Here is a 60,658-nt window from a genome sequence, read left to right on the forward strand (position 1 = left end):
CCCCTCTGCTCTCTGCTGGGCCGTTGCTTGTAGTTCTCTGCCAGAGTGACATCCGTCTGTCAAGCTCCGTTTCCCCACCGGTCCTGGATTCCCTTGTCTATTCTGTCTCCCCCTCCACTCTGCACTCCCCCCATGTGCTCTGGTTCTCCCTAACCCGCTGTCCCTGCCACAGCCCCACCACTGGCTCTCATTGGTTCCGTCCCCGCCTCATCTCCCGACCCCACAGGACAAACGTGAGTCACCCTCCTCTCCCTTTAGTTTAATTATTTCCCCGCCACGGCCGACTGGTCCGTCGCCTTTAGTTGAGTTTCATTTCCCTGTTCGGTTTGTTTCCTGTGCCTCCCATATAGAGAGCCTTCTGTTTAGTTAACACATTAAATCCTTTTGTTCAGTACCTGCCTGCCTGTTGGGCCTGCTTTTTGGGTTCTTAACACCACGCCTTGTAACACTACCATTCAAAAGTTTGCAGTCATCCAGGCAATTTCATGTTTTCAATGAAAAGTCACACTTTTATTCATGTGCTAACATAACTGCACAAGGGTTTTCTAATCATCAATTAGCCTTTAAACACCATTAGCTAACACAATGTAGCATTAGAACACAGGAGTGATGGTTGCTGAAATGTTCCTGTGTACCCCTATGGAAATATTCCGTTAAAAATCAGCTGTTTCCAGCTAGAATAGTCATTTACCACCACCAGAGTGAGAATGTGTGAGCGAATGAATAATGGATTCATAGCGCTTTGGGTGTCTTGAAAAGCGCTGTATAAATGTAGCCATTATTATTATTATTTACCACATTAACAATGTCTGGACTGTATTTCTGATTCATTTAACGTTCTCTTCATTGAAAAAAAGTGTTTTTCTTTCATAAATAAGGACATTTCTAAGTGACTCCAGACTTTCGAATGGCGGTGTATCTGAATGATCTTATGTTGCTCTAGCCTGGACATGAATGTATCATGCTAACTGGACAGCTGTTACCTGTGTAATCATGGAAGTAAATGTATGTAAATCTTCCATTTACTGCATTTTTTTTTAATTTTTTTTATTGCAAAACACTGGTTGGATTGCAGAGAGTCCACAGCTCTCTACCAGCTGGTTTCCTGATAGCTGTAAAATTGATGTTATTTGTATTTAAAGTGCAGCTTAAATACACAGCAGGCAGAAATTGCAGGACCATGTCAAACCTACCAGTTGGTAGTACACACGTGGACAAAATTGTTGGTACCCCTCAGTTAAAGAAGGAAAAACCCACAATTCTCACTGAAATCACTTGAAACTCACAAAAGTAACAATAAATAAAAATTTATTGAAAATTAAATAATCAAAATCAGCCATCACTTTTGAATTGTTGATTAACATAATTATTTAAAAAAACAAACTAATGAAATAGGGCTGGACAAAAATGATGGTACCCATAACTTAATATTTTGTTGCACAACCTTTTGAGGCAATCACTGCAATTAAACGATTTCTGTATTTGTCAATGAGCGTTCTGCAGCTGTCAACAGGTATTTTGGCCCACTCCTCATGAGCAAACAGCTCCAGTTGTCTCAGGTTTAATGGGTGTCTTCTCCAAATGGCATGTTTCAGCTCCTTCCACATATGTTCAATGGGATTCAGATCTGGGCTCATAGAAGGCCACTTTAGAATAGTCCAACGCTTTTCTCTCAGCCATTCTTGGGTGTTTTTGGCTGTGTGTTTTGGATCGTTGTCCTGTTGGAAGACCCATGACCTGCGACTGAGACCAAGCTTTCTGACACTAGGCAGCACATTTCTCTCCAGAATGCCTTGATAGTCTTCAGATTTCATCGTACCTTGCACACTTTCAAGACACCCTGTGCCAGATGCAGCAAAGCAGCCCCAAAACATTACTGAGCCTCCTCCATGTTTCACCGTAGGGACAGTGTTCTTTTTTTTGTATGCTTGGTTTTTGAGTCTATGAACATAGAGTTGATGTGCCTTACCAAAAAGCTCCAGTTTGGTCTCATCTGTCCAAAGGACATTCTCCCAGAAGCTTTGTGGCTTGTCAACATGCATTTTTGCAAATTCCAGTCTGGCTTTTTTATGAGTTTTTTTCAGCAGTGGTGTCCTCCTTGGTCGTCTCCCATGAAGTCCACTTTGGCTCAAACAACGACGAATGGTGCGATCTGACACTGTTGTACCTTGGCCTTGGAGTTCACCTTTAATTTCTTTGGAGGTTGCTCTGGGCTCTTTGGATACAATTCCAACGATCCGTCTCTTCAATTTGTCATCAATTTTCCTCTTGCGGCCACGTCCAGGGAGGTTGGCTACTGTCCCGTGGGTCTTGAACTTCTGAATAATATGAGCCACTGTTGTCACAGGAACTTCAAGCTGTTTAGAGATGGTCTTATAGCCTTTACCTTTAAGATGTTTGTCTATAATTTTTTTTTCGGATGTCCTGGGACAATTCTCTCCTTCGCTTTCTGTTGTCCATGTTCAGTGTGGTACACACCTTTTCACCAAACAGCAGGGTGACTACTTGTCTCCCTTTAAATAGGCAGACTGACTGATTATGAGTTTGGAAACACCTGTGATGTCAATTAAATGACACACCTGAGTTAATCATGTCACTCTGGTCAAATAGTTTTCAATCTTTTATAGAGGTACCATCATTTTTGTCCAGGCCTGTTTCATTAGTTTGTTTTTTTAAATAATTATGTTAATCAACAATTCAAAAGTAATGGCTGTTTTTGATTATTTAATTTTCAATAAATTTTTATTTATTGTTACTTTTGTGAGTTTCAAGTGATTTCAGTGAGAATTGTGGATTTTTCCTTCTTTAACTGAGGGGTACCAACAATTTTGTCCACGTGTGTATAACAAGTGTTTCTAAAGACTTGAACCAAGCAAAGGAGAAACAAGCTCTACAAATGTTACTGATTTAAATACACCTTTACAGCAAAAAACATCAATTATTTAGTTAGCTGCTCCCTTGTGTTTTTCTGTCCTGCTTTGAAACCTTTGTCTTTTTGCAGTTGATCTGCGTTAACACACTGCATCAGGCTTATGTATGGCATGCTTGACTATTTTGTGTTTTTATGCTTTGTGCAATAACCTTTCCTCTCTAAAATGAAGTGAATGTGCACCACACTGACAGCCTGCAGGTGTTTGTAATGTCAGAGCTTACAGTCATTATTCTCCCCGCATGCAATCACATTTTTTTGGGGACCGAGAGTGTCCCTTAAAGAGATGTCCTTCGGCTGCATTTTCCACAGTTTTACTGCAACAGTGTGTTCTCTGTTAGATAAACTCGTTCCCACTGGGTTTTCTGCTGAATTAACACGGTTTGATCTCCTACAGAGGAGTCCTTTAAACCAGCAGTCCTGAGACTAGAGGTAATGGGAGTCACCGTATATCCTATAATGTCTTTGACTTTTAAATTATGCAAAATGAGCCTTGGCTAGTGCTCCTGTGGGGAAGAAACCAGTCAGAGTCGCGAATCTGAGCTGTAGTGAACTCGTAACACTTTGTTGTTGCAGTTGTGAATAAAACATGGAACCACAGTTGCTGAATTAATCCAACATTGACCCAGAATCTGAAAGTACAAAAGTTTAAGCTGCAGACTTTATTATTAGCTCTTCAGCAACGGGCTTTAATTAATCACCAGCATGCGTCATAGATTCTTGGGACCAAGTGGACAGAACTGTTGGATTTTCTCTAGCTAAGGAAAGCAGCTTCTCTTCTAATAAACAATAGAATACAGGGCTGTAATCGTACAATAAACTGGCTGTGTGTGTAAATTACACACTCTGGTGTAATTCTGAAAGCCACATATGATAGTCACACATTTTTTTCATTGCTTTGTGTCCATACACTACCGTTCAAAAGTTTGGGATCACCCAGACAATTTCATGTTTTCCATGAAGACTCACACTTTTATTCATGTGCTAACGTAACTGCCCAAGGGTTTTTCCAATCATCAATTAGGCTTTCAACACCATTAGCTAACACAATGTAGCATTAGCACACAGGAGTGATGGTTGCTGGAAATGTTCCTCTGTACTCCTATTTAAATGTTTAATTTAATAATCAGCCATTTCCAGCTAAAATAGTCATTTACCACATTATCTTCATTGAAAAAAAAATGCTTTTCTTTAAAAAATAAGGACATTTCTAAGTGACCCCAAACTTTTGAATGGTAGCATACATTATGACATAGTTAAAGTTACATACAGATAAGGACACTTATCACTTACACTTGGACTTGTCGTTGAAATAAGAACAGTAAAAACATGTTTTGGTGAAAGTCCATGAGGTGAAATAAAGAAAAAGAAACATAGCTTCTTCCCGCAACATATTTTCTCTGCACCTTTTATGCCATGTACGGTTATTCACAATGCAAAGAAATACATTAAATAGCATGATTGTAATGCATATTTCATGCTGTTCGACTTCACTACATGGATTCAAGCTAAATCAATCAATGTTTATATTAACAATAAAATAAACTCTGTAGTTTAGCTTGTACATTTAATTGTCCTTTGCAAAAGAGCAAATAGAAATTGTAATTCTTGTTACTGAACTTACACAGTGACACCTATCATAATCAGAGAGATTTTAATTAAGGACTCTTGATTTGATCGGCTACTTATCACACTTCTCTAAATCAACAAAACAATAAGAAAAATAAATTGACACAATCTATCGTCACAATTAGTATGCTGTGTGCAAAACAATTAGCATGCTTAAGTCAAATGTCTTCCGGTTTCAGTTCATTTGATCCAGATCAAAGGAAAGAAGAGCAAATGTGTGAATACAGTAAACAGATAAGAGCTTGCAGCTAAGCAATACAGCCTGAAAAACCAAAAAAGAACAGTATCTACAGAGATGATAACATTATGAACAAATATGGTCTGATGGCCTCCTTGTTCTCCAGTTCCAAATGAGAAAGAACTAGAAATTTCCTGGTATGTCTGTTCAGTGTGACTTCCATCAGTCTCTTTATGGCTTGATTCCCCCATTGACTGTCTAAAATCATTAGAAAATCAAACACATTACTAAATAGAGCCGTAGGACGTGAGCAAAAACACATGAGACTGACATGCAGGCAGAAAAAAGAAAAGAAAAAATAAAACAAAACGGTTATTTAACTGGTTTTCCTATCCATAGGCCTCCTGCAAAATGGAGGACAGTGTCACATTACTTCAGTGTGTATACCTGAATGCTTTGAAGTTTCTGTCCAATTACATTAACAGCATGTCAGCTCAGTGTAGGTTATGCGTGTTTATGGCATGTAAACTGCTGCTGCAACAGCAATTTCCTTTACACCAGCAACAAATTACATTAACTCTCTGTCAAGCAAAATAGCTCTCTGTGTTTGAGCCATGCAGGTTGTTCTGCTTTCGATATCTGATGGGAAGTTTCTGATGCCTTCTCAACAGAGTGGAGGCAATTACAATATAGCTCTCAGTATTGATTATTGAATGCCGTGATGTTTGGATGAACAGACCCTTCAATACAGAGCATCTTTCCGACCGTGAGTTGAACTGTTGAAAATCAATTATTGTAAATGACCTCAGTGGTCAGTGAGGCTGCCATCATTCTGCCTTTGCACCAGAAGACTGCTGGTCTTGTAAAAGTGTCAGGAGTCTAATCAGTGAAAAAGAAATGAGCCAATTTTGTCAAACAGGTGCATTAAGTGCATAATGAACAAGAAGTTAACACCGCACGGGCTGATTGCTTTGACATTAGGGTTCAGGTTAATTGCTTTGACGTCGGAGCAGCAAATTGTGAGAAAAAACGATGTTTACCAGCTACTGCTTTCCCCACAACGTGCTAGAATGGCATTTGGCTTTCATGGACTATGAAAAGCTGCATACGTATCACATCTGTATTAATAGATTAGATTCATTTCTCAGTGTTTTTATTCTATTACAGCATACAAATGAAACTTTAAAAACATGATGACTCAAGAGACTGGAGGAAATCTTTAAGATGTTTGCCTGTGTGGCTTCCTTCATCTGTTTTCTCAGTTCTCACTTATCCAGGTCAAACTTACTGAGGACTCCATTCAAAATCAAATATTAGTGTAAGTTTGCAGACCTCCCACAATGCATCTGTCAAACCAGTAGGTTTGGAAATACGACAATGTGTAGACATCTAGATTTAACCTGTCTTACTGTTTGGGCCTATTTTAGACTCAGAAACTCTGTTTGTATCTGTGACATGAGTCCTGTGTTAAAAACTTGTCTCATCGTTGATTCATTTTGATAAATATTGATTAAACTGCTTGTGTCGAGCTCGACTTGGACATATATTACACTAGAACAAACTGGAGATTAATTATAGGCTGAAAGTCATTCGAGAACACACAAGCTTGTATCTGTTGTAACTAATTAACTTTGTCTAACAAATGATGGACGCTGCTGTTTGACCCGACAGTGGAAAATTCACAGAAGATTAGACTGAAGATTACTTTTAGCCAAAAGAACAACAAATCTTCATATCAGTTATATTTGCTGATTATTGATATCACAGCTAATTATTCAATGACATGTTATTGTCAAAAAAATCAACCAAAAATGCCAAACGTACATACAAATGTACATACACATTTCTAAACAATCAGTCCAAGTGGTCTTCTTTGTTAAATGTGCATTAATGGTGTGTAGCTCTGGAATTACCCCTGTAGTCGCCACTGTCTGAGGCCCCTGTACGTCTTTATTTTGCATTCCTGCGCTCAAATCAAGTGTTCATGGGGCTCCTAAAGAGGATGCAGCGGAGGGTAAACATTCTTTTCAGGGCTATAACTCATGAACACATCCTCCAGTGCGTTGTTCCAAACATTTCTTGCAGACAGACACAGTTCACCTCGTGCTTTTCACTTCATCACTTGCGCTGTAATCGTACGCGCACACACATACATGCAGACAGATAAACACACATGTCTCACAATGCCGTCTTCACTGCCTGTTTGCACAGTTTGGATGAACATGGACTGTTTGGAAACTGTAAACATCTGAGGTCAAATCACAGAGGCAGGAAAAGGAGGCAGAAGTATAGGAAGGATGGGTGGGTGGGTAATGAGAAGCAAGAATGAACCAGTGGGAATGGCAGAGTGGTATGTATAGAAGTACAACAGGAAGTGGGGTGATTGAGGTGTGGTGCTGCTCCTGAGCCTCAACTAGACATTTTATCTCCATTTGATCTTTTCACTGGACTTACAGGCTAAGATTTTACAACTCCACTCCTAAAACCTAATTCAGGCCTGATAAGTTCACAACATAGTGTCTATCGCTGCATTTTGTAATTTATCCAGAGCTTCTGAGTCGGTGAGTTGTGAGTTCGGGTTGACTAAACACGGCTCAGCTTTGTGCTGTCTGGAATCACCCTGATGCAGTTCTGTAGGCTTCATTGGACCAGCTATGTTTGTACTTGAGGGTCAGCGGGTCTTTTTGAAGTTCGTTTCAGTTGTCCTTTTTGCAACAGATATCTGATGGGTTTTTTTGTAAGAAAAGCATACCCATTATTATGCAAGTGCTGCAGTAAGTAAAAGCGAATCGTGCACAAGATGATGAAACTGAAGCAGCGAGATGGAATTCAAACATCATTATCATCTTTATTAGAAAAGTTTATTTTGTGACATTTCGAAATATCAAAAAGGCCTTTGTAGCAACTTCCAGTCGGACCAAAATGATGGCCCGTCACCCCCAGTTGTTTGCCGTCAGACTAATTAGAAGGGCCTTAATAAGCTTTGACTGAGATGACTTTCAGATGATGAGAGGCCTTATTCACTACTGGCAGTAATTACAACTGGACAATATAAATTACGATTCTTCATGCGATTCCTCAGACCAAATTCGGAGGAGGTTTGGGCAAAGGGGTGTCCACAGTCTTTTTAGTGAGCCCTGTGTTACACTGAAGGACTATGTACTCGACTGTTGTCCTCGGTATAAGCAGAAACACATAATCACCCATACGGTGTGCAGCAACAGCAGGCAACCACAACGACAAAAGCCTGTATAGTCATGTTACTCGTAAGTCAAGCATCCATTTTCTAGACAGTTTGTCCCTCCATAGGACCAACACATCGAGACAGACGCTCATTCTCACTTATGACTAATTTAGGATCACCATCTGACATGAGCTTGTCTGGAGTGGCTTGGTAGTTAGCACTTTTGCCTTGCAGCCAGAAGATCCCTGGTTTGCATCCCGGCCTTCCTGGGATCTTTCTGCATGGAGTTTGCATGTTCTCCCTGTGCATGCATGTGCTTCCTTCCACAGTCCAAAAATATGCTGAGGTTAATTGACTGTTCTAAATTGCCTGTAGGTGTGAATGTGAGTGTGATTGTTTGTCTGTATATGCAGCCCTGGGATTGACTGGTGTCCAGAGTGTCCTCTGCCTTCCCCCTCAGTCAGCCTTGATAGACTTCAGCCCCCCGTGACTCTGATGAGGATTAAGCGGCATATAGATAATGGATGGATGGAAGTCTTTGGAGAACATGCAAATTCCACACAGAAAGACCCCAAAACTTTCACGCTGTGAGGCAGCAGAACTAATCACTTCTCCACTGTGCCACCCCATATGTCAAACACATGACATATGGCCTCCCTGTAATATGCCGAAGAAGAGGCCAATGCCATATTGCCCGGATTGCTTCTTCTTTTAATTTCCGGCAGACTAGGTATGGGAGGTCCATAGCTGCCTCCAGGCAAGAGTTTAGATCTACTTTTCTGAAATCCACAAGTTCACAAAAGAGATATAAATGTGAAATTGTCTGGAAATTTAACAAAGAAGCACCTGCTGTCTTTTTGAGAGCCCCATTAAAATACAAAACATTATTTCAAATGGAACCACTGTTCAGGGTGAGCTCATTACTTCATTTTGCATTTCCAGATGATGATTACAGGTTTCAGCTGAAGATGTGACATCAGCTTTTGTACAATGATTTATTTAACCTTCATCTTGCTGAAAGTGTGTCTTATTGTTAAAAATCCACCACAACACACATTGTAATGTGGTTATATCACTTACACAATTTTTTCCGTGAAAATTCCCCTGAGCCCGTTTGTAATCTGTCCTCAACATATAACGAACAACATCTGCAAAAGCCCGTAGCAGCTGGTGATGTATTGGCTAATGAATGCACTAAATGATCGTTCTGTTTCAAAGACTGAAGGAGTACACACAAGAGTGCTGCTTGATGTGGAAAAACACTGCTTTCTCCGTTAGCCTTTTCTCACACTGATGATGCACAGTGTGAGAAAGCAGCTGTTGTCACACATTCGCTCCCTGAATCATCACATCCTGGATTCTGCACCCTGACTATTTATGATATGACGCTTCCACTGTGTGCTGTCAGTTAGTATCTATTATCGATCACCATTCCATCTGTATCGCATGGTTTGACAAACAAGATTCACAAAAACATTTATCAGTATGAGTCAGGCACAGAAAAGGAAAAACAACCTTTTGATTCCAGGCAAACAAAGAAGTTAGCAAATGAACCGGAGGAATTGCACCACCGGTGTAATTTCACAATTCACAAAAGATGATAATGAGGTGGGTGTGAAGAGGAAGACATTTTTATCTCTTTGTGGTGATTATTCATGCATAGCTTAGTGTTTGGGGGTGAGATTCGACCCAGGAGAGGTGGGAATGTCACGTTCATTTAGAGAAACTGGTCCAGAATTTGACACCTTACCATCCCTGTCAGTGGTAAAAGTCAAACGATGGATCATGATGCATGCATCCGAGGTTGCTGTTCTTCATAAATCAACTAAATATCATCCATCCATCCATTATCTATATGTTGCTTAATCCTCATCAGGGTCGTGGGTGGGGTCTGGAGCCTATCCCAGCTGACTTAGGGTGAAGGCAGAGCAACAATCACACTTGCATTCACACTTATGGACAATTTAGAGTCACCAAGTGACCTCAGCATGTTTTTGGACTGTAGGATGAAGCCGGAGAACCCACAGAAAACCCACAGATGCACAGGGAGAACATGCAACCTCCATGCAGAAAGACCCCGGGAAGGTCGGGACACGAACCAAGGATCTTCTAACTGCAAGGTGAAAGTGTTAACTGCCAAGCCACTGTGCAGCCCAACTAAATATCATATTTCAGAAAATAAAAAGTGATTTAGCTCAGGAAGAGGAAGTATAGATAAGGTGGGAAAGTGGCCTGTTAGAGTCTCTCTGAGACCATGCGACCATCTCAGGTAAGGTAGTGACTCTGTCTTTGTCTTTTTTTTGTTTTTTCTTGTTAGATAGCATTAGAAATTAGCAGCTAGCAATTGGTACTTGCATCTTAGATGAAGTCTGCTTGTACCGTCTCTGTCTGTGGTGAGTTTCGTTGAAGAAGTGAAGTATTGTAGCAATTAGTGGTTAGCATTAGTATGTTGCACTAGCAAGTTTGGTGAGCTGGCTTGTGTAGTTTCTTTGCCAGTGGTATGTTTGCTTTGGACATGGTTGTGGTCTTGCAGCTAGCATTAGCATTTAGATGGGTTTGGAGAGTTTATAAGTATAGCTTCTTTGTCACTTTTTAGCAGTTGGCACTAGGTATTCAGCATCTTGCATTAGCTAACTGGTAGCATAGGCAGTGGTCACTACCTAGAGCATCTCCTTAAAGGGCCTGGGTCAGTTGAATGTGGCAGCGCTGTTTGGATTGTGTAGGAGCAGTGTGAACTGGAAGTAGGGGGGAAGAATCTGGGACACCAGAGTTCACCGCCTAGCCTCCTGGAGATGTTGTGGGACTAAAGGCGAAACACTCTTGAAGGGAGGTTTCCACCTGATGACCCCTAGAGATGTGCTAGGAATCACTGCACACTGGTGTGTATAGTGATGGGTCAGGGATCCTAGGTCCTTCATTGAGTGTGTATCCTTTTTGTTTGGAGCACAAGTGTCTTGTGTTTAATCTAACAGATTCAGTGCACAGACACTATATGTTCTAATTTCTTTGAAGTGAAATGAAGCCGTTAACCTCAAGGAAACTACCCTACTTCTTGAACGTGCCCTTCGCATAATGTACAAATAAAGAAAAGGACTGTTGGAATTAATTAAAATGATAGTGAGAATATTTATCATACAGGAGATTCTGATCAGCTGCAGATTGTGATAAATCTTTTTCATACTGGAGGAATGTAACCCAGATAGGAATCACAGCATATTCTGTCTCCATAGATTCAGAGTTTTGAAGAAGCCCCTCAGTGACAGTGAATCTTTTCAAGGTGGGAGCTAAAGGAAAATGTTTTGAATTACCAGACAGATGTGTGCAAGTGTTGGAAACGGATGAAAAAAATCTTGATGTTCTTCACAATGGATTCCTCGTGACAGATCCTAAGATGTGCAAATGGGTACAAATGGCTGTTAAGAGAAATAAGATTGTAATTTTCTTTTATCTACGTCAAGCTCAGTGGAGCAAAAAAGCTTGTGACAATTCAGTGCAGCTGTTAGAGGATGAACCAGGAGATTAGTTCCAATCACAGAAATGGATCATTCACATAAAAATCTGCGGTAACAACAATGAAAAACAGAAGAGCAGCAGCAAAGCCGTTTTAACAAGCACATAAAGTGTGTATTCTGCTTTCACCAGTGCCAAGGAAATTGACAGTTTTTTGCCACTTTTCATTGTAAGAAGCTGTTACGAAGATGACTTGTCCACCGAGAGGTCTGACACAGACCAGCAGAGCAGCATTCCTGAACCACATGCAGTCGACACGGATTGCTGTGTAACAATTTCCTTTTTTAGTGGTGTAGATCTCCGCTTATTCAGTGTGAAATAGCACCTCTTCCTCAGAAATACTGCTGTTTTTAGAGGCTGCTGGGTCACATGTGGAGAATATTTTTGCTGAACATCAGATAAACTCAGCTTTTACCGGCTATCATTGCACTTCCTTCACTGGTAGACAGTCAAAGATTGATAAGATGTGAAGGTGTAATAACACAGATTCAACACTGTTCTGGTTTATATTTTTTCATTTACCATATTTAACATAAAAACATGCCTGACAAATGCATTGTAAGCTGGCTGCACTTTAAAGAAGAGACTAACAGAGACAAGCCAGTGTCACCTATTGTCTTATTTAGCACTGTAGAATTAAAGGGAAACTTCGGTTTTTTTCAACCTGGGGTCTGTTTCCATATGTAATTTCATACATGTGAGTGATGGAGAAATGAATTTTCGACATAGCTCCAGTATTTAGCCAGGCAGGCAGCTTAGCAGCTCAGCTAGCAGCTCAGCTAGCGAAAAGTACAGGGCAGCTGGCCCCCCCGCGTCAAAGTCCGCCCTAACGTGCTTTTGCCCCACACTGACCGGCTCAGATAGTCTCAATGAGTGTCCCACAACATACTAGAGATGAGAAGTGAACGAAAACCAGTGTTTTGGCGCGAGCTCTCGCGCGATTTCGGAACGAGATTTGCGTTCTAGCATCCTGAGATTTGGATACAGACCACAGCAAAGAGCAATCGCCAGGTAATGTGGAGGTTTTCGTTCACTTCTCATCTCTAGTATGTTGTGGGACACTCGTTGAGACTATCTGACCCGGTCAGTGTGGGGCAAAAACCACGTTAGGGCGGACTTTGACGCGGGGGGGCCTCTTGCCCCATACTTTTCGCTAGCTGAGCAGTTAGCTGAGCTGCTAAGCTGCCTGCCTGGCTAAATACTGGAGCTATGTCGAAAATTCATTTCTCCATCACTCACGTGTATGAAATTACATATGGAAACAGACCCCAGGTTGAAAAAAAACAATGTTCCCCTTTAAACAATTGTGAAATTCAGCTGTAATGAATAAACAACAGCCAGTCGTATGTGCTTTAGAGCATTTAATATTGTAGCTCTATGTGCCAGAATCTACTAAGCTGAAGAAGTAGAATGTGAAAGGATCTGAAAATTCTTCACAAAAAGAAACAAGGGGTGATTAAATGTATTTTAAACCATCAGTGCCTTTGTCAGAACATCCTCCTGCTGGTTTTTCAATTCAGTCAATCTCCAAAAAAGACAGATATTTACTGCGCCATCAGTCATTGCTGTTTTCTTGTATCCTCTCTCTATCTCAGTGTTTAATTAGCTTCACTTGCCATTTTCTTACATTTGATTGCTGATTGTATAAACAACCTCCTGTCATTAAAATTAACTTGTTTTATGGCACTCATCCAGGTTGTTGTCTCCTGACTAGATCCTTGCTTGCATTGTATCTACTCTCAGATGTACATCGCTTTAGATAAAAGCGTCTGATAAATGAAACAGTAGAAATTGTAGAAGATCCTGATAACAAGACTGAAAAAATAGAGCTTCGTTGATGCCAGATTGACATAAAGTTGGCCACAGAAACAACACATCATTGGCTAATCATTAACTTGATTTTTTCCATACAGGCAAGTTTTCTCTCGGACCAAGAGTGGTGACTGTGACGTGTTACTGCACCTAAAATACACACAGATAAAAGATAGATGTCGTCTTTGTGAACGATAGAGATTAAAAGAAATAACTAATACTGTCAGCTCGAGTATTTGTTCTTAACTCTGAGGACAAGGAGTATCTGGAAGCTAAATTCTCTTGCTAAGCATTCCAAAGCTAGATTTGGCAGGCCGTGTGGTAGTAATGTTTGAAGGATGAAGCGAGAGAATGAATATTCAAGAGGTGTAGATTCTAATTGGATTGACTCATGTGGCGGCCATTTTGCCAGTTCAGATCATTTAGTTATTCTCAGAAGAGCCATAAAAGGAAAGCTATCTCACTGTGGAACTTGGAACAATTAGTTACCTTCAAGTTTTGTTTCTTTCAGTTACTTTATTACCGTTGACTCATGCTCATATGGCCCGCTGTTTACACATTCAATCGCATTTATTCTCTTGCTGGATTTGCAATGAAGAGATAGTAATTGCACCACTAACATAATTTTGAAAAAAATTGCTTCTCACAGTATCTTCAGATGCTCACCTGGTACTGAACTCCCCTTGTGCACCAATATCAACACTGCTACAGTATGAATTTGTAGTGGTTTATTAAACATCCTTTATAGCATAACAGAGAAACAACACACATTGGCACTTCATCAGAGGTCAAACTGATGCCAGAATCCACAACATTTCTTAGTTTTAATGATTTCTTTGGTGATGAGTGGACATCGCACTGCATTTTATTGGTCTGACAGGTGATCTGAAAACACAAAATAAAAAAAGTGAGCTGTTGTTCAGTGGCTGAAGGGGATCTATGAGGTGCAGTGATGACATCTAGAGAGCAGTGGTAAGGATTATGTGTACAGTGTCAATCATGCTTTATGGTCTGTTGAATCTCTGTAAGGCAGTAGTAGTTATTAGTTGGATTCTTCTTGTCTCATTTTCTCTGCTGATATGGTGTGCATTTCTGCTTTTCGGCTTACAAAAGTGCATGTAAAGTGTTTTATATACCAGCTGGGCAGGAGTCAATATGAAAATTATTTTAGATTTAGGAGAAGTTATGACATAGAAAACTATAACTGCAAAATCTAAATGTTATTTTAAGATGTAGTCAACCTAACTGCCAGAAACATGAACGCAATTTACTTTTACACGGTTGAATCTGTACTAAATAGTATAAAATTAAGAACAGACACGATCAGCCACAACACTAAAGGGAATAACGTTGATGTTTTAATGCACTGCTTTGCTGGGAAAACTTGGTTGCTCTGTTATGTACCACCCACCGAAGCACTGTTGCAGATGAAGCACAATACACCCATCACATCACTAAAAATCCTCAGGAACAGCTTGAGAAACACTGCATAAAGTGCCCAAGGTTTTGGCTTGGCTTCCAAAATCCCCACATCCCAGTGTAATCGAGTTTTTGTGAAATGCGCCTGAACTAACCCGTCCACAGAGGTCCCACCCAACACAACCTACAGAACCCAAAGAGTCTCCAGCCAACGTCCCAATACCAGACACCGCAGAGTTAATTCCCCAATAGATTAGTGCTGTTTTGTCAGCATGAAGAAGAACTACACAACGTTGTCACTCCGCCAACAATTGGCATACGTCTGTCTATCTGTCTGTTAGCAACATTACTCAAAAGTAAACTATTCTGGAATTCAAGCTAATGTTTCGTAGAAAAAGTTTCAACCTACTGCAACCGTTCCATTTTACTTGACTATTTACGGACATTACAACTGGCACTGTCATGAAATGAAGCCACATTTTGGACCAGTTCTTCCTCTGACTCCTTTTAGATGCAAGTTTCCAGCAGCACAGTGTTCAGAGTTTGAGAAAATGTTTTAGCATCAGTTAGAGAAAATAAACCGCTTCGGAGGCAGATGATTCGGACAAGTGAAATTTAGAACTTTAGAACCAGTTCTCAACTCGACTCCCATCCCTATTTAGTTATGACATGATTGATTACTCTGCCACAATCCTTGGTGGAGTAATCGATCATGTTGGTTTGTCTGCTTGTCTGTCTGTTAGCAACATTATTCAAAAATGGATGGATTTAGATGAAATTTTCAGGGAAGGTCAGAAATAACACAAGGACCAACTGATTAGATTTTGGCAGTGATGCAGCTGATAGTCCGGATCCATGGATTTGTTAAAGATTTCCATATCATTGTGAGGTAGCAACACGGCGTCACTGTAACTATGACAACATGTGAACACTACATCAGCTGCCTGCTGATGATCACATGATTGTAATCCTACTACAAATTGACCACTCTGGACTTATCAGACTTATCCATTGGAAATGATACAAGGAACAACTCGTTAAATTGTGGGGGTGTTTCCAAGTCCCATCAATTCTCGCTGCCCGCTACATATTTAGGTCTTGTGATTTTGTGTCCCTACATAACGTACACATGCCTAACACACACTTTTACTTAGTGCAAGGTCATTTTTTTTATTAAAGATTTAATCTATCTGAAATGATACAATGGCTGAGCGGACTTGGTAGAGTACTGCGCCCTCTGGGTACTTTTCTTGTTCGGGTGGTTTAATGTTGTGGCTGATCAGTGTAAATAAAGATGTTGAAAAGTTGTGGATTGTCACAATTACCTGTGCTGTTTCTGATGACTACCACAAAAAAACCCACTGTTGCTTATTTGTTTTTTCTTTTGTCAACCAAAAAAAAGCAACATATTACAGCCACATTTCACCAAAAGCAGGTCATGCCACTTGTAAACACTCATGATACTGTGAAGACAGCTGCAGTAAAGTGACATTAAACACATACATCAGTACTGACCAGTGCAGAGCAATGGAAAACCTGTTGGCTTAAGAATAATTAATAATTATAAGAAACATGATATAGAATTGTAAAATTACGATCATCAATGACAAAGAGTTACGACAATTCCTCATCTGAAATTACTACTATACTTGTGATTTGCCAGCAATAAGAGTCATATAGTTATTAAAGGACAAAATAGTTTTTTCACCCTGAGTCTTTTAGAAAAAGAGCAGAGAAAGAAGCATTTCCTGCAAAGTAAAAGTGTAGTGAGTCAATTTTAGTGTATTATAGTGACAGAATGAGGGAAAAAACAGAAAAAGAGAAACAAGGCTCAGGCTGAAATGAACTACTTATCCTTTAGACACAACAAACAATATAGCTTACACTTTACAGAGAGAGGCACACATTGTGCTATACATTCAAACAAACATATTTATATAGAGAAAGATGAACATGGCTTGTTCACCACATACAAATAGTTAAACCAACTTTAATAAAACGAATAGGAAATAGCTAAATAATGCATAACACTGACATGCACAACATGTATTTCTTCACATTCTTAAGTAAATACTTTCATGAGGTCTCCTGACATTCAAAACTGTTGGTAGGAACAATAAAGACCATTACCTTATGGTTTTATGGCTGGAATTTATGTATTTCATGTTATTATTCCATATAGACTACCATTCAAAAGAAAAAAAATCATGTTTTCTATGAAAACTCACACTTTTTTTCATGTGCTAACATATATGCACAAGGGTTTTCTAATTATCAATAAGTCTTTCAATGCGACTAGCTAACACAGTGTACCATTAGAACACAGGTTGTTGTTGGGAATGGGGCTTGGTATCCCATGTATATTACATTAAAAATCAGCCATTTCCAGCTAGAATAGTCTTTTACCACATTAACAACATCTAGACTTCATTTATTGTTATCTTCATTGAACAAAGCTGCTTTTCTTTCAAAAATAATGACATTTCTAAGTGAAAACAAACTTTTAAATGGTACTGTGTCTGTGTATATATATATATATATATATATATACACAGTTGTAGGAATGTATTTTCTTTATAATGTGACAAACTGCAATATGTCAATTACCAAGGAATATAGATGTGAAACTATACATCTGAAACAATCTATAAATGTTTAAACAGAATAGCCTTTACTGTGACTATGCAAGTGCTCAAGACTTTTACATTTTTAAAATTTAATTTAAAACAGACAAAACTATTGCAACAACACCTATCAACACATACAGTAAAGTTTTTCTCAGCCGTACTCATGTTTTTGTCTGTGTCTGCTGTGTACTGAGTCAGCATGGTTCCACTAATCAATCTGGCATTGTCTAGTGTGCTGCTTGGTGTAAACCTAACACTTAAGGTGCACACAAGCAGGGATGCAACACACGAAAAACATTCTCGAAACCCCAACAGCTGCCAAAACCGATGTGTTCTCTGATTACACATCGTAGAAAGGCATTTAAAGCAGCTAATGGACTTTCACCGTTCAACTTTCTCTGTTTTTTTTCCCTCTGCTTAGTTGAAAACATAAAAATGCAAGCGGCACTGACACACTAGCTCCTAGGTGGCCAGTTTGCCTGCAGTGAGCTCATTCCCAGCCTGTTTATTGACAGGCTGAGAATGTATACTGGATTTCACCTCTGGCTTGGCTTTCAGTCAGTCACCAGGAAATGTTTGTTGCAACAGTTACATAACCCAAAGTCAAACTAAGAGCCACATATGGACCCAAACAGAGTTCAATCAGCAGCTATTCCATTGGTGATGCTGTAGTCGCTAGTCTGTGGCTGCAGGGGGAAATGAATGATACACAGCACATCCTCTGTGGCACATAAAGTTCACAGTTAGAACAGATGGAAATGCAAACTAGACCATAGTTCCATAATAGAAATTTAGTTAGACCACAACAAACACACTGGCAGTGTTTAAATGCTCAATCACAGCTAAATGTTTCACTGAAGTAAGAACAGCTTCTTACAGTGTTTCATTAATGTAGAGAGACATTGATGGGACGCGAGTTTAAACTTCTCTACATGCTGAAGTAACCCCGTCTGCCTTTATACAGTGCCTTTATGTCTAAGCTAAGCGAACACCATGTGCACTGCTGTATGTACAGTGTATTATGCATGTGTATACACCTTTAAACATGTGAATACTCTGCTGCATGCATGTCTGGAACTCTTCAGGAGAATTCCTCAGGCTGAGCGTTTGGAGCGCTTCCATTTTGCATTTTCACACCGTTACCATCGCAGCCAGTGATCTCTGTGTGGCGAGACGTCATGTAGCTTCTCTTCCTTGTGGGCAGGGAGTGCTTCGTACCAGGGCCACCTCCAGCTACGCCATCGCCTTCAGTGGGGTCGTAGACCACCACCACGGTGGTATCCATGCGTGACAGCGTGTATGTGCTGCTCTGGCGTGTCTGCTGATGCCGCATGGAGCGTAGCTCCTGCTCGTCGTTGCTGGACACCTTGATGAACGGGCACCAGCGAAATGCTCGTTTGAATCCAGCTCGAAACCTGGTTTCATGTCAGAAGGGAAAAAGAAAAAGTTGTCAAACACTGGTCAAGCTGAAGAACATATGAGACATGAAAAAATAAATCTGCTTTCTGGGTATTTCTCAGTTGACAGGCCATTAATGTTTTAATATTATATTTTTGATGAATGTTGCACAATTTCTTTTAAGCAATGTATTCAGAGTGGCCTTTTAATGTGGGCAGTCTAAGGCACACCTGTGCACTAATCATGGTGTCTAATCAGCATCTTGATATGGCACACCTGTGAGGTGGGATGGATTATCTCAGCAAAGGAGAAGTGCTCACTATCACAGATTTAGACAGATTTGTGAACAATATTTGAGAGAAATGGTGATATGTAGAAAAAGTTTTAGATCTTTGAGTTCATCTCATAAAAAATGGGAGCAAAAACAAAAGTGTTGCGTTTATATTTTTGTTGAGTGTAAATGAAATGAGAGAATACTTGTGCAGCCTGCGTTTTATTACAGCATCAGTCCCCTCAGTAACAGATTTGTTGCTCAGTTGGGAAGCAGTGGCATTTGTGTTTAAAGTTCCTGACACACAACAATTCGGGAATTCAAGCTTATGTTTCACAGAAAGAGGTTTCAACCTGCTGCAGGCGTTTCCACCGTTACTTAACTAATTGTGCAGACAATACAGCTGGCACTGTCATGAAATAAAGCCACACTTTGGACCGGTTCTTTCACTTCTGACCACTTTTAGATGCAATTTTCCAGCAGCACAAAGTGTTCAGAGTTTGAGAAAATGTTCTAGCATCAGTTGAAGAAAATAAACAGCTTCGGAGGAAGATGATTCTGATGAATGAGACTGTCCCTATTCAGCTATGACACATGATTGTTATTGTTGTTACTCACCTGCTGTTGAGGCAGCAGTAGATGATGGGGTTGTACATGGTGGAGCTCATCGCCAGCCACATTACTGACAGGTACACCTGCTGGATGTACTTCCACTTGCTCAGAAGCACGTTGAGACCCGTCACAATGAAGTAGACGTGATACGGCAGCCAGCAGAGGGCAAAGGTCATCACCACAATGATCATCATCTTCACCACCTGCAGGAGAAGGAGCAAGCAACAGCAAGAAGAATTCTGTCACTGTGAAGACGCATGCATGGACAGATGTGTGTAAAGCAGAGGAGATACCATGTGAAAGAAAACCAATCTGACACTTCGGTGCCACCGTTTCTGAATATTTGGTGAGGAGAATGGTTCAAGAAGATCCAGTCAGCTTCTTTGTAACACCTGGCACTACAGGGAACAGACTGATGCATTTCTGCAATACTAGAATGGAAAGCAGGCCCGTGTGTTCCAATTTCACTTATCAGTTGGCAAGTTTCTGATAAAAGTCAGTGTGTGGACTTCATCCCATGAGTACACTTTTCAGAGAACTTTAACTGAAACACCACTGTAACTTCGAGTTGAACCTGTGTATATTTCAGAGATGACATGTCAGGTAAATTAATCTGCTGAAATAAATAAATCAGGAGAATCCTTAGAATTACATTTGCAAGAATAACTTTAGACAATCAGTGTGGATTCACTTTGAAAGCGGCATTTTCATGATGATGTCTCATTTAATGATCTAAACCGACCAATAACATCAGAGAAATAAAGTGTTACTTTTAACATGTTACCAGATAACAGCCCTTTTTTAAATTTAAATGAAAAAATAATATGTTTTCTGTCTTTAGTTTGTTTTCATTAACATATCTATGCTTTTGGTATAATGTTTATTGTATCATTGTATTGTATGTAAATACCTGAAAATGTGGTATACATGATGGAAGATACCACCATATATATATATATTATAGTGTCCATATTTTTAAATGTTATTTATTTTGCTTCTATAACTTTCCTAACTTAGTTATTTCACTTGTATATTCTGTTCTTAGGATGACTTTCTAAATATGAGTAATAGCGTGTTTTTAAATTTCTAGGAATCTATATTAATATTGAAAGTCCTAGTTAAATAAACCATCCATCCATTATCTATACACCGCTTACGACTCACTAGGGTCATGGGGGGCCTATCGGGGAGTCTATCCTAGCTGACTTAGGGTGAAGGCAGGGGACACCCTGGACAGGTCGCCAGTCTGTCACAGGGCTACATATACAGACAAACAATCACTCACATTTACACCTACGGACAATTTCGAATCACCAATTAACCTCAGCATGTTTTTGGACTGCGGGAGGAAGCTGGAGTCCCTGGAGAATATCTATGTATGCACTGGGAGAACTTGCAAACTCCACACAGAAAGATACCGGGAAGGCCGGGACATGAACCAAGGATCTTCTAGCTGCAAGGGGAAAGTTTAAATAAACCAGTTTCTTTTAAAAAGTCCAAATGTTTCAAGTAATTTCAATTAAAAATATTTGAGTATAAACCTCTAAATCTTTTCTGAACTTTTGAAAAAAAATTGTCCATTCATGTTTTATTTGTCTACTAGCGTCTTTTTCTTATTGGAATCAATCTCCATTGGATTGCCTCTGGTTGGGAACTGGTTGGAACAAAATCCACAAAACTGGAGGCTGGAGAGGCAGAGACACTAGCAGAGACAAAACAGACATCATGGAGTCCCTCCTGAAATCTAAACAGAGGCCCTGGTACCCTTTGTTTTAAGCACTTGTTGCAAAGAAGTTTATGGTCTCACACAAGTCACGCTGTAAACGGCACAAGGTGGCTGCTAAACAGTGGGTGAAGTATTAAGCCAGTATTTTCATTTGAGGGTAGCGTGACCATTAAACGACAACTCTGACACTCTCAAGGTGATATGATCCAACCTAAAAGTAAACTGAGAGACTGGAGAAGTTCTTGTGCTTCCAGTGTAAATGTTTGCATTGCATGTGACTTGTTCTGTTGACAAAGAATCCTAAAACAGTGTGTTAGAGATTTAAGGGAAGACGCTTAAAGGGAAGGCCTAATGTTTAATGATGGCGGAAAATACATTTATGTTGTTTAGATTTTTTGATGAACGTTTTTTAATAGCAGCTGATGATAACCACCTTGGGTATGAATGTTTCCCTTTACAGCACAAGCAGCAGCTACCTGAGAAAGACTCAAACTCTTGTGCCAAAATTTACATCTTAAAGTCTAGATTCTTTTCACAGCCGACAGTGTGCTAGTCTGTCTCTCAGTAGCACATTTTCTCCTACAAAAAGTGAGAAATAATATATACAACTGAGTTTTAAAGGCACTCAGGAATTCACCAAAGCAGATGGTGATTGCAGTATTCACGGAGTGTTAGTCTGACATTAAAAAAATAAATGACATTCCATTTGTCGAGACTATTTTCAGCGGCGTATTCATGGACATTTGGTGTTTGAGCAAGGACTTATGACAGCAGGGTGGCGCACGTGTGACGGACTCAAAATAAATTACAGTGCCCATATTCTTAGTAATGAAAACACATCTCATGCTGCTTAACAGTGTCCCCAAATATGATATTAATAGTTCACGGATATGTCTGCAGCAGAGAGGAAAAAGCTATCAAGCACTGGCTGCACAGGCAACAAACAGTATATTAGTAGGATTAATTCATGTGACAGAGCAAAGTGCTGGAAATCTTATTGCGCTTTTTGGTTTCTTGTTAATGCACTCTTTTAAAAGCCTAAGCTGTCCCATTATTATGAAAAATGTCTAGTTTCTCAATAGACTAAATATGTAAATAAACTTGAGGAAGAGAGACACACTTGGTAAGTGCCCTTAGGTCTAGTTTAAACAATCCAAATTTGGGCTGTCCAAGACCTCAGTTCTATCCATTGCAACATTTTACATGTCCACACATGTCAAGTCTGGTTTATATAGCATTTAAAGTATGCATTTGTTTCACTATATTCTTTAAGATGTGGATCATTTCAGAATTGGAGGCCATTTTACATCCCACTCATCAAATTTCAAATATTCCACGTACAAAATAATAAAGCATGCAGTTGTTGCGGAAATGTACTTGTCCTGAGAAAAAAATGTAAAAAAGGAGAATGAAAAAGAAAAAAACTAGGAGAAAAGAATGTTTGAAAATGTTTTTTAAATACCAAATAAGTCTGGAGTCCCCCCTAAAATTTGACTTTTCTCTTGTCCCACCCCCCCCCCCAATGACCAAATTGAATCTCAAATAAAACAGAATGAAATTTAAAATTCATTTTTTGGTATTATTTTTGCACTGATGTCTACTGTAATTGTGGGACCATTTTTTAATTGACATAATATTTTAAATGATAATTAATATCCACAACAACCCTGTTAGCAGACCCTTTTTTAGCTGGCAGAAGAAAAAGAAAACAGTGAATCACATGATACGCTGGAATTAACATCATCAAACAGTTTTCCAAAAGAATGTGTACAGCAAAGCTATGTCCTCTCTTCTATTTTTCATGTTTTCATAACATCGTCTCACTATACTCATGCAACCCTGTTATGCATATAATCAGGATAATTCTTTAGACTTTTTTCTTGACTTTTTTTTCCATCAATAAGTCTGTCCTCTTGGTCAGCAGTAACAGCTAGCTAAATATCTAGCTTCTACTGCTGACAAAAAGCTAACATTAACATGGATTAGCAACCCTGTTACTGTGATTAGAGTAGGGCTAGTAAACAACAAATTAAACATGGAATAAAAATGGTACCATTGATGTGAAAGCTGAACCAATCAAGCCTTTTATAGTTTACCTATTATTGACAAATATGTAGCAGAAATTTGTAAAAGAGAAGGTCTATTTTACAAAAAATTTGAAGTCCAAATGTCCTCCAATTCTGGAATGAACAGCCTATAATTCAGAACTTTTGTGGAATCATTCCATCCCTCTCTCAGTCTGTTGGTACTCTAAACCTTCCCAAACTTTTCAGTCCCCAAATGACTCATGACCTCCACCTAGTAGCCAGAGGTGGATGAAGCATACAAATGTTTCGTGCAACTGTGTCCTCGCAGTGAAAGGCCAATCCAAACACAGGCAGAACACACACATACACACACACACACACACACACACACACACACACACACACACACACACACACACACACACACACACACACACACACACACACACACACACACTCAGGCACGCATGCACAAACCCACAAAACAGCCCAGCAACCATAATATTATTTTATAGCAATATACGGTAGTAGCAGAATACATCTGTCAAAGTAATCTCAAGGATCAACTTTAGTACTGACAGTTATTTTATTAAAAAAAACTTTTGTAACCATCATGGCCAAAATATGCTACGGTGTTTTTGAATATGAGCATGTATCATTCTGTAAGTGGTGACAGTAGCATACAGTCTGTGGCGGCCAATATTTTATGAGTAATGTAAAAGACAGACTCAAAGCTCTTCTCTACACAGAAACAAATCATTGAAAAGATATCCTCCAGAAGTCCATTTTATATGGTTAGTGGTACTAAGGAGAAAATAGGAGAAGACAAAAGTGTTAAAGACCGAGTTGAAATGCATATGGTAACACAACAAGCTGATCTTAACCTGAATTTTTCAGTCAAACTAAGAGTATCGTGTAGGGAGATGTAAAACTGAGCACCCATAGGAGCTCATCATGCTTTGGAATATTCATGTCTTCAATAAAAATCTCACAGGTCGTCAGTAGAAAGAGGCAAAGCTAGAAGTAATGCATATCAAGAATTGCTAAAAACCCTGGGGCAGTATTTTAAGCATTCTCTGGGATATTTAGGAGTCCAAACAGATAAAAACAAGAGTTTGCAGCTTAGTGAAGCGTATTTGTTGTACTCATGTTTCCAAAGACAGCTGCAGTCTGACATCAGCGGTGTATTTCACATTTGGTAATAAACAACTCAGTAATCAAGTTATCACTCAACACAAATCCTATTTGTACAAACACAACTGCTGTTGTGGGAGTAAATAAAAAGCTGAGAGTCATCAGCACTGGCATGGAAATTAATATTGTGTTTATAAATATTTCACAGGCAGAGAATTAAATATTTGGTTAAGGCCACACATTTCTGACAGCAGAATAGCAGCCTGGAACATGTGGAAGACAAACTTCTAAGAACAAATCCAATTAAGACCAAATCTGTGACACCAAGAAAGCAGCGGGATAATATCAGTGGTTTATCTTAAATTTGATGCCACCCCAAAGAGTGACCAAGTTGTAACTCAGAGCAAATGGCATCAGGATTAGTAGGGGTAAACAGCAGTTTTTAGTGGGACAGAAAGCTGTGAAACATCAGGACAGGCATACTGATGCTGTGTTTAGGTCATAGATGTGTGACAGCTTATGAACTGGTGGAAGACAAACTTCTAGCAGAAAGATAAGAACTAATCCAATTAAGAGCTCTATCTGTGGCACCGAGTCATTATTCAAGATGGCCAATTAAAATAGCAGAGATGACAGAAATGAAAACAGAGTTCAAATCCAGAAATAGAACAGCAGCCAGTCAGCTTCCACAATAATCAATGGTCTCTGTGACAGCAGCTGATTTGGTGCTATGAACAAAGAAACCCAGATCAGAATCTTCCAAAAACACAGTTGCTGTTTAAGAAGTAAATACAATCATTTTTCAAAAGTCTTTCTAATGAACAGAAGCTTTTCAGAAAGCCCAGAATGAAAAGTAATGGAGGAACGACTATTTATATGTGGCTTCAACACGATAAGCTAACACTGTTTCCATGAAAACGTACATTTTTATTCATGTGCTAATATAGATGCACAAAGGTTTTCTAATCATCAATGATCCTTTCAGCAGCATTAGCTAACACAATGTAGCATTAGAACACAGGAGTGATGGTTGCTGGAAATGTTCCTCTGTACCCCTGTGGAGATATTCCATTAAAAGATCAGCCGTTTCCAGCTAGAATAATCATTTACCACATTAACAAGCACTAGACTGTATTTCTGATTTTAAAAAAAGCCTTTTTTTTCAAAAATAAGGATATATATACACACACACACACACACACACACACACATATATATATATATATATACATATATATATATATATATATATATATATATATATATATATATATATATATATATATATATATATATATATATATAAAACAACTAAGAATCTTTGTGAAGATCTTTGTGAAGTTACACAATCAGACTTGGTAAAGCCTGATAGTAAAGTGCTGGTAAAGTGTAATCACAGATCTGGATCTTTGTGTTGTATATCTTTAGAGATTAAAGCCTAATCCTCTTAAACTCCTCTTTATGAATCAATTAAATAACTCTTTAGACATTTTGAACTAATGGTTTGCCCTAGAAGTCTTGAAACATGGCTGTTTGAGCTGTAATAAAGTCACAGAAATACAATTATTCTGTTGGGTTACTATGGCATCCATACAAATACGCCTGTCAAAGCACCTATAGATGTATAATTCCATTTTTACGGGCTTACGAAGGACGCTACTATGTATTTATATTTAGCAGCTGAAGCACACACATTTTACTCCTGCTGTTAAACTTCAATAATGAATGTCACAGAAATCCGATACTGATGATTACAAAACTCTTTCTCATATTCAAAGCTCGAATTATTACGGCACAAGAAAGAGTATTTCTGAAGTAGACGTCAGCCAGAGCTTTCTAGATCATCCAGGTCATCTGGTGCTGGCCTTTTAAAAATATCAAGGGTCAACTCTAAAACTATAGAAGTACCTTTATATTTTTACGCTCCTGTGAACTGCATGCCAGAGGATCTGAAATGTGTTCTGTCAGTTCCTTTGCTGCTAAACAAAAAAACCGTTGTACTGGCTATGACAAAAGCCCATCATGTCTGTACTAATATCTTTTGTTTCATTGTGTATCTTAACATGCTCTTAGTACATTCTGAGCAAATAAAATTCACAATAGGGTTATGAAGGTTCATCCTCCTTATTTTTAGTTGCACTGAAGAATTGGAGGCCACGTAGAGTACAGGCCTTAGAGAATTCTGTTTTACTGAGGTCAAATATAATTTACTATGTGTCAAACGAGTACACCTTGAGAAGTTCATTATCTTGTGAACAAAGAAAGGTACACGGTAAAAACAAAGTCCTTGTGAGACTTTTTTATATTATTTTTTTGGCCTTTCTTCAGCTTTTTTTATTGATAGGCACAGTGAAGGAGAGACAGGAAATGAGGGAAGACATGCAGCAAAGGGCCACAAGCAGGAATCGAACCCGGGCCGCTGCGTAGGGACCAGCCTCTGTACACTGGTCACCCGCTTAACCCCTTGAGCTATACGGACACCCAGTTGTGAGACTTTTTTAATGTGTGGTTCCAAATATTGCCTGTGACTTGTTTCAGTGTCTAAAATTTGGTTCCCCAATTTAAACATTAAAATATTTTTTACGTCCATGCCCTGTAAAATGACATATTGATGTGACGATGCTGAAAAAGGCCGGAACTGGTTGAAAAGTGACATGAAACTTGTATGTTTTCTTGACCCATCTATCCACCCCAACCTCCTCCATTGTTGTGATACATTCTCCCTGTCAAAGACACTATGACTGCTTGAATATTGCGTAACTTTGTTGTGTTGTTTCAGAGAACATGCTAACAAAGGCAAAGCTCTTTTTCGTCTTCAGAGGACAGTCTCAGAGAGTTAGAGCCTTTATCAGTCAAAGAAATGATTGCAATATATGACACATCTGTGATTAAAAATGATGTAAATGCCCATTTTTCAGATGATCTCAAACTGTGTTTTTTCAAATATTTCTGCCTTCCTCCTGCACGGACTGCCTTGTTTACCCACAGACAGTAATTGCTTTGCATAATGAATTTCTCACAGTTTTTATGTGTTCCTGATACAAGATCATACACACCATTTTGCTCTAACATTCAACATTTTCCTTTTGTGTTCTTGTGAAACAAAAGGAAAGAAAAGCCCTGGCACAGCACATAAAAAATTCAGCAAAACAAAGAGCAGCTTTCTTTGTGTTTTTGTAATTTCCTGTACAGTGCTAGGTTTTAAGGTTATTTGTATGCGTATTAAGGGTAGAAACAATGATTTCCTCCCAGGACTGAGATCACTTTGTAGGCTGCAGAAAGACAGAGAGCATTAATTATAAACTCGCAATTTATTAATTTCTTAATGACACCCCTGTGGGACATGAAAGGAGAGATAAATTACTGCAATAAAGTCATAGCCAAAGGCTTTGACCAGTTTTCCTCGAGAAAGTATCTACATTCTTTCCAATTAGTGAGGTGAGACAAAATGTGCTTTGCAAGGAAAATAGAATGAAAGAAAGAAAGAAAGACAGAAATACATCAATCAGCTGCAAAGTTAAAGGGGACCTTCTGAAGTTCACCGGTTTTGAGCTCGCGCCAAAACACCGGTTTCGCGGGCTGACGCTTTGTCTCGTGCGCTGGTTCTGTGATTATTTGTCTGCTTTCAGCTTCTCACTCTTCTCTCCCTTAAATGTAGCGCTGTGTGCACCGGTTGCTGGGTTGGAGAGTGGTCGGAGAAGGCGTGGCTGGGTGGTCACGTGGCCAGGTTGCACTGTTGGTCTAGGCGGGTGTTTTAAAACATATACACACATGTCCGGTAACATGGTGGCGAGGTAAAGTGAACATTAATACAATAATGCAGGGTTCCAGTGGGAACCTGCTTTTCTATGGGTGGGGGTGTGACGGCCCCATCCTGCTGCCAGTGTGGTGGTACTAATACTGTATGTGCTTTGTCTTTAAGGAGCTGACAGCAGGAGGCGACCGAGGACGGTTTGGGGTCCTGTTTGACTTCTGGTTCTCGGGGATAAAAGCTGGCTTCCGCTGTTGAGCTGCGGTTCGCTTTGGCACGCGCATTGGGACGCGCACCGGAGCTGACTAGTGGAAGAGAGTTGGGCTGTCTGGCTGCCTCGGGGCTCTCTCTCTCCTTACATTGACTCTGTGGTTGTTGGGGGTGCAGCCCATGTGGCTGGGCTGTCGTTGCCATCTGCTTGCTTTTACTTATAAATAAACTCTCTGATTTTGGGCTTTAAAATGTTCTCCCTGGTTGTTTCACTGCATCGTTTACGGCCTTTGGAGCCGGGGTCGTAACAATTTCCAACAGATGAAATCGTTAATAATACCGAATTGCACAGGGCTGCACTCACTTCTGTGGCATACTGTACATTAAAATATTGTAGGTTCACAATAGATAGGAAGAGTATTTAAAGGTGATACTAGCATCTTTATGAACCAGTAAGAATGCAGACATTTTAATGCTAAAGCAAACATGTCACAAACTCTTCAATTCAAAATCTCCACTACTGCAGTTTTTCACATTTAAATTAAAATGAAGAGTGGAAAACGAATGAAAGGGGATGAGGTAGACGTATTGATTTGGCAATAATTTGCTTTTAAAAAGAACAAAGTAATGCAGCTAACACAGTAAAGAGCTTTTTAAAGCGTTATTTCAGTTAGACACTGTAACCGAATAAAGACAGTCTAGGAGCTCACCCCATCGCTGAAATAATGTCCCTTCATTACTCCAGTAAATGATTACACATCCGTTCTCTTCAAATCAGAGATCCGCCACCGATACGAAATACATGAAAAGGACAAACCTCTGCAAGTTGTGTTTCTGAATAAAAGTGACTGATTGAGCAATAGAGAAACACATTCAGTAGATGCAAAACAGGAAACGGAGAAATAAAGAGAACAAATCAGAAGAGAACGGCTGGAGAGTCTTTAAATGACTAAGAAAGCCATTTCCATGATTCCCTCAGTACAACGCTGTTCACAAAACCTGGATGCAAGCATGACTACCAATGCACTTTGATGGAAGCTTAATATCACTTGGGTTACATTTCATATAAGTTAATTGTTTTAACCTAATTTTTTTATTTAAAATCTGAACCAAATTCTGATTATGTGCAATTTCAGAACATTCCACCTACTGCACTGCTAAAAAAAAAAAAAAAAACATTGCACATTTAATAGTATTTTAGTATTTAGTGTATTTTTTGCAACTAATTTTCTTTGAAGTGAGCAGTTACACATAATTGCAAGAAATAAAGGGAAATTCAAGATACCAGGTGGTCTGAATAAAGTAGAAATATTTTATTCAGGCATGAATTACACCTGCAATAAGTGTTTCAATAGGAGCTTTTGTGAAGGTGTAGAAGAAAAAAGTTTTACGCACAGACTGGTGAGAAGAGTGGGGAAAGCTGCAGAACATAAACCCTGAAGACAGCAGCTCATCGCGTATTCGAGTGTGGATGGTTAATGACCCTGTGATTTTTCACTATGGAACAAGCTTAGCTATTCTTCTCTCTCTGGACAGATAGATTTATTGACACCTGTCCTCCTGGGATTAGAACAATCCTATTATTGCTGCATGTTAGTGTGACACTCACATACACTGTGGCTTAACGCTGGATATAGTACATCATTTCAGGGTGGGGGAAAAAAACAGATTTTGTAAAGGTAATCCATCCAGATCTTTACATTCACACACACACACATGCAGTGCTTCAGACTGCAGACAGACAGAAGATGGATGATCGATGGTGCTCACAACACAGTCTGAAGAGAAATTGTCTTTAAAAGAGACATGGCAATTTTATGACAGGTCACTTGTGCTGCTTCTCTGACTGACATTTCGAACCCGGAGCCCCAGGCATGAGCTTAAAATAGAGCACCTGTGGCGTGGAGATTGCGGCAGGATTAACTCTAAACAATGGACTGGCGAATCTGTCTTTCAATATAGATGATGAGGAATGAAACAAAGAGGCAGGATTCTATTACATTGCATTACCTCACACACCTGTGACGACTGCACAGGAAATCTGTCATTAAGGTCAAACACTAGAAAAATCCTTCGGACTGATCTTCAGAAATAATGACTCTCTTCATGGCTTATTATTGTACGAATCTGTGTCTTTCTTTCATTAATCCTATTCATTCATTTCTTTATATCTGCTCTGCCATCAACTAAAATGAACTACCCCATCATTCTGTTTGAGTGAGTTACAGGTGTGTTGAAAGGACGGTTGTTTCTGTTTAATTAAAAGGCTACCATTTACACCAGCATGTTATCACAATTAATTGCTATAGTATGCTGTACGAGGTTAAGTTTAGACTGATCAATGAAAATAACAAGCCTAGAGCAGCTAATATTTCTCTCTAAGCATCGACGCTTCTTTGAATGATCACTTCAGAAAAATCATTTTCTACCAACCCAATACAATAGCACCGTTAGCAGTATGTCTTAAGGTACAAGCTGGTGTGTCCGGTCCATTCTCTATACACCGCTTAATCCTCGTTAGGGTCGTGGGGAGCTGAAGCCTACACCAGCTGACTTAGGGTGAAGGCAGGGGACACCCTGGACAGGTCACCAGTCTATCACAGGGCTACACATAGAGACAAACAATCACACTCACATTCACACCTACGGACAGTTTAGAGTGGCCTATTAACCTCAGCATGTTTTTAGACTGTGAGAGGAAGCCAGAGTACCCACACATGCACAGGGAGAATATACAAACTCCATGCAGAAAGATCCTGGGAAGGTAGAGATTTGAACCAGGGAACTTGTAGCTGCAAAACGAAAATACTAACCACCAAGCCACTGCACAGCCCTATGGAAAACACATAAACTCATATTTCTTTAAGAAATATCTTGCTGACTGTGGTAAAGCACTGCCATTTCTTCAACCATGAGGATGACATTTCAGAATTTTGATTGAAATAAAACAACTACTGGGTAGATAGTCACTACATTTATCAGACACATGCATGTCCCTGTCAGGATGAATTGTTTTTACTTAATCTAGTGTCATCATCCAGTTAAATTTGTACACAGGCACATACTAGCATGCCAATACAATAAATTAAGATAGCAAACTTTTAAACATGGATATTTGTGTTAATCACAAAGCATCACTGTGCCCCAAACCCACCAGAGTGTGAAAACAGAAGGGTTCAAAGGCTCAAAATTTTAACTTCTATCCAACTAAAGGCAGCATTCTTCTGTTAACTATTCACAAAAACAAAAAAAGCAATGCAGTGGTGAGCATGCAAGTTTACTTTTTACCTCTCTGTGGAGTCCAAGACATAAACAAAAATGACTTCACGTGTTCACATTGTTGGAGAAAGTTATGCTCCTATTTATACAGTGTTTGCAAATGAGCAGGCCATTTGTCCGCTTCAGAGAGCTGGCATACACAGTAATGAGGAAGAAGTGGTTGAGGCGATGCTACGTGATTTGTTTGCTTCCAGAGTCTGCACTGTTGGTGCTGGTAAAGTGCAGACAATAGTGTTGCTACTGAGTTTTCCAAATGAATTTTTTTTTATGTTTGTTTGTGGTCTTGAATCAAACTATATTTAGTGTATTTCCTTTTAGAATCTAAAAACCTTTTGAGTGACTGTGGCAACTGAGATCCTTTAATGCACTTTCATACAATCACATAGTTATTTACGCTTGGTGATTGGCCCAGCTACTTTTGTTTTAATACTGCATATTATTATTGGACAGTTTGTAACATATACTAAAATGCAGACTGTGGCCCCTGTATGCCACTGCAATTTTTTTGTTTTAATTTTTGGCAACTGTGAAAAATTAATCAGTGTCCAATATGCAGTGAACTGGCATGGTAGTGGTCATTGGCCCTACGCTTGAAAAAAAAAAAAGCAAATGCAGGATGTATACTGACACACAGTATTTATAATTCCTTAGAATTTACATTATGTAATAAACTGGGACAGATCTGGTGAGCTTTAGTATTGTCCATTAATACCATAAGCGGTTATTGGCAATTGAATGTCTATTTCATGTTCAGTGTTTTTTTAAAGTGGCCTTTAAATATACAGTTTGATTGGTGTCCTTCTATGGACATTTGTATTCTCCTTTGATAAACAAGACACATGCTCGTAATAAACGACAAAACAGACAAAACTGGGCTATTCACAACAACAGTAATCACTGAAACACTGAGTAATTAAAAAGTATAAGTCGGGGGATGAATACGAGAAAAATTCCAAGTCACTGAATATTACTTAGAGCAAAGATATACCCTTCATTAGAATGGGAGGAATGTGGCACATTCCTAAAGCAGGTTGTTGTCAAAAACTGAGTGTGACCAGGCCAGAAAGAGACGACTAAGAGAGGCCACCAAGACACCTATGACTCCCTAAAGGTGTTGCAAGATTCAGTGGCTGAGATGGGAGACAGTTCATATAACAATTGTTGTCTAATTTCATTAGTCAAAGCTTTATGACAGAGTGGCAAAGAGAAAGTCACTGTTGAAAAAACTTCATATTAAATATCGGAAAAACTTTTCAGATACTGAAGTCAAGTGGAAGAAAGTTCTTTGGTCTTTGGAGCTTTTTGGCTATCAGACCAGACACTATATTTAGTGGACTCCAAATACTGCACGCCATCTGAAACACACTGTCGCCACCATCCTGAAGCATGGTGGTGGCAGCATCATGACTTGGGAATGCTTTTTGGAAGCAGGACGTGGAAGGCCTACAGAGGAAGAGGGTAAAACGAAAGCATTAAAATAAAAATGAATCCTGGGGGACAACCTGATGCAATCTGCTGTGACGCTGTGACTTGAGAGCAGATTTGTCCTGAAACAAACAACCAAAGGAATACAGAATACTGTTTACAGGCAATCCACCAAGCCAGTTTTTGGTGTTTTCCTTGAGACTCAGTTCAAAAGTTTGGGGTCACCCAGACAATTTCATGTTTTCCATGAAAACACTTTTTTTCATGTGCTAACATAATTGCACAAGAGTTTTCTAATCATCAATGAGCCTTTCAACACCATTAGCTAACACAATGTAGCATTAGAACACAGGAGTGATGGTTGCTGGAAATGTTCCTCTGTACCCCCAGCCCGATCTCACGAGGATTCGTGAAACTGTCACGTAAGTTTTAGTTTCGGTTTCGTGCGCACCAACACGATTTCGTCATGTTTTTCGTGCCGCTCACCACGAAATGCGCACCAATGTATTTTAAACGGCGGACTTTTCGTGCCACTCAGAACGTATTTCAAAAGAATGTGTATATTATATTTTTAATGTAAAACCGCGGCAAATCCAACGCTATATTTTGCATGACATCGTCCCTAAACATAACCCTAACCATAATCCTAACCATAACCATAACCATAACCTAACCATAAGCCGGTGGTACACTTACCAATTTGCATAGGAATTTCAAGAATGTCCGGCGGCCGGCGGCCGCAAACGCGATCACACAAGCAGTAAACGCCGATGGACAGCTTAGATCGTCATGAATCCGCCGGTATAAACCACTTTCAGATGTGATTACCACAGCGAAAAACATTTCGTGGTGAGCGGCACGAAAAACATGACGAAATCGTGTTGGTGCGCACGAAACCGAAACTAAAACTTACGTGACAGTTTCACGAATCCCCGTGAGACCGGGTTGGTACCCCTATGGAGATATTCATTAAAAATCAGCTGTTTCCATCTAGAATAGTCATTTACCACATTAACAATGGCTAGACTGTATTTCCGATTAAATTAATGTCGTCTTCATAAAAAAAATTGCTTTTCTTTCAAAAATAAGGACATTTATGAGTGACCCCAAACTTTTGAACAGCAGTATGTACTTTGATATCTATATGTTTTGCCATTAGTCTAGAGAGTAAGAGCACTAGATTTTGAGCCAGCTAGGTCTCTGATGTTTGTCTGTGCTGCCTGAGGCTGTTCTCCCCTTTCTGTAACCTTTTCTGACCAGAACCTGTGAGTTCTAAACTCTCAACCTGCATGACATTTATCCGCTCAGCAGATTGTACTGTACCATGTAAAGCCGTGATGAAGACAAGACAGAGACTGGAAGATGAACATGCACTACAACAACATCAAGCAGGCACTAAACTTTAAGATATCTCTGGACTATAACACTGAGTGCAAATGGGTAAAACTTGAATATTCCTATGTACAAACAACAGCACATGAACACACTCAAGTCATACAGATATTCCTTCTCAATTAGTGATCTGCACAATTATTCACGAAGGACTCCCCACAGAGCCATTTTCTGTAAAGGAGACTCAGAACTACTGAAAACCATGGAGGCTAATAGTGATTCTGTATTATTGTCATCAGTTCTGAAGGTGATTGAGAGCAATTGCTAGAATCCACGAGGAAATCATACCGTAGGATGACAACATTAGAAGCACAGTCATGTTTTCCATTTAAGAAATGTAGAAGAATGGATGCCATGTTAGCGCAAAGTTAAATCTAAATCTTTCTGTCTTAGTGTTCGTTCGGTGCTCCCTATGGGTCGCACACTAGTTTCACAAAGAAATATAGAGCACATTAGTTTGCATTATCTTGTGAACCAGAGCGGTGAAGTGAGTTAATGAGTAACACATCCTATCCATTAACAACAAGACCTTTAGAAAACTGCGTACATTTTCAAATGAAAGTACAGAAATGTAAGCTGATGTGATTTGCATTTACCAGAAAGCAGCCAGGCCAGATAGCTGACCTCTGTGGACAGTTAGTGTCTAATGGTAACTGTATTACAGGCTCTGTTAGCAAAAATGTCACTGCAAGTTTTAATGAATGGCAGTATTGAAGGCATGGCTGCATTTCTTAATAATTTATAAACTGCCAATCATAAGTTGAATGTGCAGCATGTAAATTGGTTGAAAGTACGGCTTGCAGGTTGTTGGTGAAGAAGTTGTCGAGATAAATCGAATATTACTGTGGAGTCCTGTTTTCTTTAGGCTATGCAGAGTACTGTGCAAACATTTTAAGTGATAAAAAGAAAGTGAAGCCGCTTTCAAAATCAATTTGTTTCACACAAAGTTTCATAGAAAAAATAAATCAAATCGATATTTTGTCTAACCACCCTTTACCTTACAAACAGCAACTGCAGGATTTCTTGTTCTTCTTGTCACTGACCAAATGTTTTTAAGACTCCAACTGTATGTTTGCACTCGTCATGTTGCAGAGTGTGTTTGTGACTCTTATGCCATTATAAATAAGAAGTACTTTACATGTTATGACAGGAGAAATGCTGGGTGTCTGCCTGCATTAATTTCAGTGTGCGGAAAGAACAAATTGGTGTGATATTGATTTGTTGTATATTTATTATAAAGAAAAAAACAATAACCAATAGGCTGACAGGACATATTTTCATTCAGCAGGATGTTGCAGACCACATGTTAAATGAAGCTAGTTAAAAGGAAAACAGAGGAGTCTAAAGGGAGAACAAGAAGCTTTTGCCACACACGGTGGTAGCATCCAGTTTGAACAATTAATAGACCTTTTAATAACAATTTGAAAAGATAATTAGCATCTTGTTTAACCATCCTGTTAGATTAGTTTCTCAGGAACAGCAATGATCTCCCTGGGGCATTTACAATTATCCAAAAATGTCAGAAACCAAGAAATCCCAATAAACATTGGTTTATATCTCCTTAATAATGCAGTTACTAACCATTCCAATCAATATTTAATACAACGGTGTTCTTTAACTCTCACAGATCGTTGTTCAATAGGGATAAGTCACTTGTTTTCCATAAAAATAAGGCATGTTAAAACTTGTTTAATTTACAATTATATACAAATAAAATACAATAGTTTTGCATGACATTGAATTTTCAAAAATTTTATTTCAGATTTTGATTTTTTTTTTCTTTTTATGGAGTTGCTAAATTAACACAAGACACTTCTTCTGTTCAGGATAGGTTTGCAAATATGTGAAATAACCATTTTCATTTTATATGTTGGTTACACTTATTAAGCCAAGCAGACGAAGTTCCATACCGAAAAAATACTTCTACTATTGTATTTGTTTTTTTTTGTTTGTTTTTTTACTATTAAATGGGTCGTTTTGAACCACTACATAACAGAACAAAACATAATGAGTGGTAGAAATGAAGGTATACTTGAGCTTATCTGTTAAGGCTGCAAGAAAAAAAAAATTCACAACACTAAAATGTAAAGAATCTATCTGTTAAACACACAGTTCAGTACTATGATTGATAAAGAGAGTCGAGATGGAGTGTAACATCCAGTGGAGTTAAATGAGTCTGAGCCAAGAATTGTATTGCTTCATTTGCCAATAATGCAGCAGAAAGGGTTGTGATTTGTTTACCTTCATCTCCATTATTCCTTTTATGACCTAAAAGCCTGCTGCAAGATGTGTGTTCTCATATTTGGTCATTATTCATGGTAGCAGAAAACATTCCCATTGTAAACACGTGTCTTGGATGAGACACTGAGTCCTGTGGATAAAGGTTTCAGACACTTCTACCAAAGTGTGGACAAACTCATATCGCCTCCGGACACTGTTGGCGTTCACAGCTTGTACCTGTCCGGATGCATGGACAAGCACTTGATGGACAATAATTGACAATTACAAAAGGTTGTGTTGAATGAAATTAGGGTTTTCCTCCCTGCAATGTTCACAGTGCTGCACACACATACTCAAAGCAAAAGCCATGATTCTTCTTCGCTGCAATATGTAGGAGCTGATCCTCACACTTTCGGATGTAACATTCATCAGTGCCGTTAAACTTTCCTTAACCTGCAGTATTTTATTAATTGTCGAGCTTAGTCTGCACTTTTGTTCTTTTACGTTTCACCAGTGGGCATTAGATGTAATGCCGCTATCTTTAATTTATTTGTAATGTATTAAATAGCGCTCTGTTCTTGGTGTTGTGAAGAAGAATTATGGTCTGTAAAGTGTAAAGCCTTACTGCGGCTGCTGCATGTCTACCTAATCATTCTGGAAGGAAGCAATATTAGTTCCAGTGATTAAACACACCAGGAAAGCTTTACGTGGAGTTAATTTGGTTCATTTAAATATAAAACGTATAAAGAGGCTTTAACGGTTGCTTAATTTCACTCCCGAAAAACATTACCTTGTTACATCCATTTTATCACCACCAAAGATGTTGTTTTTTCTCCACTGAACAACACATTATCATGAAATACAGAGTGCACAAACAGGCCAAGAAACTTACTTAGAACCTTCATTGCCCCAATTGGCCCATAAAGGTTTTGAGCCACAGTAATTAAATTAGCAGATGCAAAGGCTGAACTCCTGAAAGTGCATGTACAACAACAGGGAGCTGGGAAACTGTTTTACCTTGGCGGATGGTTTAGAGCCAACTATTCTGAACTCTCTTTCCTCTTAATGATGAATATGTGTCAAAATGGCATGTTGCCTCGAATGGCCCTTTTCCCTATTCAGCTTTAGGTTATAAAACAGAAGCAGGATAATAATCACCTGGAGCCACAGGCGTCTCAGTGACAGAAAATTACATATCATTCCCAGCTGTCTGCCTTTTAGCGCTAAACAATCACCATGTTCACAGTTCTAAATTCGATCACCTCAGGCCCTGTCTCAGTTCTTCAGTGGCTGGTGCACTATTTACCCCCTCAAGTATGCATACCTTCCTTTTAGCCCGGAGCTGTCCGTGATAGTTATCAGATGAGTCTCCTGGGATCTCACCTCCCCACAGCGTCACCCCCACGATGGTGTAAGTGATGCCCATCACCACCAAGGGCAGCAGGTAGATCAGAACGGTAACTATGATATGATACCTAAGAAGAAAGTGGGAAAGTGGAGTGAATACATAATGAAGTATTTTTATAACATTTTAAACACAGTATTAACCTGCTAGGCCTTGTGTAAGCTTGGTTCTTGTTGCAAATGATGAACAACTGAGGATCCGAATTGCAAATGTGAAGTTGACAACCAAAATGCCTTCAAATGTGCCCCTTTGATCACTTGCAATGTTGCTACGATTCAGTTTCACTAAGGAAACCCTTCAGCAGTAAGACAAAGAATGACAGCTGTGACAAAATCCATTCATATTTGAATTTTTTTCAGGTAGCACTATGAAGAGGTTTTGACATTACTGGGGCTCAGAATGTTTCAAAAACATTCTTGTTTTCTGGAGAAATTGACACTTCCGTTTTTCCACTTATGAGTGCACCTGCTGCAGCCTTCCAACAGTGATATGCAGTAAAAAATATTTGAAAACATACTATAAACTAGTGAGTGTAACATACCATTTTCAATGCAATTAGCCACTTTGGGTTTTTTTGCTAAAATTTAAATAAGAAGCTCTTTACCACTCTCATGCCTGAATGGGGGCTGCACAGTGAGGTAGTGGTTAGCACTTTCGCCTTGCAGCAAGAAGATCCCCGGTTCAAATCCCAGGGTGGGCCTTGGGATCTTTCTGCATGGAGTTTGCATGTTCTCCCTGTGCATGCGTGGGTTTTCTCCAGGTACCCCGGCTTCCTCCCACAGTCCAAAAATATGCTGAGGTTAATTGGTTACTCTAAATTGTCCGTAGGTGTGAATGCGAGAGTGATTGTGTGTCTGTATATGTAGCCCTGCGACAGACTGGCGACCTGTCCAGGGTGTCCCCTGCCTTCGCCCGAGTCAGCTGGGATAGGCTCCAGCACCCCCTGCGACCCTAGTGAGGATAAAGCGGTGTATAGAGGATGGATGGATGGATGTCTGAATAGTAAATGTAAAATTACAGCCTGCTAGCTTAGCTTAGCATTAAGGCTGAAAACGAGGAGAACCCACTTGTGTGACTATTATTTTTTTCAACTGTATAACTCTGCTCAGCTCAGTTTAAAAAAAAGCCTGATGCTTAAATTGAAAGAATTTATAGTTATTCCGTCAAGGAGCATGGAGGTTATGTGACGATCAGCATATGTTTGTCCTTCCGTCTGTTTTTCTGTTTTCAACATAACTCAAAAACGGATTTGGATGAAATTTTCAGGGAAGATGAGAAATGCCACAAGGACCAAGTGATTAGATTTTGGCAGTGATGCGGCTTATAGTCTGGACCCATGGACTTGTTAAGGATTTCTGTATCATTGCGAGGTAGCATCACGGTGTCACTGTAACCATGACAACAACTGAACACTACGTCAGCTGCCTGTTGACGATCACATGATTGTGATCCTACTGCAAATCGACTGGTGCGGACTAATTGGGACCTATCCTTCCAAAATGATACAAGGAACAATTGATTAAATTGTGGGGGTGTTTCCGAGGCCCATCAATTCCTGCATATGTAGGCCACGCAATTCAGTATCTGTACATAACGTACACATACATAACACATGCCTGTGCTCAGCGTTAGGTAATTTTGTTTGTGGGTGCATCTATATTAAATGGCCACATTCTATGTTGCTGTGATTTCTGCCATGAAATTTTTCCAGATTTTAGCCATCAGAAATGATACGACTGTGCTCTCTGAATGCTTTTCTTGTTTATACTACATTCATCACATTAATGTATATTGAGCCAAACAGTGTAAATGACCTACACTTGAACTCAGACAAGTCCATGACAACGGATAGAGTCTTGCTTTGTATCCTTGTTCTGTGGAACATAATGCTCTGACTGTAGCTCATTTTTATTCTGCAATGGGGGGGAAAACATTCTGACTTGTTCTGTATTGCTTTAAACCAGTAACAGTCATCTTGGGTGGGGCTAAGTGAAGGGTGTGGTCCAAAATAGTGATGGGCAAAATTGCTTTGCATGCACTCTGTGATTAAAATCAATAACCCACCAAAAACAACAACAAAAAATAACAGGAATGTTTAATTGAATGATTCAAATCCTCGACCAAACTTGAAATTGTTGGTACCCATAGTGAAGAAAACACAGATAGTTCAAAGAGAGGACAAAGCGGGCTGAAATGAGCGGCCAAGGGATCCTACATCATACATCCGGTGAGTCAGACTACAGCAACTATGACTCAGGTGAAAAACACTAATCCATTAACTCTGTTATCTGAAGTTTGGTGAAAACAAGTCAACACTTCTCACATGAACGTGTCTTTTGCCTTGCGAGGCCAGGCCACATAGCAGATGGTCCTGCTGGGGTGAGCTTTGATGGTGGAGTAGTAGCAGAGAGGGAAGGCCAGAACCACAGCCAGACTCCAGATACATATGATGACACCCGTGGTGACCTTCGCTGACAGACGAGGCTTCAGAGGGTGGATGATGGCCATATACCTACAGGACAGAGGGTGGGAGGTTAGACATCGCACATTTAATTACCCATTGATTCACTGATTTGATCTTGAGATTCTCTTGAAATACACCATAGATTTCACAAGCTAGACGTGGCCTTTTATTTGTCAATTTCCCTGTTCAGTGTTCACACTCCTGATCTGTTCCATTTAAAGGATTTTCAGTGGCCTTAAGCTGTGAAACTAAACAGTAATTCACAAAAAAGGCAAAAGATAAGAAAAAGTAAAAATTTCGCCTCACATTTATCCCCACAAATGGATGAGTCAGGCAATTATACTGACAGTTACATTTAATTCTGTGCAAGGCAACCTGCTCAAGATCAATTAAAAACTTTTGTTTGATTTCAGGGAAACTGGTGGACGATTCATTCATTCAAAAAAGAAGAAAAACTAATGAAATATTGTTTGAGTGACACACTGAGGCACTTAAAACTGGCAGGAAATTGCCAACACTTGCACCTAAGTCAGGATACTACGTGGTTTTCTGATCACACAGGCTTACAGCCGCTAATTTAATCTTTATAATAAGGTAAAGGATGGGCTTTGTCCCATCACCTCAGTGGCTGGAACTCTCTGGGAGACAACAACAAAGATGCTCCGTCTATTCACCAGTAATTGCTTGGAACTTATCTCTTCTCACTGACCCTCGTTAGATGCCCAATCAAGTGTGTACCAGAGCAGCAGAGCTATTTAGGATCCTACAAGCTTGTACAATGGTGGCTGAGTTAACAGGCTTTGAGTCCATGAATAATAACCACAATGGAACACGTGTAGCAGTTGAATAAGTCCAAAAAGATTACACACACACATGCACGCACACACACACACACACACACACACACACACACACACACACACACACACACACACACACAGACACACACACACATTCCTTTTCGGTACCCACACGCATCGAAGCACATTTACAGCGGCACCAACAGCAACTGGGCATCATCACAGAGACTTTCCAGCAGCAGAATAATCAATCTTTTCATGTATTTTTTGATAACTTGGAAAGCTGTCGTGGCACAGGCTGCACAGGAGAGAGCTTTCAGGCAGTGTACTATTTTGGAGCCATGTCACAGCAGTGTGACATTACCAAGTAAACAGCCACTGCCTCACCGCCTATTGTTTAACCAGCAGAGATTACAGTGGATGAGACGTCCATCAGAAGCAGCCAAACACTACATGCACAGGTAAATGTCAAGCATTGGCTCTGATGTCCACAGAGGAGAAGAAAACGTTTGTTTGAGTTGGTGTCAGCACACCAGACACACGGATGTCTTCAAAGAAGCTACAGCAGTCACATTGCTAATATCAAGCCACTCCTGAATCAGAGACGTCAGAAGATCTTACCCGAGTCGAGGAGAAAAAGGACCAGACTGTTGCTCGGTGATGCAAAGTCCTCTTTTCAGATAAAAGTAAACTTTACATTTTATTCGGAAATCAAGCTCCTACAGTGTGGGGAAAGATTGGAGAGGCTCAGAATCCAAGACGGATGAAATCCACTGTCATGTCATCTGCTGGTGTTGGTCCACTGTGTTTTATCAATGCCAAAATCAATGCAGCTTCTACCAGGAGATTCTAGAGCACTTTCATCAATCATGACAAGTTTCATGGAGATGCTCATTTCCTCTTCTGGCTGTACTTAACACCTGCAAAACAGAGCTGGAACCGCCACCAAATAGTTTGCTGAACATGATATTACTGTGCTTGATTGGCCAAACAACTCCCCTGACCTGAACCCCATATGGGATATTGTATAAATGAAGAAGAGAAACACCTGACCTAACAACACAGACTAGCTTAAGGCCGCCATCAAAGCAACCTGGGCTTCAATAGAACCTCCACAGTGCCACAGGCTGATTGCTACATCAATGCAGTAATTAGTTATAAAAGAGCCCCAAGCAAGTAGGAAATATTCTAACAGTCTGGGAAAATTGATTTTTGATCTTCATGAGCTAAAAAGACCAAAAAAAAAGGTATAAACATACTTTGCTATATGTGTAATGAATATAGAAGATATGAAAGTTTACATTTTTGAATGAAATTACACAAAAAATTACATTGTTTTCATTTTTTGAGATGCACTAGTAAATATATTTTGTTTATAAAGTATGAGATATGGTAGACGTCCCATGCTGTGACATCGTTAACATTCACTTACTGTTACCTCTCACACAGAAACCTGCGTTTCTTTTGCTGCAGTGCCCAAGGAAAAGCACTTGGCAGCTGAGAGAGTCAGCAGGAAGGACAAATTCACAGATGATCACGAACTGTGGCCTCATGCCATTTCAAGACATCAGAGCAGAGACAGCACCATACTGGGGTTACGAGAAACATGACCGGAGGTTACATCTACATCATGTAGGTCATGCCGATGTTCTCTGTCTCCGGACACAGTTGACAAAATTGAATGGACACTGCAGACCAAAAATACAAACACATGGAAGTTGCTGTAGAGGAGCCAAAACGAGCATGGCCCCAGGAAGTGGATTGTTCCGTTTGTGTGTCAAGGAGAAGTACTGGAAGAGGAAAACACCTCACACAACATGGGAACACACTGTGACACATGTACACGAGCTGCAGATACACACTGTTTCTGCTTCTACGGGCGTTTTGTTTTCATTATGTGGCCGCCTGTGGCTGCTTCCTTCATCTGTTTAATCCCTTTATTCAAACATTATGACGTATGACGGTCCACTGATCAGTATCAAAGCACGGATGATAGTGTTGACTGCATCCTCACATTACTGGAAACCACAGGGGCAGGCGAAGACACAAACAGATGGAGAAACCCCCCCCAGAAAAAGAGAAAGAAAATGTGTGTAGAAGCAGAGATGGGCTATAGTTGGAAAGCCAGAGTCAGAGCATTTAAAAGCATGAGGAAGAGGCTGATCTTAGGCACACTTAGAGTCATTAGCTGTGCTTCAGACTGTGATTGATCTGCAGTGAAACAAAGACTAAATACGTAGAAAGGGCCCACGGTGTGTGAGGTGGTGGTCACCATGCAGCGCAATAACACTTCCAGAACAATAATGAAAAAGACAAACGAGTAATTACTGATTCCTCCACCAGGAACTGAAATGAATGTAAACTGCAGGCAGATAAAAGTGGAATTATATAACACGGGGGACAAAGCCCAAGTGCCAAGAGAGGAATTAACTTGAAACTGGTGTGGACTCAATGATAAGCAAGTTCTTTGGCGTACTGCAAATGGCTCCACTTACACAAGCCTTCTCAAATGGGCTGAAGTTAGACTTCAAACATGGCACAACACTGATATGAGCTTTTATTTGTGTGGCACAAGATTCAACTTTCCATCAAGGCTACTGGCAGCCAGCATAGTCAAGTGGAATAATCAGGAGCACAATGTCCAGAAACATCAAGCATGAAGCCTTCAGATCAAAGCGTTTGAGTGACAAAGATATTTCAACCTTGTGTGAAGCTTCAAATATTCATGTTCTGCTCATGTGTTCCGGATATTTTTGCTGCTTTGATGATAAAGGTGTGTGGAGGGGAGCCTGTATTAAACTGGAATGTATTCCACTTCTATGGCTGTGAAGGTGCAGCAAATCCTCCCACAGGTTTACCAGTGTGGGATTTTTTCTTTTCTTGAATACAAACAACACCAAATGTTTATCCCAAAATGGAAAGAACTTTAAAGGGATTTTTACTCCTATGATGATAATAATAATGATAAAAATGTGATTCATTTTCCCTTTCAGAACGAATCAGAGCTGGGTTGAGGTGCGTGGTGACAATTTTGCACCTCTTTAAAAACATTATTCCTGCAGCAATTCACGAACCCACCTGTCCACAGCTATGGCAGTCATGGAGTAGATGCTCGCAAACACAGATGTGACCGGGAAGAAGTTGTGGAATTTGCAGTACGCCTCCCCGAAGTACCAGTCCCCGTGCGCAGCGTAGATAAAGTTTATCAAAGTGTTGAACGCGGCCATCGACGCGTCCGAAAACGCCAAGTTTAGCAGAAAGTAGTTGGTCACCGTCCTCATGCGCTTGTGGGCAAGAATGATCCATATCACGATGAGGTTTCCAAACACCGCCACCGCCAGCACGGAGCTGTACGCAATCGACCACAAAGCGATGCGCCACGGCGGCTGCACGAACTGGTTGGTGTAGTTCGTCGTTATGTTGGATCCGTTCTGTGGAGATGCCATCCTTCCTCTGCCTTCCCCCGAATGTAGTGGAGCTCTCTAGTCTAGTTTGATTTAACCGCAGAAGCCGGAGAGTTGGGAGAGGATGGAGGCTCCATGGCGCATAAGTTAATCACCGCTAAGAAAGACAGAAGAAAAAGTGCATCCTCTCCAAGATCCCAGTCTGGAACCGCGCCGCAACTTTGAGTGTGAAACTAATATAGCGCGCTGAAACTGTGGATGATGCTGTGAAGTGTCATTCATTGCCTGTTGAATGTGAGTGTGAATGCGCAGCTTCTCCTCCAGCAGCAACAGGCAGGGCGCCGTGCGCACTCGGTGACGCACAAGTGGCACAAACACTGAATGAGATTGATTGGTACTTGTGGCTGCTGTTCTAAACTTCATGAATAACAGATGGTCCGTCTGTCTCTCTCCGCGGTAGACAGTCATCGCACACTGTGGTCATATCTTCACTAACCTGCCACACAATCTTGTGTCAGCAGCATTTCAGAGGAGACCCAAACAGGATATTGAAATATTGTAGACAGTGTCTCTCTGTTGCTCTTACAAACCATGATCGGAAACACTACAGCTCACTGCTGTCTGATTTTATGTGCATATAACAATCATTTTAGGATGATTTTCTCCTTATGTTTCTCTTATTGCAGTCTTAAATCAGCTCCACAGTGAATCTGAATAAATAGAAGTGTGCAGTGCTGCACCACTCTGCTGACATGAGTGGCTGAGACTGTCCTCCATCAGGCCAACATTCACAACTAATAGGCTAAAGTTCCCTCCAGATATCCAACTGATCACATCAGATAAACCTCTCTCATCTGCTTTCACAGCCGGCAGTGCTATATGTGTGGCATTCACATGCATTCGGAGGCAGATCAAATCCAATCAGTCCAACAGACCTGCTTCCATTCACTTTGTTCTTTGAATTAGCACCTACCCTACCAGGTATCAGTCCACAGGACAGTTTCATTTCACAGTTAATTGGATTCTCCATAAACCTTCACTTTTAACTCAGCTTTATATCAGCCTGAGAAAATAAGCAGCAGTTGGATTTATACTGGTCCTGCATTTAGAAAAGCAAGAGCAGAGATGAGACATCATCACTGTACAGCTTAAAGCTGCACTGCAGTGATTGCAGACCTGTATATAGGTCTTATTCATGGTGTTGGTCATGCAAATTCAGAAATGCTGTAAACCATGTTTATTGAAATGCATCTTCTACGTTTGACAGAGACATAGAGGTGCATAAAAAAAGCTATAAAAGTCTGTTGATAGATTCCATGACATTCTTATGTTCAGAATGGAAGTCCTGTTCCCACAGTTTGCTCTCCGATGCTTCTTACAGTAAGCAAGTAATTATGTCTCGGTAATTTAAAGTGTTCTGTGTGCAGGAACAGAAAGGATGTTACCACTGAATCATTACAAGATGCTAAAATGATGCTGTAGTGATTTAGAACAAGGGCTGTTACACCCAGACTACATAAATCAAACGAGTATTTTGTTCAGCTTTGCAATCCTGCATGTTAATGCTGATTGAAATTCATAACACTGGCAATTTTGAAGTTTTGTCCCCCCGGATATGTAAATCCTGCCAAAACTTTAATAATAAAACACCAGTGTGTGATGTGACAATGTAGCATACATATTCAGCAGTTTAGTTAATAGGAATTTATGGATATTTATGGAAGTGCCAATATTGATATATGTGTTGGTGTATTTTTTGTTATTTCTGTGAAATGTTGAAAAAATATTTGAAGATCTCCATATGAGTTATATTTCATCTATATTGTCCCTAAACAAATGAAGGAGAAACAGAAATGTAATTATAGAAAAAAAATCTGTAAGTACAGCATGCTATACATGTTGCTGTAATAACTCGTAGAAGACGTGGACCTCATCATTCTGGCTTTCACTTGAGTCTCTGATCACTGTTACAACTTTGAGGGCCTAGTCTAGTGGTAGTCCTGCTACTGATGTTGTGATTGCAAGGATGCATACGTCAAGAGGAATACATTGAGTTGCAAACAAAATTGTTGACTGCAGGTTCCTCTAAACCCTGGTTGGCTTTTTACTCACAGGATTCAGACCATAATGTTGAAGTCTTTTAGGCCTTCATGTTCATTTATCCCAGACTTCATGAACATTTTAGTTCACGGTTTGGTGGCTCTGCAGACCCAGAACTGCATAAGAAGTGACACGGTGTTGGAGCCACAGTAAATGCATTTAAATATTTTAGAGGTGTTCTGATGGAAATATTAGGTTTGACTCTCTGATGAATGCTGTTAAATTATAGTCTAGGGTTTTAATTAAGGGGAGACTCGGACTTTGCGGTTTCATCTTGGCAGGTAGTGAATTGGTTAGGTAAAAGGAGGAAATTTGAAAATTTTTGCTATTTTTGCAACTGTCAGACTGGAAGAAAGAGAGGAAAGGCATGCAGCAAAGGTCCACAGTCAAAAACCAACCAGATTTGTTGTGGTTGTGCATCTTCATGTATAAAGAACAGAGAATGTCCCTAAAATCTACATTTTTGTAAGGAATAAAACAGACAAATCTTAACATGAAACACTTTTGTTTTGTTTCCACTTTTTTTGTCCACTATGTAGCTTCATGTGTTATTTTCCAGTTTTAATGTCTTCAGTATTGCTTTACAGTATTGAAGGTAATTAAAAATAAAGAAAATTCTTGCATAAGAAGGTATGTCCAAATTTTTTGACTGGTACTAAGAATATCTCTTGCTGCAGCAAATTTGACCACTCTTATTGTAAAATCTGTTTCCCCCAACCTTAAGCAAGTGTGATATCAAATCACTGTTGTCCTCCTTTAATAAGATGATATGAAGGTATGAGTTTCTGAGGGATATTTTGTGGGTATATGATCCATACCGTGTACATCATGTTTTATATTATATATTAACAGCCTTCTGTGACAAATGACACCAAGATAAAAGATCCTGAGCTAGAAAAAAAACGTAATTTGTATGTGATGCATGCAAAATCCAATCTTGACTCCTATCCATTGTCTTCTTCGATCATTATAATACCGGCCGCTTGTCGAAGTGCTGTAAGCTCATTGTCTGGCGGGTTATGTGTGTGTGTGGGGCAGAGACTCGATTGTTGTCACGTAATTAGATTTTCTGACACGGAATGTCACGTTATCCCCATCTTTGGTTACATATTCCTTGTGAAAATATCAGGGCAGCAGATAACTTCAGCTGCAGCTCATTTAACAGCTGCCTCTGTGCTGTGTCAGAACTCGTGTCAGAGCTCCAGGCTATTTGCTTTGATTAATTCAAAATGTAACCAGGAATTGCATTTTATTTGCTAATGATAGAGCATTGTTTCCATGTTATTTCTTAGTTAGTCCTTGCCTCAGACATTAGCAGGTGAAAATGGCATGAATATCTTCCTTGAGCTTTACTTTGTTGCTTAATGTACTATTGTTTTTTTTGTACAAAGTGAGTGTGACTATTGACCAACAGCAGCCTGTCACACACTGATCAATTGTGGGTTATCAGAGGGCATGTTGACACTGCTGAAACATTTTGACACAAATCAAGATACTTTAGCCTCACTTAAAATGAGCACTGATGAGGTATTCTACATGCAGATGGACAGTAGGACTAACTCTCATGAAGATGAAGTCAGCGATTAGAGTTAGATTGTGAGTAGTGATTGGACGCAATTAAAAAATTAATCTCATTAATTGGAGGCTTTGTAATTAGTCACATTTTTGTCAAATAGCAATATTTGACACAATAGGCAAAGTTTTTCCAATTCAGATAAATTTTAGTTGACGACTGAATCGATGAATATACGTGAACTCAAACAGCAAAAATGTTTGTTTCATTTATATTTATCTGTGCATTTTTCATCGGCCTGCTATTATAGCGACTATATTCAACATTTGAAGGCTTTTTGTAAAGTCAAGCACTTTCAATATCTTGAAAAGTGGTGTACTGTGGGCTGGCTACTCTGTTTTCCTGTAACAGGACTGTCATAGCAAACGCATGGTGTGTCGCCCCAGAGCTCGTTTGCATAAAGTAGCTTCATTTATGCAAATGCGGCGCGGGGAGGTCCGACGCATCATGAAAATTTCGTTGAACGTCTAAACTAGTCACCGTTGAACTAAAACCGGGCCAGATTCAGCAGCTTATCTGTCACCTCAGATGCTACCAGAAATACTTTTAGCTGAACAGTTTTTAGAACAGAAGAGAAAGTTTGCGACCGAGCCCCAATTTTTGTCCGATGTTTCTGTGCTGAGTGCGTCCTGTGCATTTTTATCGCAACTGGCAAACAGATTTTAGTTGCTTTACCGCCACCTACTGGGCTGGAGTGTGCATCAGTGTTATAGATGTGTCAGAAATTAAGGAACTGAGAAAGGTGCAAATAAATGTGTTATTATTTTTAACACATTACTTTTTCTGTTACGGGTTAATCTTAAAACTCCCAACCCTATTTGTGACAGATTTACTGTGCCTCTCATTTCCACCACCACCATCCTTATCATCTCCTTTCCCCTTTCCCCACAGTTGCAACAGTCACAAACGTGCACAAGGCACACTGAAATGCTGCTGTGTGGATCGATTCAAGCCACTTTGTTTCTCATTTACGGAGCCAGCAATGTGCTCAAACACCAGATTTTTATTTCAGTTCCAACACAACAGCTGGCAAGTGGACCACAATGATATATTTGCTGCATTTGATGATTGCAACTGCATCATTAACTGAACCAGTGGCAAGGCAATTTTTATCAGTATCTATCACTGAACTCATAAAAATGAACTTCTCTTTCGCTTCTGACAATGATCATAACAGTAACGCACATTAAGATTTGTCCTATGTACTGACATTGAAGTTCAAAGAAAGAAATGTAATTCTGTTCGCCTCTAGTAATTCCGGGTTTCTATGAGTCTTGCCCCCCTGCTGGGCTCATACATTATTCCTCTCATGCAACATTTGTGTTTAATGACCTGTGAGATCTCTGAGAATGAGCCTGGCAGGGTATTGGTGGTTTATGTCAATGCTGCACCATTAAATGAGTGACACGAGGGATGCTTTCACTCAGAGTCATAAGCAAGACAAGCATAAAACCCTCTGAGATAGACAAGAGCCGACGAAGGGTTCTTATTAGTTTTGGGCTGTATGTTTTTTCATAAGATTCCTTCTCCTGAGATTCCAGTGGCATTTACATTATATAAGGATGTTTTTTAAAAAGCTTCAGGTATGTACATGCAGCATATATGATAATAAGAGCCCGTCTTTCATTGATTCTTGCTGGAGGACTTCCTTATTCAATACTTCATGTCCATCTTTATTTTTGATGACAGAATCAATCCTCCTTGACATGAAGGAATAAAGAGATGTTCTGTCATTCTTCAGGGATCTTTTTTTGTCAGCTGTTCTATGCTGGAGGGGTTGTGCTACATGATCTTTTCTCTTCCTGACTGTCAGTATATTTGACTGGTTTTATTTGGTCAAACATCTTTATAGAAAGTTGTCAATCCTTGTGAAGTGACAGTCAGACTGTCTAAAGTTAGGTCTAAAGTTGAGAAAATTCTGTTTTTCACAGGTCATTTTACAGCCATGTTAAAGCAATAAGGCCAACTGGAAATCACATGTTCTCGATTTTGTTTCAGTGATTGCAGCTTTTCTGACGTGTGTGTCAGTGATCACAAGTTTATTCGCTTTGGTTATGTGACGGCTGGGAAAAGAGCTTAAAATAGGTAAAGTTAATAAAACTTGGCACCCCCCAAATCTTTTAAAATATCACAGACTATGAGTAATGAGTACTTTGCAGTCTCTACTTTCAGTTGATTTTTCAATGTTTTATTTCTGACAGTAGGTGTCACTGTTGTGCCAGAAGCAGTGGGAAGGCGCAGTTCAAGCCATCTCTGTTCTATACGTCAGAGTAAACATGGCGCTGATCTGACCGCATGCTAACGTGTCCTTTTTCTCACTGCTGCACAGGTAAATAAGCGTGAAAACCACGTTAAAGTGATAAGAATATCACTGGTATTTTTCCTGGTTAACCACTCGACCAGCATTGTGTCCGTCGCTGTTGGTAACCGAGTGAGTGTGGTTTTGTTGTGTGTGTGTAAAGTATGTTAGCATATTCGTAGCTCGTAGCCTCGTGTCGCCGGGAGCAACTACAAGGCACTGTAATACTTACAATGCTGAGTAGATGGGAATGAGAACGTGTGAAGATGTGTGCAATATATTGTATGATATGAAGTACTTGCACACTCTTGTGATGCTGTAGTTCTAAGACAGCTCGTTGTGTTTGCTCATGTCTGAAGTAGTAAGTTAGTGTTCTAAGTTTATCATGCATTAGACATTACATTTCAACTTTGCTAAAACTGACTTGGTTATGCATGTGTTGCATTTATTGAAGTTGTGTGTGTGTATGTATGTGAATACAGGCACCGTAAATAGCTGGTGTTTTGGTGATGTGATGTTGAATTGAATATGGAATGTTGAATTGATAAAATGTACATGATCTGGGTTTAGGAAGATGCAGACAACTTATTAAATTGTATTTGTTCATTCTATATTTATTAGTGCAACTATGTTCTGCATATTGTCTGTAATCTTCTGGATCTCTGTTCGATACGTCAGAGTAAACATGGCGCTGATCTGACCGCTTGCTAACGTGTCCTTTTTCTCACTGCTGCACAGCCATTCAAGACCGTGTAGCAACCTATGCTACTGGCCCAGGTACCCCTAGGCTTGAGGCCGGTAATAGTTACATTGAGTTTCTATTTTGGGGTTTGTATTTTCAGTATATCCATTCATCCATTATCCATGCACAGCTTCATCCTCATTAGGGACACGGGGGGCTGGAGTCTGTCTCAGCTGAGTAAGAATGAAGACAGGGGACACCTAGACAAGTCACCAGTTTGTCACAGGGTACATATAGAGAGAAACAGTCACACTCACATTCACACCTACAGACAATTTAGAATCATAAGTTAACCTCAGCATGTTTTTGGAGTGTGGGAGGAAGCCGGAAAACCCGGAGAAAACCCACACATGCACAGGAAGAACATGCAAACTCCATGCAGAAAGATACCAGACCCAGTCCGGATTTTCATTATGGTCTTTGTAAATTATCTCTTTTTGATTGTTGCAAATGTTGTGATTATTAGGAGTAGATGCAACCAGAAATCATCTGACATTTAGATGTATTACTGTTTCCAGCTGTAGTTTGTTGTATTCAAGGGCATCAGTTTGTTTTTAAAAGTGGGGGGATGGAGACCACAGCACTTTGAGAAAATGTCGAAGAACGGCGGCAAAATGCCACAAGCTGGCTCGAACTCACAATCATTGTACCAAAGGTGGAGGCTCAACCTGTTGAGCTATGGGTACATGTGAATAAAGGGGTTTGTGGGCCGCTATAGCACTAATTCTCCCGGGCCGAAATTTTGCCCCAGCACGCCTCTGGTCGGAGCTTCCACTTGGCACGGGCGCAAATTTAGCATCTGCGTGTTTCTTTAACCTCACGAAGGTGTGCTGCATGTCTGTGCAACTCTCGGCCGAGTGTGGATGGTGCGTTCAGGAGCGTTGGAATTTTCTATACTACTGAAAATAACTGGGTTTACAACGGCTTACATGTGAAGAATTTGAATGTGTTGGAGACAAAATGACCCCTGACAAAAAGTGGGGGGGACACATCCCCACCGTCCCCCCCTAAACTGATGCCTATGGTTGTATTAACAAAAGATCCTAAGCGATTTCACAACCGAGGAGCAAACAGAAAATAAGAAGAGAAAATAATGTCTCTACAGTGATTATGTTTACATGAATATTTATATTCCACTCTTTTTTCAAATGTGACAATCGTAAAAATTTGTTTTGGGCTATTCAAACATGAAGCCTGAACTAGGCCTTATTCTGCACATGGGATAGACCAATACTCAGGTTTTAGGAGGATTCGTTGGACATGTTTGCAGTGTTTAAGCATTATGAAAGGTTTAGATATCAACAATTTTTGGGATATGCAACAACATTTGCAAGAATGTGACTGCAGAAATGAAAGACAAAGGCACTGCAAGCATGGTCAACAGGCCCCCAGCCGGTGGGAAATTTTTAAATTTATTCATTGAGGTACAACTCAGAGATTAACTTTGATTAGTTTCCAATTAACGATATGGGCTCAGTGGTCCAAAGATCCATAGAGACTACTTCAGCCTCACTTAAAATGCCCACCTCTGTAGGGACTCTCAGACAGGATGTGATGGCTAGGCGATAGAGCAGACTGAGCAAAGCAGCTGCAGCTTCTCTGCTTGCCTCGAAAAATTATAGCAAACCAGGAGCGAGGCTTAATGTTTGGGGGACACTGATCGAGATGTCCCTCCCCAGACTTAGCGGCGTCTGAACCTGACCCTGAGATGAAGCACAAACATGATGCATTATCCTGATGACTCCTGTTCTGGCAGATGAGAGGTCAAACAAGATTAAAGCATTAAAGACAACTATACAGGAGCAACAAAACCAGCTTGAAACTGTGCTTATGTGTCTCCCAGTCACGGTAATGAGGAGTTAACAAGCATGACTAAAAACAGCTGAAGTGGTTATGATTTCATTTTTAGATTTTTAGAAACACTTCTATGCCCCTAGGCAACTAGAGGAACCTGCTATAAAATCTAAGATGGTGTAAATCATCACTTCTCCCTTCAACAGTGAGCCAACTCAACTCAAGCACTAATCTAAGGTCTCAAATCAGGGTTTCAAAACAATAAAGAAGTTATGGTAAAGTTTAACCCTAAGGAAAGGTCTCCTCCTTACAAAATAGAAATACAAACTCACCGAATCCCTATCCAGAGGATGTCCAACTTGTTCTTTCAGGGGGAGAATGTACATAAGTTTCAGATTGAACAATGGTAGACAACAGATGAGTTGGTTGAAGACAGCAGTAGTTAGTGAAATCATTTGTTCAATAGTGTTTAGGTAGAGTTGGAACAAAAACCCACATAGAACAGAATAGAATATAGATTTAAATATTTTTATTGTCAATTTCTCTGTATCTCTATACATCAAGGACAAAAAGAAGAAACAAAAAGACGTTTCTCTCACATGTATTAGCACCATGCATTTAAGCAATATCAAAACACAATATAAATCAGTAAAATAAATATATAAAAATCAACCTATAAACCGATTATAGTGCAAAACATGACAACTTTTTGAGGTTATAGTTGTGCAGCAGCTTGTTGAGATGTACAGTAGTGCAAATGGTTCAGTAAGTGAAGGCAGACTGCAGATTATAATAGAACAGACAGTGAATGTATGAGGTTTTGTGTGCAAAAACAGCTAAGTCCTTGTGTAAATTGTTGTGCTACAGTCCAGGGTCAAGGGAAGAGGGGGAAGGTAGTGGGCAGAGTTCAGCATCCTGACAGCGTGGCGTATGAAGCTGTTCAATAGTCTGGTGGGACGGGGCCCAGATGCTCTGGTACCTTTTTCCTGAAGGCAGGAGACTAAAAGGGCTTCACCCCTAACACACCGGCAATACTGATGCCTTGGCGGGTGAGGCAAGTGTTGAAAATGTCAGTGAGGGAGTGCAGAGTGCCCCAATTATCTTCCTGACTGTATTCACTATGTGTTGCAGGGTCTTTTGGCAGGAGGCAGCCAGTGAGGACACCCTCAATGATCCCCAGTTGAAGGAGCACATGACGGGGTGTGGGAATTGTGCTTCAGACGCAAATCAAAGCTCAAAATACTGAGAGCTGAAATCAGAGCCGCAGTTGCTGCACCCAGTGTGGTGAACGGGGTGAAGTGGCTGCCCACATGTCGTGAAGTTTTAGGCCAATGCAGGCACAGATGGCAAAGCAAGAAGGGTTGATATTCCCTCACTATTTCATTATTGAAATAATTTTAGCTTTGGTGTATGTGGGTGGGGCAAAAAAGAAAACCAGACCCAAACCTAATGGCGAGTTCAATGCCGCCATGCAGGAGCAGCACAACAGAAAGGACGAGAAACTGGGAGACAGATGTTAAAGTTCAGGTACACACAAGTACTGTTTATGTAACTTCCAATGTTATGCTATTAAAACTGTTGTTTACACTTAAAAGCACACTGACACATTTACAGCACTCATCACAGGCCTATATGTTACACCTTCCTTCTGTCTCTGCTTTTTGCTGATAGCAGAAAACATAAGAAATGCCAGCAGACAAGGCAGTGAGGTGTTTCAGTGTCTTCGACCGTGACTCTTGGCCAGATGATAAGCTCAGATCAGAAATCCTCATGCTCACAGTCCTCAAAACGGAAATTGTTAAATGATGTCTTGCACCACTGACCGCTTGACTCCCACTGAAACTGTGCCACCTTCCCCTTAGATACATAAAGTGTAAGATTAAATTCAAAGATTTTACCTATTTTCCTACCTGATTATCATGTAAGGTTATATAAGTAATATATTGAGAGTCTTACTTTATTACATAAGAACAATCTCACTATGACAACTGTGCCATGACAAGAAGATAAATCTTTGCCTACATGCTGGAACATCTACATTTCTATGTTATGTCTAAGCACACTGTTGTGTCTGTCTTTTTAGTCAAATTTATTTTCATTTTTGATGTCTGTAATGCATATATGTATCCCATCCTGTCAAGGGAGTATCCTGCCTTTTGCCCAATGTCAACCGACGTAGGTTACACAGGATAAAGTAGATATAGACAACTGATAGATGGATATAAAGCCAATTATAATGTACTTAGTCTTTTTTCCAGGCTGGTCGTTGTAGCAATGAACTAATGAACTATGACTGCAGATATAATTGGGCAGTGGAAAATCATTTGAATGACTAACATACAGACAAGGCAGAGCCAAAGGGGCTTTTATAAAGCTCTGGCTCTGGCAGAGGTCAATGTACGATTTGACAAGAGGGCAGGATTGAGCAAAACGTAAGCAGGGTCTGACACTCAGATAAAGCCATAGTTTGGTTTAATATGCTATAAACATCATGCTAGTTTTTTTCTCTTGCCTGAACTAAATCTGAACAATGTTTAGAAGGAAAGATAAATGATAGTAGAGGCTGGAGTTTGGATGAGCTGAACAGCGAAGAAGGCCAAATAACATGAAGATGGGCTTTCATCGGTTTGGTCTCAGCGGAGGGCTTCACTGACTTGAGTACAGATACAGTGGAAGAACAATTATGTTGAATTAGCAAGATCAATATTGCATGTCAGGGGGATGTTTTGTAGTTAGAATAATATCAAGACTGTTAGCATTGCAATGGAATAGAAGATGGTATTCCTTACATCTAGGTTACTCAGTCCCTCACCACAGTGGCCAAAGCTGCGGAGTATGTAATGCTTTGCACTACTAAATCATACTAAATCTTCATTTGAAGTAAAGGAAAGCCATCTCCATATGTGCTGTTTTCACTGCACTGTAAAAGCTGCAGCTGTCCAACTAGTTACACTCGTGCTTGCAAAATGAATCGTGAGTTGTAGCAAACTTGACTTCTTTACTGTGGCTCTTGATACACATTACAAACCAACTGAAAACTGCAACAAACAGAACAAAACAACATAAATACATGTAAATAATCCTTTTAACTTAAGCTGTAAGTCCAAAAGTAAAGTTAATTACTTATGACATTGCCTCTGTGGCATTTACAAAGTAGAGAGCCGTGCATCCAGAAAAGTATGTACGTGTGTGAGCTAAACATCAAAATAGTGGACAATTTTCAACGGATAATTTCTAAATAAAAGTACATCGATCATTCTGCTGAAGGGCAACACACCATGGAAGTGAAATTAGATTTAATAAAATGCGTGGTAGAGGGCGAAACACCAACAAAGATCGACATTATTAGACCAAGTTGTAAAAACAGTGCAACATATTCTGTTATCTTCTTATTAAATGACTCATGCATGAATGAAAGGCTTTGATATTCATGTCCTTTATGAAGAACTGATCAATATCGTGCTGCACATATATTTCTCCGAAGTTCAGACTTCCGACTGACACCAAATTGACAAAAATCGACTGACATCAACCTGTAGGAATGGGACTCCAACATAAGTCGAGGACCTCCTGTATAATCCATGCCATGGTTCATAAAATTGTCAGAAAAGTGCTACTCCACTCTGCTCCTGTTGCCACTTTATGGCCTTCAGTGCTTGTTATGTTTCGCTAGGTGCTTGCAGTGAACATCAAGGGAGATGCATGTAGGTCAATATGTACTGCAAATGGTCAAGAAAATCTAATTGCAATCATACATAGTACATCAAAAGCAATATGTGACAAATGTATGAAGAGGGCCAAGCATAGTTCAGTAATACATAATAGTTTCATTCAAAACATATCTTGGTCCTGTCTGGGTATGAGCTTTTTGGAAAATGCAGAGCTGAGACTTCTAGAGATTTCTTCTATGTTATTGCAGAGATCACAGATGTTACCAGCAGAACAAGGCATCAGGTGTGTTTGATAAACTGCAACGCAGATAACTACGAAGAATTAGGCAGGAATGGTAAGGGCAAGATGGGAGTCAACTCCAAGTATTGGGTATTGGGTAATGTTCAAATATGCGTTTTTTTAAATGAATATGTATTTTTTCAACTATACTTTTAAAATACTTATTTCATGGAGACAGTAATGTGTCAATAGCCAGTGTTCCTCATAACTATGAGATGAGTCGGTATTTGTACTCGACCGCTTGTGCTCATGAGACAGAAAGACAATATGAGCAGACAAAAGGAGCAGCACAGTCTGATTCAAATAAAATATGGGCAAGTTTGCTATAATATAACCCAATTTAGTCTACTCTCTTCTTTACTTTAACTGGTCTGCTTAAGTAGTGTTATTGTAACATCACCTGCAACATATGAAGTAGAGTTGACTGAGGTAGAAATTAGTTCACGTTAGCTTTGTATGTGACTAGCTATTTCACCTGCATGCTGTGCTCACTGCCAGAACGGCCCACATTCAGATACCACAGCAGAGAATAGGAGCACATTATCTTTGGCACAAAGAACTGACATTTTCACTCAGCTTTAGCACACTTAATCTGCTTCAGAAACATTCATGTGGAGGCGGCTGTTCCGGGGTTTGTCCGAAGATAAATCATGCCTTCATGATGTGGTGAACATCAGTGGTGGAGGAAAGATTGAGGCTAAAGAGGTTAAAGGTTTCAGAGGTGGACAGGTATGATGTGAGAGAATTACAAAGAGGTCAAGACAGGTCTGTCGAGAAACTGAGGATGAGAGGCAGAGCTTTGTTCAGAATTTCCACAGATGATTAGGAAGACCCGACACACATGGGAGCTTCAAATTTTGTGGCAGGAAGTAGAAAATATTTTGTCAATTGCTCAGTCGTATTCATTTCTGACAGATGAAATCTTTATTAAAAAATTATATTGTGGGGCGCCCAGATAGCTCAACTGGCTGACGCAGGCGACCCATGAACAGGAGCTAGTCCCGATGCAGCGCCTTGGGTCGATTCCCGCTAACGGCCCTTTACTGCATGCCTTCCCCCATTCTTTCTTCCTACTTTCCTGTCTGCCTCTCTACTGTACCTAATAAAGCCAAAAAAAACTTTAAAAAATTAACCTTTGTCGGTGAGCATACTGTTTATGCAGTGTGTACATTATGTACGGATATCGAATCGCATGACCTAAATATGTAGCAGGCGGTGGGAATGATTGGGACTTGAGAACACCCCACAATTTAATCAATTGTTCCTTCATCATTTCCACAATGGCCCACAAGTCCACAACAATTTGTAGTAGGATTGCAATTATGTGATCATCAGCAGGCAGCTGACATAGTGTTTCACTTTTGTCATAGTTACAGTGACGCCATGCCACTATCTCGCGATGATAAAGGAATCTGAACAAATCTGTGGATCCAGACTACAAGCCAGAATCTCATCACTTCGTCGTTGTGTTCATTTCCGACCTCTCTGAAATTTCAGCCAAATCCATTGGTCTGTTTTTGAGTAATGCTTGTAACAGACAGATGGACAGACAGACAAACGTACACCAATCATCACATAACCCCGCCGCATTCCTTGGTGGAGAAGTTACAGTACCGTAGTGTGTTTCCAGGCTGTATCCGGCCTGGATCTGGGATCCTTCTGCATGGAGTTTGTATCTCTCTCTGTGCATGGGTTGAGTTTTCTCCAGGGACTCAGCTTCCTCCCACAGTCCAAAACATGCTGAGGTTAATTGATAATTCTAAATTATACATAGGTGAGAATGTGAGTGCGAATGTGATAGACTGATGACCTGTCCAGGGTGTCCCCTGCCATCACCCTCAGTCAGCTGGGATAGACTCCGACCCCTCTGTGACCCTAATGAGGACTGAGCAGTGTATAGATCATGAAATGGATGGATATGTGTTCAATCTATTTTCAGTTCAAAAGAGCACTGGAGGAACTCTTCACTAAATCAGCTCTTTTACCGTTTACGGTCACACTGCCACTTAGAACAGGATAAATCCCTTGCAGAGATAAGAGGGAGCAGTACTTTTGTGCCATTTTAGTCACCCACTTTCTTCCTTCTGCAAGAAATTGAATTCATATGTATGACTGCTGTTTTAAACTGCATACTAAGGAACACCTGATTTTTAGCTTTCAAACTATGGTAATGCCAGTATCACCAATGTGAAGCCATTAAGAGGTGTTTGTCTATTTGTAAGTTAGTTTAATTGCCTTGTCACTGTTAGAGAACACAGTTTGCTGTCACAAAATTAATCACAAAATAAATAAACTGTTGCATGCCATGTCTGTTACATGGAGATATGCTTTATTGTGTCTGTGTGCATGCCATGACTGTGGTGGTAAAGCGAAATAATATTCTGCTTTGTGGAAATGCTCTGTACACAATCCATTCCTTTCCTCTCATCACCATGAAAGCTGGAGTGCTTATGGGAGAGAAACAGAGTTGGCAAATCCACAATGCCTGCAGGGAGTGAAAGCAGAGTGCTGCACACACACACTGACCTGCAATCACCACATTGACGCAGCTACCAGAGAACGTGCCTTGGATTAAAACACAGCCGTTCTTTCCCCACCAATACTAATAATGTGAGGAATGGCATCATTTTAACAGCAGGTTATTGCGATACCAGAGAATACCAGTTAGCCAGCTATTCATGGGCTGAGCTCAGGCTTTCGAGTTACCATAAACCTGACTCATTTTAATCTCAGCCACATCACCATGCCTCTTTAGAACAGATTAAATACCGGCCAACCTGATCCCCACCCTACCAAATAAAGCCAGTGAACCCACTCACCAGCCTCTTTATTAGGCCCAACTTGCAAGTTCTTTGCTACGCTTTCAGAGGTGCTTTATTTCTTCATGGCAAAGATTGAACAAGGTGATGAAACATTCCACTGAGATTCTGACATGATATTCAAATTGACATGATAGTGTCACACGCATTCTGCAGATTTGTTGGCTGCACATCCATGATGTCAATCTCCTGTTCTACCACACCCTAAAAGTTCTGTTGGATTGAGATCTGGTGACTGTGGAGACCACTGGAATACAGTGAACTCGCTGTACTTACTCAACAAACCAGTCTGAGATGATTTGTGACAAGATGTGTTATCTTCAGGAAGTCACAATCACAAGATGGTCCACTGTGGTCATGAAGGAATGGACATGGTGAGCAACAATAGTCAAGCAGGCTGTGGAGTTTAAACCGATACTTCAGTTGGTACTAAGGGTGTGCAAGAAATGTCCCCCACACCGTTACACCACCGGCAGCCCAACTGTTGATACAAGGCAGGGTGGGTCCACGCTTTCAATGTTGTTCACGTCAAATTCTGACCATCTCAAAAGTTGCAGCTGAATGGAGACTCCAT

General features: G+C 40.0%; 1 protein-coding gene across 2 annotated transcripts; it reads right to left on the reverse strand.

The window, feature by feature from the left end:
- Window positions 1–13,955: 13,955 nt before the first annotated feature.
- tacr3a (tachykinin receptor 3a) lies at window positions 13,956–45,185 on the reverse strand. Of its 2 annotated transcripts, XM_022210192.2 has the most exons (5): window positions 44,481–45,182; window positions 40,462–40,650; window positions 38,058–38,208; window positions 19,576–19,772; window positions 13,956–18,703 (listed from the first exon to the last, which is right to left on the reverse strand). In XM_022210192.2, the coding sequence occupies exons 1-5, from the start codon at window positions 44,846–44,848 to the stop codon at window positions 18,370–18,372; spliced, it is 1,239 nt and encodes a 412-aa protein (XP_022065884.1). In that variant the 5' UTR covers window positions 44,849–45,182; the 3' UTR covers window positions 13,956–18,369. The 2 variants fall into 2 exon arrangements, with proteins under 2 accessions (XP_022065884.1, XP_022065885.1); XM_022210193.2 differs by lacking the exon at window positions 13,956–18,703 and having other exon boundaries at window positions 19,572–19,772; window positions 44,481–45,185.
- Between the last annotated feature and the right edge of the window lie 15,473 nt (window positions 45,186–60,658).

Source organism: Acanthochromis polyacanthus, chromosome 3 (assembly GCF_021347895.1).
Source record: "Acanthochromis polyacanthus isolate Apoly-LR-REF ecotype Palm Island chromosome 3, KAUST_Apoly_ChrSc, whole genome shotgun sequence".
Classification (NCBI taxonomy): domain Eukaryota; kingdom Metazoa; phylum Chordata; class Actinopteri; family Pomacentridae; genus Acanthochromis; species Acanthochromis polyacanthus.

Excerpts from the sequence above, each read along its gene's own strand:
- tacr3a (XM_022210192.2), bottom strand. The coding sequence starts at position 44,848 with ATGGCATCTCCACAGAACGGATCCAACATAACGACGAACTACACCAAC. Across the intron at positions 40,651-44,480 it reads ACTGCCATAGCTGTGGACAG|GTATATGGCCATCATCCACC; the intron begins GTGGGTTCGTGA and ends TCTGTCCTGTAG. Across the intron at positions 38,209-40,461 it reads AAGGCAAAAGACACGTTCAT|GTATCATATCATAGTTACCG; the intron begins GTGAGAAGTGTT and ends CTTTCTTCTTAG.